At 39.6% G+C, this 72,089-nt stretch overlaps 2 protein-coding genes across 2 annotated transcripts; both read left to right on the forward strand.

Annotated features, from left to right (window-relative positions):
• The first annotated feature begins 32,029 nt into the window (after positions 1-32,029).
• LOC114200691 (centromere protein V-like protein 3) lies at positions 32,030-32,449 on the forward strand. The gene has a single exon (XM_028092960.2). It carries the CDS (start codon positions 32,030-32,032, stop codon positions 32,447-32,449), a length of 420 nt encoding a protein of 139 aa, XP_027948761.1.
• Positions 32,450-36,806: 4,357 nt separating this feature from the next.
• On the forward strand, positions 36,807-47,853 carry EZHIP (EZH inhibitory protein). The gene is made up of 2 exons (XM_088028568.1): positions 36,807-37,070; positions 45,164-47,853. Exons 1-2 carry the CDS (start codon positions 36,807-36,809, stop codon positions 47,489-47,491), a joined length of 2,592 nt encoding a protein of 863 aa, XP_087884694.1. The 3' UTR covers positions 47,492-47,853.
• Positions 47,854-72,089: the final 24,236 nt, after the last annotated feature.

Here is a 72,089-nt window from a genome sequence, read left to right on the forward strand (position 1 = left end):
GAATTTGGACATACATTAGAGGGAGGGATCACCAGAGCCACCTCCTTCCCCAGGATGACGCTGCAAGGATCTGAGCTGTTTGGCAGCAGCAGTGGTGACCTTCCTATAGAGGAGTTGGAAAGTGGCAACCTCTTCCACGGAGGAGTGGAGAGCAAAATCAGTGAGTGACTGGCTATCTCAGTGCAGCTGTAGCCAGAGAAGCCTATTTCTCTCCAGTAGCACCCTGCTTTCTGTAGAAGGACCTCCATCACTGGAGGGAGGGAGGAGAAAAGGAAGGAAGCAGGTGTGAATATCAAAAGGCATTAAAGGAATGCAGTTCCCAGGTGTTTCTTCAGGACTTCAGTGGGAATCTGCCCACAAGCCTTTGGGAGTACCCCAATGAAGCATATTGCCTCACCAGGCACGTGGGTATCCCCAAAGCTCCCGCCTACCCACCTACCCTACCTTGTGCGCAGCTCCTTGTATGTACTTCCTAGTGTGGCAGTGAGAGCAGGTCAGATAATCTGAGCACTCTTAGAAAAATGGTTCAAAATCTGTGGGCAAGGGAGAAAACACAAACTGGAGCTGCAGTGCCACCTTTTGTAAAACAAAAGAGAGAGAGGCTTTCTGCAGGCAGCTTGGCAAATTATAACAAGAGAAAACACAAAGGTTAAAAAATCTGCCATAAGACGGAACAAGAGTAAAACAGGTCTATCCCTCATAAATCTGGTATTCCCCAGAGAAACAACACCAATAAACAGCACACCATCTGAAGATAATAAGTAAAAAAACCTAAAATGAGAAAGTAGCAACTCAGGAACAAGGAACTCAAAAAATGAAGGAAATACGTCATTGTGAAAGGGTATCAAAAACTGTCCAGCAACTGAACCCAAAGACACAGAATAATGCAATCAACTGATAAAGAATTCAAAATAGCTGTATTAGAGAAACTCAACAAGCTATAATCAGAAAGACAGATCAATGAGGGGTGTCCGAGTGACTCAGTTGGTTAAGCGTCTGCCTTCAGCACAGGTCATGACCCCAGGGTCCTGGGATCGAGCTCTGCATCAGGCTCCCTGCTCAGTGGGAAGCCTGCTTCTCCCTCTCCCTCTGCCTGCTGCTCCCCCTGCTTGTGCTCTCTCTCTCTGTCAAATAAATAAATAAAATCTTTTAAAAAAAGACAGATCAATGAGATTAGGAAAAAAAATACATGAGAAAAATCTCTTATAATGTCTTATAAAACAGGGCCCTTGGGTGGCTCAGTCAGTTAAGCGCCTGCCTTCAGCTCAGGTCATGATCTTGGGGTCCTGGGATCAAGCCCCACATCGGGCTCCCTGCTCCGTGGAGAGTCTGCTTCTGCCTCTTCCCCTGCTTGTGCTCTCTCGCTCGCTCGTTTGCTCACTTTCTCTCTCTCAACTAAATAAATATGATCCTTAAAAAAATCTCTTATAAAACAGATTGAAACTATAAAAAAGAACCAAACAGAAATTCAGGAGCTGAAGAATTCAATGAATGAAATGAAGAATGCAACAGAAAGCATCTGTAGTAGAGTACAGCAGATGGAAGACGGAATAATGACTGGCAGAATAGGAATTTTGAAACAACACATTTACAACAGAAAAAAAAGGGAAAAGAATACAGAGCAAAGAAAGCCTACATGATCTATGGGATTCAATTAAAAGGGAAAACATTTAAATAATCAGGATTCAGGAAAGAATAGAGAGGGAGAAGGGGGGAAGAAATTTTAGTTAAGGAAACAGTAGCTAAAAACTTCCCAAGCTTGGGGAAAAGAAGCTAACAGAATGACCCTATCATCTCAATGCCAAAAGGCCTTCTCCAAGACACATTATAATGAAACCATCAAAAATCAAAGGTAAAAAAAAGAATTCTAAAAACCACTAGGGAGGAAAGAAAGAGTACAACCCACAAAGGAACACCCAATGGGCTATCAGCAAATTTCACAGCATAAACAATATAGGTCAAGAAAGAATAAACTAACATATTCAAAGTGATGGAAGATAAAAATTGCCAGCTAAGAATATTCTATCCAGAAAAATTATCCTTCATATGAAGGAGAAATAAAGGCTTTCACAGACAAAAGCTGAGAAGGTATATCACTACTAGATTTGCCTTGGAAGAAATGTTGAAAGGAATTCTTCATGCTGAAATAAAAAGACAATAATCAGAGACATGAAAACATATAAAAGTATATAACATACTGATAAAATGAAAAATATATAGCCAGATTTAGAAGACTCCAATTCTATAATAGAATGGTATATTAATTACTTAACAACAGTATAAAAGTTAAAGGAAAAGAGTATTAAACATAACTATAGCTACTTGGATTTGTTAACAAATACACAGCATAAAAAGAGGTAAATTGTGACATCAAAAAAAAAAGGGAAGAATAAAAGAACAAAGCCTTCAAAAATGATTGTAGATAAGCTGCTGTCAGCAAGAAATGGAAGGTTTTATTTATAAGATGTTTTATGTAAGCCTCATGAAACTGCAAAGGAAAAATCTAAAGTAAACTTACAAAACATAAAAAAGGGAAAACAGAGTAAATAACTGTGGAAAACCACCAATTTACAAAGGTAGGCAGAAAGAAGGGCAAAAATTAAAAAATGGAAATATAAAACAACCAGAAAACAATCAATAAGAGGGTGACAGTAAGTCCTTACATATCAGTAATCACTGTAAGTGTAAATGAATTGAATTTACCAATAAAAGGTATGAAGTGGCTAGATGGATTAAAAAAACAAAAACAAAAACAAAACAAGACCCAACTATATGCTGCCTACAGGAGGCTCATTTCAGCTTTAAAGACAAACAGCCTCAAAGTGAAGGGATGAAAAAAGATACTCCACACAAGTGAAAACCAAAAGAAAGTGGAGATAGCCATACTTATATCAGACAAAACAGACTGTAAGCCAGGGGCGCCTGGGTGGCTCAGTCATTATGGGTCTGCCTTCGGCTCAGGTCATGATCCCCCGGTCCAGGGATCGAGCCCTGCGTCAGGCTCCCTGCTCTGTGGGAAGCCTGCTTCTCCCTCTCCCACTCCCCCTGCTTGTGTTCCCTCTCTCACTGTATCTCTCTGTCAAATAAATAAAATCTTTTTAAAAAAAATAGACCGTAAGCCAGAAATGGTAACAAGAGACAAAGAAGGTCATTACATAATGATTAAGTGGTCAAAACATCAAGAAAATATAAGAATCATAAATACATGTGCCCAATATTGGAGCACCCAAATATATCAAAGGAAATACTAATAGATCTGAAGGGAGAAATATACAATGATATAATAATAGGAGGAGACTTCAATACCTCACTTTCAGCAATGGATGGATCATCCAGACAGAAAATCAAGAAAACACTGGACTTAAAACATGCTGTAGACCAAATGGATATAACAGACATATATAGAATATTCCATCCAACAGCAGCAGTATACACATTCTACTCAAGTGTACTGGAACATTCTCCAGGACAGATCATAGGACACAAAGCAAATCTTAGCAAATTTAAGAAAACTGAAATCATATAACTGTATTTTCTGATCACAATGGTATGACACTAGAAATTAACAAACAGAAAGCCGAAAAACCTTCAAATATGTGGAATCTAAATAACATACTTCTTTTTTCTTAAAAGATATTTATTTATTTATTTATTTAAGAGAGAGAAAGAGAGAGTGTGCACCCACAGAAGCAGGGGGAGGGGCAGAGGGAGAGAGAATTCCCAGTAGACTGAGTGCCGAGCCCAAGGCGGGGCTCAATCTCACAACCCTGAGATCATGACCTGAACTGAAACCAAGAGTCTGACGCTTAACTGACTGAGCCACCTGGGCGCCCCTAAATAACACACTCTGAAAAATCGATGAGTGAAAGAAGAAATCAATAGGGAAATAAAATATATCTCAAAACAAATGAAAATGGAAACCCAATATACCAAAACCTATGGGATGCTGCAAAAGCAGTTCTGTGAGGGAAGTTTATAGAGATAAATGCATATATTGAGAAATTAGAAAGATTTCAAATAAACTAACTCTCCACATCAAGGAAGATCAAATTAAGCCCAAAGTTAGCAGAAGAAAGTAAAGAATAAAGATCATAGCAAAAATAAATTAGAGATCAGAAAAACAACAGAAAGGATTAACAAAAGTCAGCTGCTTTTTAAAAGATAAACAAAACTGACAAATCCTTAGCTAGACTAAGAAAGAGAGAAAACTCAAATAAATAAAATTAGAAATGAAAGAGGAGACATTACAACTGATAAAACAGAAATACATAGGATAATAAGAAACTACTGTCTACAGGTAGATGCCAACAAATCAGATAACCTAGAAGAAATGGATATACATTTCTACAAACACACAACCTACCAAAACTGAATCAGTAAGAAATAAAAAAATCAGAACAGGCCAATAGTGAGTAAAAAGACTGAATCAGTAATTAAAACCTCCCAACACAGAAAACCCCAATATGAGATGGCTTCACTGGTGAATTCTACCAAATATTTAAAGAAAAATTGTTGCCAATCCTTCTCAAACTCTTCTAAAAATCTGAAGAAGAGGGAACATTCAAACTGATTCTATGAGGCTCACATTACCATAATGCCAAAGCCAGATAAGGGCACTAAACGAAAAAAACCCCTAGAGGTCAACATCCCTGATGAATATAGATGCAAAAATTCTCAACAAAATATCAGCAAACCAAATTCAAGAATATATTAAAAGGATTATATAGAGCAATCTATACTTTCAACACCATCCTGATGAAAATACCAATGGCACTTTTCAAAGGGCTGGAACAAACAAGCCTAATATTTGTATGGAACCAGAAAAGACCCCGAATCACCAAGGAAATGTTGAAAAAGAAAAACAAAGCTGGGGGCATCACGCTGCCTGATTTCAAGCTATATTACAAAGCTGTGATCACCAAGACAGCATGGTACTGGCACAAAAACAAACACATATATCAAAGGAACAGGATAGAGAGCCCAGATATGGACCCTCAACTCTATGGTCAACTAATCTTCGACAAAGCAGGAAAAAATATCCATTGGAAAAAAGACAGTCTCTTCAATAAATGGTGCTGGGAAAATTGGACACCTATATACAGAAGAATGAAACTTGACCATTCTCTTACACCATACACAAAGATAAACTCTAAATGGATGAAAGACCTCAATGTGAGACAGGAATCCATCAAAATCCTAGAGGAGAACATAGGCAGTAACCTCTTCAACATCAGCCACGGCAACTTCTTTCAAGACATGTCTCCAGAGGCAAGGGAAACGAAAGTGAAAATGAACTTTTGGGACTTCATCAAGATAAAAAGCTTCTGCACAGCAAAGGAAACAGTCAACAAAACAAAGAGGCAACCCACGGAAGGGGAGAAGATATTTGCAAATGACACTACAGATAAAGGGCTGATATCCAAGATCTATAAAGAACTTCTCAAAATTAACACCCCAAAAAACAAATAAGTCAAAAAATGCGAAGACATGAACAGACACTTCTCCAAAGAAGACATACAAATGGCTAACAGACACATGAAAAAATGCTCAACATCATTAGCCATCAAGGAAATTCAAATCAAAACCACACTGAGATACCAACCTTACACCAGTTAGAATGGCAAAAATTAACAAGGCAGGGAACTACAATAGTTGGAGAGGATGAGGAGAAAGGGAAACCCTCTTACAGTGTTGGTGGGAATACAAGTTGGTACAGCCACTTTAGAAAACAGTATGGAGGCTCCTCAAAAAGTTAAAAATAGAGCTACCAGATGACCCAGCAATTGCACCACTGGGTATTTATTTATTTATTTTTACTTTTTAAAAAACTTTTTAAAATGTTATTGTTATGTTAGTCACCATACAATACATCATTAGTTTCGGATGTGGTGATCCATGATCCATTGTTTTCGTATAACACACAGTGCTCCATGCAGTATGTGCCCTCCTTAATACCCATCACCGGGCTAACCAGTCCCCCGTCCCCCCTCCCCTCTAAGACCCTGTTTGTTTCTCAGAGTCCATAGTCTCTCATGGTTCATCTCTCCCTCTGATTCCCCCCCTTCATTTTTCCCTTCCTTCTCCTAAGGTCCTCCACGTTATTCCTTATGTTCCACAAATAAGTGAAACCATGTGATAATTGACTTTCTCTGCTGGAGTTATTTCACTTAGCATAATCTCCTCCAGTCCCATCCATGCTGATGTAAAAGTTGGGTATTCATCCTTTCTGATGACTGAGTCATATTCCATTGTATATATGGACCACATCTTCTTTATCCATTCATCTGTGGAAGGGCATCTTGGCTCTTTCCACAGTTTGGCTATTGCAGACATTGCTGCTATGAACATTGGGGTGCATATGGCCCTTCTTTTCATTACATCTGTGTCTTTGGGGTAAATACCCAGGAGTGCAAATGCTGGGTCACAGGGTAGCTCTATTTTAATTTTTGGAGGCACCTCCACACTGTTTTCCAAAGTGGCTGTACCAACTTGCATTCCCACCAAAAGTGTAAGAGGGTTCCCCTTTCTCCACAACATCTCCAACATTTGTTGTTTCTTTCCTTGTCCATTTTTGCCATTCAAATTGGTCTAAGGTTGTATCTCAATGTGGTTTTGATTTGAATTTTCCTGATGGCTAATGATGATGAATATTTTTTCATGTGTCTGTTAGCCATTTGTATGTCTGATTCAGAGAAGTGTCTTTTCATGTCTTCTGCCCATTTTTTGACTTGATTATTTGTTTTTTGGGTGTTGAGTTTGAGAAGTTCTTTATAGATCTTGGATACCAGTCCTTTATCTGCAGTGTCATTTGCAAATATCTTCTCCCATTCTGTGGGTTGCGTCTTTGTTTTGTTGACTGTTTCCTTTGCTGTGCAGAAGTTTTTTATCTTGGTGAAGTCCCCAAAGATCATTTTTGCTTTTGTTTCACTAGCTTTTGGAGATGTATCCTGAAAGAAGTTGCTGTGGCCGATGTAAAAGAGGTTACTGCCTATGTTCTCCTCTAGGATTTTGATGGATTCCTGTCTCACATTGAGGTCTTTCATCCATTTAGAGTTTATCTTAGTGTATGGTGCTAGAGAATGGTCCAGTTTCATTCTTCTGCATGTGGCTGTCCAATTTTCCCAGCACCATTTATTGAAGAGACTGTCTTTATTCCATTGCATGTTTTTTCCTGCTTTGTCGAAGATTATTTGACCATAGAGTTGAGGGTCCATATCTGGGCTCTCTATTCTCTTCCATTGGTCTATATATCTGTTTTTGTGCCAGTACCATGCTGTCTTGGTGATCACAGCTTTGTAATATAGCTTGAAATCAGGCAGCGTGATGCCCCCAGCTTTGTTTTTCTTTTTCAACATTTCCTTGGCAATTCGGGGTCTTATCTGATTCCATACAAATTTTAGGATTGTTTGTTCCAGCACTTTGAAAAATGTCATTGGTATTTTGATCAGGATGGCATTGAAGGTATAGATTACTCTGGGCGGCATAGACATTTTAACAATGTTTATTCTTCCGATCCATGAGCATGGAATGTTTTTCCATCTTTTTGTGTCTTCTTCAATTTCTTTCATGACTGTTCTGTAGTTCCTAGAGTAGAGATCCTTTACCTCCTTGGTTAGGTTTATTCCGAGGTATCTTATGGTTTTTGGTGCTATTGTAAATGGGAGCGTTTCTCTAATTTCTCTTTCTACAGTTGCATTGTTAGTGTAAAGAAAACAGCTGATTTCTGTGCTTTGATTTTGTATCCTGCCACATTACTGAATTGCTGTATGAGTTCTAGTAATTGGGGATGGAGTCTTTTGGGTTTTCCACATAAAGTATCATGTCATCTGCAAAGGGAGAGAGTTTGACTTCTTCTTTGCCAATTTGAATACCATTTATTTCTTTTTGTTGTCTGATTGCTGTTGCTAGGACTTCTAGTACTATGTTGAACAATAGTGGCGAGACTGGGCATCCTTGACATGTTCCTGATCTTAACGGAAAGGCTCTCAGCTTTTTCCCATTGAGGATCATATTCGCTGTGGGTTTTTCATAGATGGATTTTATGAACTTGAGGAATGTTCCCTCTATCCCTATACTCTGAAGAGTTTTAATCAGGAAAGGATGCTGTATTTTGTCCAGTGCTTTTTCTGCATCAATTGAGAGGACCATATGGTTCTTCTCTCTCCTCTTATTAATGTGTTCTATCACATTGATGGATTTGCAAATGTTGAACCACCCTTGCATCCCAGGGATAAATCCCATTTGGTCGTGGTGGATGATCCTTTTAATGTATTGTTGGATCCTATTAGCTAGGATTTTGTGGAGGATTTTGGAATCCATATTCATCAGGGATATCGGTCTGAAATTCTTTTTGATGGGGTCTTTGCCTGGTTTGGGGATCAAGGTAATGCTGGCCTCATAGAATGAGTCCGGAAGCTTTCCCTCTGTTTCTATCTTTTGAAACAGCTTCAAGAAAATAGGTATTATTTCTTCTTTGAATGTTTGGTAGAATTCCCCATGGAATCCATCAGGCCCTGGACTCTTGTTTTTTGGGATGTTTTTGATCACTGTTTCAATCTCGTTACTGGTTACTGGTCTATTCAGGTTGTCAATTTCTTCCTGTTTCAGTCTTGGCAGCTTATAGGTTTCCAGGAAGGCATCCATTTCATCCAGATTGCTCAGTTTATTGGCATATAGTTGTTGATAATAATTTCTAATAATTGTTTCTATTTCCTTGGTGTTAGTCGTGATCTCTCCCCTTTCATTCATAATTTTATTAATTTGGGTCCTTTCTCTTTTCTTTTGGATAAGTCTGGCCAGTGGTTTGTCGATCTTCTAATTCTTTCACAGAACCAACTTCTAGTTTTGTTGATCTGATATACTGTGTTTCTGGTTTCTAATTCATTGATCTCTGCTCTAATCTTAATTATTTCTCTTCTACTGTGTGGCTTAGGCATCATTTGTTGCTTTTTCTCTAGTTCTTTAAGGTGTAGAGTTAGTTGGTGAATTTGGGATTTTTCTTTTTTTTTTTTTTGAGTGAGGCATGGATGGCTATGTATTTCCCCCTTAGGACCGCTTTGCAGTATCCCATCGGTTTTGGACCGATGTGTTTTCGTTCTCATTGGTTTCCATGAATTGTATAGGTTCTTCTTTGATTTCCTGGTTGACCCAAACATTCTTGAGCAGAGTGGTCTTTAGCTTCCAAGTGTTTGAATTTCTGCCAATTTTTTTCTTGTGATTGCATTCCAATTTTAAAGCATTGTGGTCTGAGAATATGCAGGGAATAATCTCAGTCTTTTGGTATCGGTTGAGACCTGATTTGTGACCCAGTATGTGGTCTATTCTGGAGAAAATTCCATGTGCGCTGGAGAAGAATGAGTATTCTGTTATTTAGGGTGCAATGTTGTGTATATATCTATGAGGTCCATCTGGTCCAGTGTGTCATTCAAAGCTCTTGTTTCTTTGTTGATTTTCTGCTTAGATGATCTGTCCATTGCTGAGAGTGGAGTATTGAGGTCTCCTACAATTAATGTATTATTATCAATATGACTCTTTATTTTGTTTACAGTTGGCTTAACCAGATGGCTGCTCCCATGTTGGGGGCATAGATATTTACAATTGTAAGATCTCCTTGTTGGATAGACCCTTTAAGAATGATATAGTGTCCTTCTGTGTCTCTAACTACAGACTTTAGTTTAAAATCTAATTTTTTTGATATAAGAATTGCTACCCCAGCTTTCTTTTGAGGTCCACTGGCACGGAAGATAGATCTCCATCCCTTCAGTTTCAGTCTGGATATATCTTTAGTTTCAAAATAAGTCTCTTGTAAACAACACATGGGTGGGTCCTGTCTTTTTATCCAATCTGCAACCCTGTGGCGTTTTATGGGAGCATTTAGGCCATTCACGTTGACAGTGATTATTGAAAGATATGAATTAACTGTATTCATGTTGCCTGTGAAGACGTTGTTTTTATAGATTGTCCCTGTAAATTTCTGTTGTATAGCACTCTTGGGGTCTTTCTCCTTTTATAGGAGAAAGACCTTTCTCTCTTTCTTCCCTTAATATTTCTTGCAGGGCCAGCTTAGTGGTCACATATTCTTTCAGTTTCTGCCAGTCTTGGAAGCTCTGCATCTCTCCATCCATTCTAAATGACAGCCTTGCCAGATAAAGTATTCTTGGCTGCATGTTCTTCTCGTTTAGTACCCTGAATATGTCTTGCCAGGCCTTTCTGGCTTGCCAGGTTTCTGTGGATAGGTCTGACGTTATTCAGATGTTCCTCCCTCTGTACATAAGGAATCTCTTCCCCCTAACTGCCCTTAAGATGGTTTCCTTGGTTCTAAGATTTGCAAGTTTTACTATTACATGCCGGGGTGTTGGCCTGTTTTCCTTAATCTTGGGAGGGGTCCTCTCTGCCTCTAGGACACGAATGTTTGTTTCATTCCCCAGATTAGGGAAGTTCTCAGTTACAATTTGCTCAAATATATCTTCTAGTCCTCTGTCTCTCTCCACTCCCTCCGGGATTCCAATTATTCTGACATTGGAACACTTCATGGTGTCCCTTATTTCTCTGATTTTTTTTCATGGATTCTGAGTTGTTTTTCCCTTGACTCCTCTTTTCCCTTTGTATCTATTAAATTGCCTTCCAGGTCACTAATTCGTTCTTATGCCTCACTTATCCTAGCTTCTAGATTATCTAGATTAGATTGGATCTCATTGATAGCATTTTTAAGTTCTGCCAATTCAGCTTTCATTTCTGCCCTTAGAGACTCTGTGTTGCCATTAATTGATTTCTCCATTCTAGCTATTATCTTAATTGCTAGCCTGAATTCCATCTCTGACATCTTGGTTATATCTGCATCCATTTGTAAATCTGTGGTGTAGGTCATAATCTCTGAGTCTTTCCTATGTTGGGGGTTCCTCCTCCTAGTCGTTCTGTTGATGGGTGGTTGAGGGAATGTAGAGATTCCAAATTATTGACCACAACCCAAGCAAGATGCACCTGTTTTCTAGGGACCTTAGGGTAGCTGGCCTCTTCTTTTCCTAGCCTGTCTTCTGGGGGAGGGGCCTGCCACGCTGTTACTCAGGCAACCCTGTTTGGGCAGAGTTGCCCTGCCCCCCTGTGTCAGGGGATGGGCTCAGCGGGAACCAGTTTTTGGGGCTTTTGTTCTCTGGCGGCTTTCCCTGGCGGCTTTCCGCATCTCTTCCAAGAGTCAGAGCAGAAGAGACCATTTCCAACCCTCTGCCTCAGAGCAGACAGATCAGTCTGTTCTTCAGTGAGCTCTTCAGGCCACACTGTCTCCATTTCTGTCTGTGCTGATATAAACTGCAGCGTCCTGGGTTGTGCGCCCCTCTGCAGTGCTCCCAGTCCTGCCTACAGGTCGGGGCATGTCTCTGCCCTTTGTGCTTCTAAAACCGCCAGCTGCTCCCAGTTTGCACAGGCGACCCCGCAGCTCCGGGGTTTCTGTCCCAGGGGGCCACTCTAAAGTCCTTTCCCCGCTGCTACTGGTCCATGAGTCTGTGGCCTGTCCCCAGTGCTGGAGGCTGTCATTCACCAGCGGTGTAGGATCCCCATGGCCAGGCTCCCTCCTGCTGCCATTTATCCTCTGATATCTGCCCAGGGAACTATGGCTCCCCACTTCATACCTCGAAACCAACCGCCTGGGATAGTCTGTTTGTAGAGATCCAGTTCTTCTTACATCTCAGGCTGATTTCCTGGGTGCTCAGAGTGGTCTGGTAGATATCCAGCTCAATTCCGGGGACCAGTTGGAATAGGGTCCCCTACTCCTCTGCCATCTTTTCCCACACTACTGGGTATTTACCCCAAAGATACAGATGTAGTGAAAAGAAGGAGCACCTGCACCCCAGTGTTCATAGCAGCAATGTCCACAATAGGCAAACTGTGGAAGGAGCCAAGATGCCCTTCAACAGATGAATGGAAAGGAAGATGTGGTTCATATATACAATGGAATATTATTCATTTGAATACCCACCATTTGCAACAACATGGATGGAACTGGAGGGGATTATGCTAAGTGAAATAAGCAAGCAGAGAAAGATAATTATCATATGGTTTCACTCATATGTGGAACATAGGAATAGCATGGAGGACATTAGGGGAAGGAAGGGAAAACTGAAGGGGGGGAAATCAGAGGGCAAGATGAACCATGAGAGACTATGGACTCCAGGAAACAAATGGAGGGTTTCATTGGGGAGGGGCGTGGGGCGATGGGTGAGCCCAGTTATGGGTATTAAGGAGGGCACATATTGCATGGAGCACTGCGTGTTATACACAAACAATGAATCATGGAACACTACATCAAAAACTAATGATGTACTGTATGGTGATTAACATAACATAATTAAATAAATAAATAAAAATAAAAGGATTATACACCATGACCAAGTAGGACTTATCCCTGGGATGGAAGGATGGTTCAACATACATGAATCAATAAATGTAATACACCAAATTACAAGAATAAAAGAAAAATCACATGATTATTTCAATAGATGCAGAAAAAGCATCTGACAAAATACAAAATCCCTTCATGATAAAAATTCTCAACAGACTGGGTATAGAAAGAACATACCTCAACATAATAAAGGCCTTATATGACAAATCCACAGCTAACATTATACTCAATGGTAAACAAGACAAGAATGCCCACTCTCATCACTCTTATTCAATATAGTACTGAAAGTCCTAGCTAAAGCAATTAGGAAGACAAAGAAATAAAAGGCATCTGAATCAGAGAGGAATAAGTAAATTTTTCATTATCTGCAAATGATATGATTTTGTATGTAAAAAAAAAATATCCCAAAGACACAATCAAAAACTGCTGGAATTAATCAATAAATTCAGTAAGTTACAGGATGTAAAATCAACACACATAAATCAGTTGCATTTCTATACACTAAAAATGAAACATCTGAAAAAGAAGTAAAGAAAACTATCCCATTCACAAGAGCATCAAAGACAATAAAATATTTAGGAATAAATTTAACCAAGGAAGTGTAAGATCTGTATAATGAAAACTACTAGACTTTGTTGAGAGAAATCAAAGAAGACACAAACAAATGGAAAGACATCCCATGTTCATGAGTCAGAAATACAATGTCCATACCACCCAAAGCCATTTATAGACTCAATGCAATTCCTATTAAAATTCCAATGGCATTCTTCACAGAAATAAAAATAAAACAATTCTAAAATGTGTATGCAACCGCAAAAGGCCCCAAATAGTTAAAGCAACCCTGAGAAAGAAGAACAAAGCTGGAGGCATCAGACTTCTGATTTCATACTATACTCCAAAGCTACAGTAATGAAAACAGTAAGGTACTGGCATAAAAATAAACACACAGACCAATGGAACACAATAGAGAGCCCAGAATTAAACCCTCAGATATTATGTCAACTAATATTCAACAAGGGAGCCCAGAACACCTAATGAAGAAAGGGTAACCCCTTCAACAAATGGTGTTGGGAGGGATGCATGGGTGGCTCAGTCAGTTAAGCGTCTGCCTTTGGCTCAGGTCATGATCCCAGAGTCCTGGGATGGAGTCCCATATTGGGCTCCTTGCTCAGCGGGGAGCCTGATTCTCCCTCTGCCTGCTGCTTCCCCTGCTTGTGCTTACACGCGCTCTCTGTCTCCCTCTCTCTCTGACAAATAAATAAATAAAATCTAAAAACAAAAACCAAAAAAAGGAAATTTAAAAAAATGGTATTGGGAAAACTGAATAAACACATGCAGAAAAATGAAACTGGACCTCTATCTTACACCATTCACAAAAATTAATTTGAAATGGATCAAAAACTTAAACATAAGACCTTATGATATAAAACTCCTAGAAGAAAATGTAGGGAAGAAGCTTCTCGACATTGGTCTTGGTAATGATTTCTTGGATATAGCACCAAAAGCACAAACAGCAAAAGCAAAGATCAACAAATGGGACTATATCAAACTAAAAAGATTCTGTAAATAACAACAACAAAAAAACAATCCCAACAAAATGAAAAGGCAACCTAAAGAATGGGAGAAAATTTTTGCAAATCATATATTGGATGAGAGGTTAATATCCAAAATATAAAGAACTCACACAACTCAATAACAATGAAAACAAAAATCTAATTCACAAATGGGCAGAGGAATCAAATAGATATTATTCTGAAAAAGACATCCAAATGGCCAACAGGTACATGAAAAGATGCTCAACATCAATAATCATCAGGGAAATGCAAATCAAGAGACTCCAAATAGCCCCCAAAAATCTTGAAAAAGAACAAAACTGGAGAATTCACACATCCTGATTTCAAAACATATTACAAAGCTACATTAATCAAGAGTATGGAAAAAATAAGAGTGTGGTACTGGCATGAAGACAAACATATAGACCAAGGGTGCTAATAACTATCAATGAAGAAGGAGAGTCTTCTCAACAAATGGTGTTGAGATAACTGGAAATCCACATGCAAAAGAATGAAGGTGGACTCTTAACTTATACCATATAAAAAATTAAGTCAAAATGAATCAAAGACCTAAACATAAGAGCAAAACTTATAAAACTCTTAGAAGAAAACAGGGGGAAACCTTCATAACATTAAATTCGTAATCATTTCTTGGATATGACACCTAAAGCATAGGCAAAAGAAAAATAGATAAATTGAACATTAAAATTAAAAACTGTGTATCAGAGGACACAATGCACAGAGTGAAAAAAGCATCCTATGGAATGGGAGAAAACATTTGCAAATCCTATATCTGATAAGAGGTTAATATCCTGAATATATAAAGAACCGCTACAATTCAGTAACAACAATATTAATCTTACTTTAAAAATGGGCAAAGGACTTAAATAGACATTTCTACAAAAATTATATACATATTGGCAACAAGCATATGAAAAGATGCTTAAAATTGCTAATCATTAGAGAAATGCAAATCAAAATTGTAATATCACCACTCACCCATAGGATGGCTGCTCTTTAAAAAAATGAATGGAAAACAACAAGTGTTGTCAAGGATGTGAAGAAATTGTAAATTCTGTGCACTGTTGGTGGGAATGTAAAACGGTGCAGTCACTGTGGAAAACAGTAAGTTCGTTCATTAAAAAATTTAAAATTAGAGTTACTGTATGATCTTGCAATTCCATTTCTGGGTGTATATCCAAAAATGTTAAAAGAAAGGTCTTGAAGAGATATTTGCACACCTATGGTCATAGCAGCACTATTCACAATAGCTAACAGGTGGAAGCAATCCAAGTGTCCATCAGTGGATAAGTGTGTAAAGATAATGTAGTATGCACATACAGTGGAATATTATTCAGCCTTAAAAAGGACAGAAATCTTGACTTATGGTACAACATGGATGAACCCTGAAGACATTATCCTAAGTGACATGAGCCAGTCACAAAAAGACAAATACTTTATGATTCCACTTATATGTCTAAGGCAGTCAAACTCATAAGCAGAAAGTATAAAACATTTGTCAAGTGCTGGAGTGGGGGGAAATGGGATGTTGTTATTTTATGGTTATAGAGATTCCATTTTGCAAGACAAAAAAGTTTTATGGCTTTGTTGTACAACAGTATGAGTATATTTAATACTACTGATTTAAAATTTTGAGATAATAAAATTAAAAATTTTTTAAATTTTAAATTTTTTAAGATGATAAAATTAAAATTGTTTAGATTTAAATTTTTTTACATAATAAATTTTATATGTATTTTATCACAGTTAAAAAAATTTTAAGCAACTATTGAGTGCCTGTTGTATGTCAGCCATTAAGCTCTGTCCTTTAATAACATATTTTAAAAACAGCTTTCTGGGACAAGTGAGTGGCTCAGTCAGTTAAGCTCCTGCCTTAGGCTCAGGTTAGGATCCCAGGGTCCTGGGACTGAGTCCCACGTCAGGCTCCTTGCTCAGTGGGGAGCCTGCTTCTCCCTCTGCTTGCCACTCCCCCTGCTTGTGCTTTCTCTCTGACAAATAAATAAATATAATCTTTTAAAAAAATACATAATAAAAACAGCTTTCCTATGTGGAAACTCCTATGTTTCTTCCCATTTTATGGACGTTGAAATTGAGGCTCTAAGCAACTTTGTGATTTTCATGATCTCCTAACATGTTGAGCTTAGCTTCAGAGTCAGACATCCTGGGTTTCAATTCCAGTTTTACCATTGACTTGCTGTGTGGTTCCAGACAAATTAGTGAACGGGGGATCCTGTTTTCACATCTGTCAGTTGGGCACAGTAATAGCACATGCCTTCTAGATTTTTGTAAGGATCAAAATAGATGATACATGTTAAGAGCTCAAAACAGTATCTGGCACAGTAAAGAGGGATTTTAGTATTATTATCATGTGCCCAGATATTTCTGACCCTAATAGCTAGACTCAACATCCCACATGATGCCAGATTCTGTGTATTCCTTAGGGCTAGATCATCATATCCTCAGATAAAGATCAAATCCGTATCAAGAACACCGGAATTCTGTATATTGTCTGCAATTATAGCATTTATTATTCCACATTTTCCTTATGAATAGCAAAATGTGCATAAATGATAATTCTTTCCATTTATTGACGGATGCTGTATACCTGGACCATTCTAATCCCTAATGCTCAAATGATGTATGATAGAAGTGGTAGCTAACATTTACTGAAAGCTTCCTGTCAAACAAGCTGACAGTTTTCGTAAGTAACAACAAGCCCAGATAAAGTCAGTTTATTTCTTACATAGACAGAAAAAGAAACATACACATGGTGTCACCTCCCACTTCCCCTGTTCCACAGGATGACATCAAAGCAAAATTAGCCAGACGAAAGGCATCATCAGTGGTGTGGAACTCTGTTGCTTAAGAGTCATTTCCATATTATAGACAGGCATTGGGCTATTCTATAGCTTTCACCTGTACCCTGAGGTCAGGGGGAAGGGAGGAATCAAGATGAAAAGTATTGGAACCAGAGAGGTGATAAGGGGGATGGTGAGAAATGATTGTGTAGCAGCATCTCAGACACCAGCCCATCTTTCCATGTTCCTGGAGGACAAGAGGGCATTCTACCCAGCTCCAGGTCAAACTTTTCAAAGTTTACATGGCCCATATACAAGTCTGTCAGTGTGCTGACACAGAACAGTTTCCTTACCTATACTCTATGTGCCAGAAATAATCTGATGCTCGTGACATCCTACACCAAACTGCCTTCCAGTTTTACCAGAGTACAAGATAGATATGCACCGCCATTCCAACCGGACTGTAGGATCTTTGAATATAGAGAGCAAGATTTAACATACTCTTACACTAAAGAAAGCTGGGGTGGCAATCCTTATATCAGACAAACTAGATTTTAAAACAAAGACTGTAATAAGAGATGAGGAAGGACACTATATCCTACTTAAAGGGTCTATCCAACAGGAAGATCTAACAATTGTAAATATCTATGCCCCGAACATGGGAGCAGCCAATTATATAAGGCAATTAATAACAAAAGCAAAGAAACACATTGACAACAATACAATAATAGTGGGGGACTTTAACACCCCCCTGACTGAAATGGACAGATCATCTAAGCAAAAGATCAACAAGGAAATAAAGACTTTAAATGACACACTGGACCAAATGGACTTCACAGACATATTCAGAACATTCCATCCCAAAGCAACGGAATACACATTCTTCTCTAGTGCCCATGGAACATTCTCCAGAATTGATCACATCCTAGGTCACAAATCAGGTCTCAATCGGTACCAAAAGATTGGGATCATTCCCTGCATATTTTCAGACCACAATGCTTTGAAACTAGAACTCAACCACAAGAGGAAAGTCGGAAAGAACTCAAATACATGGAGGCTAAAGAGCATCCTACTAAAGAATGAATGGGTCAACCAAGAAATTAAAGAAGAATTAAAAAAATTCATGGAAACCAATGAAAATGAAAACACAACTGTTCAAAATCTTTGGGATACAGCAAAGGCAGTCATGAGAGGAAAGTATATAGCAATACAAGCCTTTCTCAAGAAACAAGAAAGGTCTCAAATACACAACCTAACCCTACACCTAAAGGAGCTGGAGAAAGAACAGCAAAGAAAGCCTAAACCTAGCAGGAGAAGAGAAATCATAAAGATCAGAGCAGAAATCAATGAACTAGAAACCAAAAGAACAGTAGAACAGATCAACGAAACTAGGAGCTGGTTCTTTGAAAGAATTAACAAGATTGATAAACCCCTGGCCAGACTGATCAAAAAGAAAAGAGAAATGACCCAAATCAACAAAATCATGAATGAAAGAGGAGAGATCACAAGCAACACCAAAGAAATACAAACAATTATAAGAACATATTATGAGCAACTCTATGCCAGCAAATTAGATAACCTGGAAGAAATGGGTGCATTCCTAGAGATGTATCAACTACCAAAATTGAACCAGGAAGAAATAGAAAACCTGAACAGACCTATAACCACTAAGGAAATTGAAACAGTCATCAAAAATCTCCCAAGAAACAAAAGCCCAGGGCCAGATGGCTTCCCAGGGGAATTCTATCAGACATTTCAAGAAGAATTAATACCTATTCTCCTGAAACTGTTCCAAAAAATAGAAATGGAAGGGAAACTTCCAAACTCATTTTATGAGGCCAGCATTACCTTGATCCCAAAACCAGACAAAGACCCCATCAAAAAAGAGAATTACAGACCAATATCCTTGATGAACATGGATGCAAAAATTCTCACCAAAATACTAGCCAATAGGATCCAACAGTACATTAAAAGGATTATTCACCACGACCAAGTGGGATTTATTCCTGGGCTGCAAGGCTGGTTCAACATCCACAAATCAATCAACGTGATACAATACATTAACAAAAGAAAGAACAAGAATCATATGATCCTCTCAATAGATGCAGAAAAAGCATTTGACAAAGTACAACATCCTTTCTTGATCAAAACTCTTCAGAGTATAGGGATAGAGGGTACATACCTCAATATCATAAAAGCCATCTATGAAAAACCTACAGCGAATATCATTCTCAATGGGGAAAGGCTGAGAGCTTTTCCCCTAAGGTCAGGAACGCGGCAGGGATGTCCACTCTCACCACTGCTATTCAACATAGTATTAGAAGTCCTAGCCACAGCAATCAGACAACAAAAAGAAATCAAAGGCATCCAAATCGGCAAAGAGGAAGTCAAACTCTCACTCTTTGCAGATGATATGATACTGTATGTGGAAAACCCAAAAGACTCCACCCCAAAACTGCTAGAAATCATACAGGAATTCAGTAAAGTAGCAGGATATAAAATCAATGCACAGAAATCAGTGGCATTCCTATACACCAACAACAAGACAGAAGAGAGACAAATCAAGGAGTCGATCCCATTTACAATTGCACCCAAAACCATTAGATACCTAGGAATAAATCTAACCAAAGAGGCAAAGGATCTGTACTCAGAAAACTATAAAATACTCAGGAAAGAAATTGAAGAAGACACAAAGATATGGAAAAACGTTCCATGCTCATGGATTGGGAGAATCAACATTGTGAAGATGTCAATGCTACCTAGAGCAATCTACACATTCAATGCAATCCCCATCAAAATACCATCCACTTTTTTCAAAGAAATGGAACAAATAATCCTAAAATTTGTATGGAACCAGAAGAGACCCAGAATAGCCAGAGGAATACTGAAAAAGAAAAGCAAAGCTGGCGGCATCACAATTCCGGACTTCCAGCTCTATTACAAAGCTGTCATCATCAAGACAGTATGGTACTGGCACAAAAACAGACACATAGATCAATGGAACAGAATTGAGAGCCCAGAAATGGACCCTCAACTCTATGGTCAACTTATTTTTGACAAAGCAGGAAAGAATGTCCAATGGCAAAAAGACAGTCTCTTCAACAAATGGTGTTGGGAAAATTGGACAGCCACATGCAGAGGAATGAAACTGGACCATTTCCTTACACCACACACAAAAATAGACTCCAAATGGTTGAAAGACCTAAACGTGAGACAGGAGTCCATCCAAATCCTAAAGGAGAACACAGGTAGCAACCTTTTCGACCTTAGCCGCAGCAACTTCTTCCTAGAAACATCGCCAAAGGCACGGGAAGCCAGGGCAAAAATGAACTATTGGGATTTCATCAAGATAAAAAGCTTCTGCACAGCAAAAGAAACAGTCCACAAAACCAAAAGACAACCGACAGAATGGGAGAAAATATTTGCAAATGACATATCAGATAAAGGGCTAGTATCCAAAATCTATAAAGAACTTATCAAACTCAACACCCAAAGAACAAATAATCCAATCAAGAAATGGGCAGAAGACATGAACAGACATTTCTCCAAAGAAGACATCCAAATGGCCAACAGGCACATGAAAAAGTGCTCAACATCGCTTGGCATCAGGGAAATCCAAATCAAAACCTCAGTGAGATACCACCTCACACCCGTCAGAATGGCTAAAATTAACAAGTCAGGGAACAACAGATGTTGGCGGGGATGTGGAGAAAGGGGAACCCTCCTACACTGTTGGTGGGAATGCAAGCTGGTGCAACCCCTCTGGAAAACAGTATGGAGGTTCCTCAAACAGTTGAAATTAGAGCTACCGTTCGATCCAGCAATTGCACTACTGGGTATTTACCACAAGGATACAAACGTAGGGACCTGAAGGGGTACGTGTACCCCAATGTTTATAGCAGCAATGTCCACCATAGCCAAACTGTGGAAAGAGCCAAGATGCCCATCGACAGATGAATGGATAAAGAAGATGTGGTATATATACACAATGGAATATTATGCAGCCATCAAAAGGAATGAGATCTTGCCATTTGCAACGACGTGGATGGAACTGGAGGGTGTTATGCTGAGTGAAATAAGTCAATCAGAGAAAGACATGTATCACATGACCTCACTGATATGAGGAATTCTTAATCTCAGGAAAGAAACTGAGTGTTACTGGAGTGGTTGGGGGTGGGAGGGATGGGGTGGCTGGGTGATAGATATTGGGGAGGGTATGTGCTACGGTGAGCGCTGTGAATTGTGCAAGACTGTTGAATCACAGATCTGTACTTCTGAAACAAATAATGCAACATATTTTAAGAAAAAAGAAAAAGAAGAAGGTAACAGGAGAGGAAGAAAAGGGGAGTATGTCAGAGGGGGAGACGAACCATGAGAGATGATGGACTCTGAAAAACAAACTGAGGGTTCTAGAGGGGAGGGGGGTAGGGGGATGGGTTAGCCTGGTGATGGGTATTGAGGAGGGCACGTTCTGCATGGAGCACTGGGTGTTATGAACAAACAATGAATCATGGAACACTGCACCAAAAACTAATGATGTAATATATGGTGATTAACATAACAATAAAAAAAAAAAAACATACTCTTACACTGCTAATACCTAACTCAGTGCAAACAAACACTCATAGAATAATTGTTGACTTATTCAAAGGAATTCATTTTGTACTTATGTGGCCTACTTGATAGAGTTGAATTGCTTATAATGACAATTTGTTACACAATCTCTGTAACACATGGGTTTTTTTACTTAAATGAAGCAATAGGAGAATAACTGTGTGACTTGATAATAATAATGGCATTCCTTGTTCCTAAGAGAGAGACAGAGACAGAGACAGACAGGGACAGAAAAAGAGATTTATTTTTTCCATCATAAGGAAAGTAACCTAGTGAAATATTTGACTGTGGATTCAGAATATCATATAGGTTCGATTCTAGGTTCTGTTATTTTTTGCTAAATAACCTCAGGTAATTTGACTAAACTTCCCTATAGCTATGATTCTTCATCTCTAAAATGTGAATAAGACCAGTACTTAATGGTCTTGGATGTACTGTTTTGAGTATTAAATTATACATACATGTAGGGACGCCTGGGTGGCTCAGTCGGTTAAACTTCTGCCTTTGGCTCAGGTCATGATCCCAGTGTCCTGGGATCAAGTCCCACATCGGGCTCCCTGCTCAGCGGGGAACCTGCTTCTCCCTCTGCCTGCCTCTCCCCCTGATTTTGTATGCTTTGTCTCTGACAATAAAAAACCTTGTATTCCTGGGCCACAGGTTATTGTGTCACAAAACTGTTTTGAAATCACCCAAAATTGTAACAGCCTCTTCAGAATTCCTGAGATGTGTTTTCCAAATTTCTGTTCCTTATTTCATCCTATTTGAAGGCCTGAAGTCAACCTGACCTTAAGGGAAAGAGGTTATTTTAAAAAACTCTATGTTACATTTTCTATGGGCTGAATCTTGTCACCCCCAAATTCATATGTTGAAGCCTTGGTACCTCAGAATGCAACTGTATTCAAGTAAGAGCCTTTAAAGAAGTGACTAAGTTAAAATAAGGCCCTCAAGGTGGGCCCTAATCCAATTTGATTAGTGTCCATATAAGAGAATTTGGACACACAGGGAGACACCAGGAATGTACACACACACACACACACACACACACACACACACACACACACACACACACACACACAGGAAAGATGTGTGAGAACAGTGAAAAGACACCCAGGTGCAATCCAAGAAGAGAGGCCTCAGAAAAAAAACTTGCCAACACATTGATCTTGGACTTCTAGCCTCCAGAACTGTGGGGGAAAAAAAATCTTCTGTTGTCTAAGCCCCCCAGGCTGTGGTATTTTGTTATGGCAACCCAAGCAGACAAATATAATACAATGTGTTTCTGTCTCTTTTTCTAGACTAAAGTCAAGAAGTATGCCTGATTCTTCTCTCTCACCCCAGTGCACACAGACTGACATACAGTAGGTGCAAAATAAAGAACTGCTCACTGGACAGTGCCAATAGAGTAGACTAGGTTACTGTTTACTGAGCATCTAATGTGGCAAGAATAATAGGGTAGGGATAGGTTAAGAGTGGAGAGATTTGAGGTCCTACAGACATGGACTTGGATCTCCACCCCCAACTTTATAACTGAGGAGCCTGGCCAAGTTCTCTGTCCTCCTCCATGTAGTGAACTGACTCAGAGCATGCTCTTGGGTCAGGCAGCCGGGTTCATATCAGCTTCGTTGCTAAATTTCAGTGTGACCGTGGGATATTCTTTGAACATTTCTGTAACTCATTCTCTTCATCCATAAGTTAGATAATAATGGTTGCCATATCTTGGAGCTGCCTTGAGGATTAAATGAAATGATGATATATGATGAAGTGTTTAGAACTATGCCTGACTCAGTATAAGCAGTCAATAAAGTTTAGCCCTGAAAATGTATATACCTTAGAACAAGCAATTATATAAACTCAGTGAGTGTTGGTACTTAATATTAATTTATGGCAATTGATACTAACATTATTTCATTTAGTTCTTCTAACAGTTATGCAGTGTAGGTAATAATATCTGCCTCCTATAGAAATTGAGTTGCAGGGGCGCCTGGGTGTCTCAGTCATTAAGCAGCTGCCTTCAGCTCGGGTCATGATCTCAGGGTCCTGGGATCGAGTCCTGAATCGGGCTCCCTGCTCAGCGGAGAGCCTGCTTCTCCCTCTCCCACTCCCCCTGCTTGTGCTCCCTCTCTCGCTGTGTCTCTCTCTGTCAAATAAATAAATAAAATAAAATAAAAAAAGAAATTGAGTTTCAGTGGCTAGTAATCCTAACCAAATGCCCCCTGAGAGAAAGTATTGATCAAACAGAAAAAAGTTACATGTGTTTACAGATAGTGTTACTAAAACATTAATACAGTTTTCATCCAAATTTTGTCTTTCATTCTAAAATTTTATCTCAGGTAGACTGACTCCAGTTTTGCTGACTTTTCAGCTTCACTGAAAAGAAACAAATGTGAAGGAGGAATGACTATCCTGCATCATATATGTATAAAGTGGAATTTATAGTGGTCTTATCATCTGATAGGACACTACTGGGTTTTAGTCTTGGTCTTAAGGACTCACTTTCCTCATTTGTAAAATGAAGGTGACCATACCTATTTTGAAGGTATGTTGGGAGGTTTAAATTGAATAAGGTACATAAACCTAACTTACAGTATGTACTACATAGTAGGTTTTTATAAATGGTTAGAGGTATCTTTGTATTCCCCTCATATGTTACAGAACCTGTTACATGGTCAATGATGTGCGTTCAATACTTTTTTTTTTAATGAATGAAATAGAGCAATGAATCTCAAATATTTTGGTCTCAGAAACCCTTTACACTCTTAAAAATGTTTGAGGATGTTGAAATGCTTTAGCTTATGTGAGTCATGTCAGTTGATGTTTACTGTATTAGAAATTAAAAATGAGAAAATTTTCAAATATAAGAATATACAAACACACATTCCATTAAATGTCAGAGTGAGGATGTCGTCACAGTTCCTGTCATCTCTGGAAAAAATCTGCTATTTATTAGAGAGTGAACAAGAGTGAAAAAGGCAACTAACTTTTAATATTATTACAAAAGTAATTTTGACTTTTCTAACCCCATGAAATGGCCTTATAAACCCCTGACCTAGAGGGAAATATTGCAAACTGTGAGGAACTATAAATTCAGGGCAATCTATCGGCAGACTAAAGCTCTGACTTATAACCTGCCTTTTGGTTTCATTGATCTCCACTAAAGCTTTACCCTGTCTTCAGAAGCTGCATGAATTGATGAAGAAAACTTATGTTGTGGTAATTGAGGTATTTGGTCCAAGGAATCATAAATATTTATCAAACTAGTATAACTCAAGAAAAGAAATAAAGTGAGGGTGAGGGAATGTGGGAAAAGGAGTAACATTTTTGATCTGGCCTTCACCCAACTAGTGGAAGACCGGTAGTCTTGTTTACCTCCACAACATGGCTATAAGTCATATGTGTGTTCTGAGTATATCATTGTACACAGATTAAGAAGTGAATAATTTTCTAATGCATGGGTTGACCAAACACTAGATGGACAATGAATGTACAAAAATACTCTAGTTATGATTCTGAGATTTCAAGAGACATATGTAAGTCAGTTAGGGGATAACTGTGTAAAAACTATATTCTGAAGTATATTTAATTGTTTTCTTGAGATGATGTCTCCTCCCAAGGGAAAATGATGTACTTATTTATTTAGAGACATTTATTTCCACTATTAAATTATAAATGATTCTTCTTCTAGAGTGAGCATTAATACCTGCATCTGTCCAAGTTGCATACATGAGGTGTTTTTTTTTTTTATGTGTTCTTTGTTTTCTGCCTTGGCATGTGTTGCATCTTTGAGGTTGTTAATAACAATTTACAAGTTTCAATATAATATTTAGAAAATTAGTAGATAATTGGTTTCTATGTTGTTGGATTATAGCTGATGCTAGGCAACTGAACTAAATATCTACCTCCTACTCTGAAGTTTGAAAAATTTCAAACTTACAGAAAATTTGAAAGGACTAAAAGAAGACTAAAATGAGTACCCAAAGGGGCACCTGGCTGACTCAGTCTGTGGAGCATGCAACTCTTGGGATTGTGAGTTCGAGCCCCATGTTGGGTGTAGAAATTATTTAAAAATAAAATCTTTAAAAATAAAAACATAAAATGATTACCTGAAGATGAGTGTTAATAACCTTCCATGTTTGCAAGCACACATTCTTTTTTATATCAATCATCTATCTATAAAATATCTATCTAAACTTTATGCTGTACCATTTGGAAGAAATAATCAGATATTATGACACTTCTAAATATTTCAGTATTCATGTCATAAAAATAAGGACATTTCCTACATGACTGTTAGCAAACTTAAGAAATTAAACATTAATTCAATGATATTATATAAATATATTTTTAATTTTCTCAAATGTTCCTCAAATGTCTTTCATAGACAGGTTTTTCCCTAATACAAGATTCAATCATTTGATCTATTGGATGTATGCCTCTCTTTTTTCTTTTTTTTAAAGATCTAGAACAAATCCCTCAACCTTTTTTTTTTTTTGTTTTTCATGACATTGGACTTTTGAACACTCCAGCCAGTTTTCCTTTAGAATGTCCCACAATCTATATTTTTCAGTTTCCTCATGATTAGATTCTAGTTAAACATTTTTGGCAAAAATACTACAAAAGTGGAATTATATATTTAATACTGTACATCAAAAGACATATAATGTCAGTTTACCTCAATCTTGGTTAAACTGGTGACCAACTACCTCTCCAGTTAAATGAATATTTTCCCTTAGTAATTATTAAGTCATCTGTGGGTTAACTTCAATACCTTATTCTCTAATAATATTTAACTTGATGATTTTATCATTCATTGATTATCCTGGCCTAAATCAATTGTGCATTGTGTACATTTACTAATTAGTATTCTTATATTAAGAATTATTTCCCCAGGGCACCTGGGTGGCTCAGTCGGTTACACGTCTGCTTTCAGCTCAGCTCATGATCCCAGCACCCTGGGATCAAGTCCCATATGGGTCTCCCTGTTCAGCGGGGAGCCTGCTTCTCCCTCTCCTTCTGCCCCTCCCCTGCTCATGCTCTCTCTCTCTCTTAAATAAAATCTTTTTTTTAAAAAAAGAATTATTTCCCCCAATTTTACCTTTCATTCTTCACTCTTTCTACAAATCTTTTGCACTAGGGACACCTAGTTGGCTCAGTCTGTTAAGCATCTGCCTTTGGCTCATGTCATGATCCCAGGGTCCTGGGATCGAGTCCCACATTGGGCTCCCTGCTCAGCGGGGGGAGCCTTCTTCTCCCTCTGCCTGCTGTTCCACCTGCTGTGTGTGCTCTCTCTCTCTGACAAATAAATAAATAAAATCTTTAAAAAATAGTTTAAAATAAATCTTTTGCACTAAGTAGATTATAAATTTTTAAAAGCAGAGGCTCCTTCTATTCTTCCATATTCCTTTGTTAGAGTATCTTGTGTCTTACTATATGTCCTAGATGCACTAAAAAATATTAACTAGATTGAAAGGTACAAACCAGAGAAACTATGATCCTGCTTCATGTTACTAATAACATTTAATAATGAGTGTGTCCACTACTGGGAACTCATCATATGCCACACACTGGCTGAACACTTTATTTTTTTTGGCTGAACACTTTAAATGCATTATATTTTTTAATTATGACAACAATTCTACAAAGTAGACATTATTCTTAACTGGTTTACATTGGTTATAACTGAGGCCCAGAGAACTTAATCATCTCAAAGAAAGTTATTTAATAATTAATTGCAGATGATCACAGCCACTCCTGAAATCAGGGATTCCGTGATCTCTGAGCTAAAATCTAGGCAGAAAAAAAATAATTATTCCTAGTACAATAGCATATTTAGGGTTTTGTGAAATTGAATGTTATAACAAACCTATCTGAACAATGTTATAGACTATAGTTGAAGATGTATTAGTCTGCTTTTTTTAAGTAGGCTCTGCACCTAGCGTGGAACCCAGTGCAGGGCCCGAACTCACAACCCCAAGACCAAGACTTGAGCTGAGATCAAGAGTTGGATGCTTAACCGACTGAGCCACCCAGGTGCCCCTACTCTTTTTTAATAGTATCCAGTAAATAATTATATGTCCCATTGATGGATATTCTAAATGTCTACTAGGCATTCTATATACCATATCTCTTTTAATCTCCATGTGATACCTCAAGTAAGTTTTAGTTTAATGTCAACAGAAACAAGGATGTGGATACAAAATCAATAGGTTTGAAAGAACTGCCAGACTGTTTTCCAAAGTGGTCATATAATTTCTCACACTCAACAGCAAGGAATGACAATTCCTGGTTCTCCATATCCTCTTCTGCATTTGGTATTGTCAATGTTTGGGATTTTAGCCATTCTAATAGGTGTGCAGCAGTATCTCACTGTGGTTTTAATTTACAATTTTGGCTTCACTGGTAAATTCTACCAAACATTTAAGAAAGAATTAATACAAATCCTTCTAAAACTCTTCCAAAAAATTGAAGAGGAGAGAAGATTCCCAAACTCATTTGTAAAGGGTCTGTTATCCTTATGACAAAGCAAGACAAGGGCACTACAAGAAAAGAAAATTAAAGGACAATATCGCTGAAGAGTATAGATGCAAAACTCTTCAATAAAATACTAGAAAACGAAATTCGACAGCACATTAAAAGGATTACACAACATGATTAAGTCAGCCATATTCCTGGGATACAAGGATGCTTCTACCTATGTAAATCAATAAATGTGATATGCCACATTACCAAGATGAAAGATAAAAATCATATAATCTTCTCAATAGATGCAGAAAAAGCATTTGACAAAATTCAACATCCTTTCATGATAAAAGCTCTCAGCAAATTAGGTATAGAAGGAATGTACCTCAACAAAATAAAAGCATATATGACATCATACACAGGGAAAAGCTGAAATCTTTTCCTCTAACATCAGGAATAAGACAAGGGGGCCCACTTTCACCACTTCTATTCAATATAGTGCTAGAAATTCTAGCTGGAGCAGTTAGGCAAGATAAAGGGGAAAAAAGCCAACCAAATCCTGAAAGAAGAAGTAAAATTGTCCATATTTGCAGATGACATTATCTTATGGAAAGAAATTTCTAAAGAGTCTACAAAAAACTGTCAAAACTAATAAATGAACTCAAAAATGTTGCAGGGTACAAAATCAACATATAAAATTCACCTGTGTTTCAATATACTAACAATGAACTACCCAAAAATACCTTAAGAAAACAACCCCATCTACAATAGCATCAAAAAGAATAAAATACTTAGAGTAAATTTAACCAGGAAGTTAAAGATCTGTACACTGAAAACTATAAAACATTGATGAAACAAATTGAAGAAGACACAAATAAATGGAAATATATTTGGTGTTCATGGATTAGAGGAATTAATGTTGCTATAATGTCCATTTTACCCAAAGCAATCCACAGATTTAGTGCAATTCCTTTTAAAATTTTAATGGCACATTTCACAGAAATAGAAAAAAATAATCCCCCAAATTTTATAGAACCACAAAAGCTCCCAAGTAGTAAAGCAATCTTGAGCAGGAATAACAAAGCTGAAGGCCTCATACTTACTGACTTAAAACTTATTACAAAGCTATAGTTATCAAAACCATATGGTACTGGCATAAAAACGGATACATAGACCATTGAAACAGAATAAAGAGCCCAAAAGTAAACACACACATATATGGTCAACTAATATTTGACAAGAGAGCCAAGAATACTCAATGGGGAAAAGATAGTCTCTTCAATAAACCCTGCTGAAAAAACTTGATATCCACATACAAAAGAATGAAGTTAGACCCTTATCTTAATCATACACAAAAATAAACTCAAAATGTTTTCAGAATTTAAATATAAAACCTGAAATCATAAAACTTCTAGAAGAAAACATAGGGGTAAGCTCCTTGACATTGGTCTTGACAATGACTTTTTTTTTTTTATTTGACGACAAAAGCACAGGCAACAAAGGCAAAAATAAACAGGTTTGGACTGCATCAAACTAAAATGTTTCTGAATAGCAAAGGAAAAAATTAAAAAATGAAAAGGCAAATTATGGAATGGGAGAAAATATTTGCTAACCATATCTGATAAGAGCTTAGTATCCAAAATATATAATGAATTCATATAACTCAACCATTTAAAAATGAGCAAAGGACCTGAATATACATTTTTACAAAGAAGACATACAAATAGGCATAGGTAAATGAAAAGGTACACAACATCACTAATCTTCAGGGAAATGCTGATGAAAGCCACAATGAGATACCACCTCACACCTTTTAGAATGGCTATTATCAAAAACTCAAAAGGTAAGTATTGGTGAGGAGGTGGAGAAAACCTTGTGCATGGTTGGTGGAAATGTAAATTGGTTCAGCCATTATGGAACACAGTATGGAGGTTCCTTGAAAAATTAAAAATAGGACTACTATACAATTCAGCAATCCCCCTTCTGGGTATATATCCGAAAAAAATAAAATCACTATCTCGAAGAGATAACTGCACTCCCATCTTTATTGTAGCATTATTCACAGTAGCCCAAGTATGGAAACAACCTAAGTGTCCATCAAGAGATAAATGGACAAAAAAATGTGGATACACACATAAAATAGAATATTATTCAGTCTTTAAAAAGAAGGAAATCTTGGGCGCCTGAGTGGCTCAGTTGGTTAAGCAGCTGCCTTCGGCTCAGGTCATGATCCTGGAGTCCCAGGATCCAGTCCCGCATCGGGCTCCCTGCTCGGCGAGGGGCCTGCTTCTCCCTCTAACCCTCCCCGCTCTCATGTACTCTCTCTCTCTCATTCTCACTCTCTCAAAAAAATAAATCTTTAAAAAAAAAAAAAAGAAGGAAATCCTGCACTTGGGGCAACATAGATGAACCTGGAAGACATTATGCTAAGTGAAATTGGTCGGACACAGAAAAATATTCCACATCTCACTTATATGAGAAATCTAGAAGGGGGATTGCTGGATCGAGTAGTAGTTCTATTTTTAATTTTTCAAGGAACCTCCATACGGGGATCAGGCTATCTAGTTCATATCACCTTTATTATTAACTTCTGGTGGGACCATGGGAAATTCTGACCATTTTGTGTCTCAGTTCCCTCATTTGAAAAATAAACTTAGTAATACTTCCAAATGGTCCTCATCTGTGTTCCTAGAGCCCCCTGCTCTTGCTATTTATTTTCCAGGTGAAAGACATAAATGTTGTTCAAGATTACACTGACAGAATCAAGAATGTGAACCCAAAGATAAGTGGAATTGTCAAATACAGATGAGCTCCTTCACACATACAAGGAGATGGCTTTCTTGGGTATCCTGTTTCTTCTTTGGCCACTCATCCCCCAGCCCATCCAAGTATGCAGCCTCTCCCTTTGTGTCTCTCCTTTAAATTCTCATGATACCCCTAAAAGACTGCTAATTCTTCATGGTAAACCCTTTCATGTAATTTGTCTGTTTGCCTACCACACAAGAACATGAGATGCTTAAGGAGAAGGATCAAGTTATGCTGGCTTTTACCCATCCAGCATTCAGAATACTTCCTGAATCTTGACACAGAAGAAAACTAAAAATAAATCTAATGAAATTTTTTAAAACAGGAAATAGCATGGAGGACATTAGGAGAAGGAAGGGAAAAATGAAGGAGGGGAAATTGGAAGGAGAGACGAACCATGAGAGACTATGGACTCTAAGAAACAAACTGAGGGTTTTAGAGGGGAGGGGGTGGGGGGATGGGTTAACCCTGTGATGGGTATTAAGGGGGGCACGTACTGCATGGAGCACTAGGTGTTATAGGAAAACAATGAATCGTGGATCACTACATCAAAAAAAAAAACTTAGGTAATTACTGTAAGATGAATTTAGAAATAATTAATAAATCCAATTCTTTTCTGCTATATTAAATACTTCAAATATGTTCTTGAATTCACTCCCCCCTACACTCGAAATAGAGTGTATTATTACCTTTTTCTCAGACAAGATTACTGGGACCCAGGGAACTGCAGGATCATGTCCATGGTCCCAGGGCAGGTATGTGTAACAAAATGAGCAAGGATATAGGCAATCTCCAAGTGTCTGTGGACGATGTAAAACAAAACAAAACAAAAAACAAAACAAAACAAAAAAACATCTCTTAGGAAAAGGGGCTACAGATACAGCTTGCCAACACATTACACCAGTAAAGTTATTTTCCTATCAGGGGAAGGGTCTTTTGGCCTCGTTTTCAACAAGTGGCCAACCACGGTAGTGCAGACAAAGGCGCAACCCCAAAAGTTCTTAGAACCGAGCATTCCCCTGGATCACAGTCCCACTCTCCACCCAGCACTGCAGGGTGACAACTTAGCCAGATTTACACTAATGGCTGAGGATGCCGCAGTCAGGATAAGGAAAAGGACTGCCGCCCAACCGCAAAACAGAGTGGCCCAGGGACCCCTGCTCCCCGTTCTCCCCGCCATCCACCTCCACCCTCACCCTTACTACCCCTCACCAGCTCAGCCACGGGTCCTGGCGCCAGGCACGCACGGCTGCGTGTTAGTCCAAGCCAGGGTCAGGAGCCTGCTGCGGCAAACAACACTGCTGAAAGAAAGCCGGCAGTCCAGGGAAGCGCTGCAAAGAACACTGCCATATACACGGCCCTAGCGCCCTCCCAAGTCCCTCAATGAGATGGACCTGGGCGCGCAGCGGGAGCGCTGGGAGACGTTCAGGAAGCGGCGGGGCCTCAGCTGCGAGGGCGCCGCCAAGTTCCTGCTGGACACCTTCGAGTACCCAGGCCTGGTGTATCACACGGGAGGCTGCCACTGCGGCGCGGTCCGCTTTGCCGTCTGGGCCCCCGCAGACCTGCGCGTGGTGGATTGCAGCTGCAGGCTGTGCAGGAAGAAGCAGCACCGACACTTCCTGGTGCCGGCCTCGCGCTTCACTCTCCTGCTGGGCGCCGAGAGCATCGTCACCTATCGATCCCACGCGCACCCGGCGCTGCACAGCTTCTGCAGCAGGTGCGGGGTGCAGAGTTTCCACGCCTCTGTCTCTGACCCCGGCGTGTATGGCGTCGCCCCGCACTGGCTGGACAAGGGAACATTTCCCTAGAGGTAAAGCCCACAAACACGTGAAGGCCCCCTTACTGTCCTAGCAGTACACGCTCAGCTTTAAGCAATTAAGCAAGTTTACCATTTAAGTGTTCTATGTTTATGGTTCTAGAGGCATGTGCTCCAAGTAAGCAAATCGTGGTTGTCGAATCTGTTTTTCAGGGTGGTGGCTTGCCCTGCAACCTCAGTTATCCAATGGGTTAAAAAAAAAAAAAAAAAAAGTTAATTCAGTTTGTACAGGGTCTTCTTGTTATAAAAAAGGGGGTGATGATTTCCAACCTCTTCACACAAGGGCGCTGGAACCAGAAGTCCTCATTTGTGGCCATTTTTGCTGTATGCTAAAATGAGTATAAGGCTATGATTTAGAAATACCATGGTAGGGGCGCTTGGGTGGTTCAGTGGTTAAGCCTCTGCCTTTGGCTCAAGTCGTGATCCCAGGGTCCTGTGATAGAGCCCTGAGTCAGGTACCCCGCTGAGCGGGGAGTCTGCTTCTGCCCCTCACCCACCCTCTGCTCTTGAGCGCGGGGGCGTGTGCCCTCTCAAATACATGAATAAAATCTTAAGAAAAAAATATTATGGTAAATTTCAGAGAAACAGAAAAGATGAAAGTCTCAGAGCCAGAGCAGGAGTAAGGGGACGGGGCAGGGTAGGGGTGATTTCATGAAAGACTAGTGTTACTACTTAACTTTAAAGATCTTGTATGTATGTTATTTTCAGAAAACTAAAGACCAGGTGATGCATTTTATATAAAAATAGTCTGTAGAAATTCTATGTAGAAAAATACATAGAAATAATAAGCTTAATTTCAAGAAGATTAAATAAATGCTTATATATACGATTCCTAAAAGTTATTGCCTCCCTTTTTAAAAAAATTTTTGTTTTAATTCCAGTTAGCTAACATTCAGTGTTATATTAGTTTCAGGTGTACATTACAGTGATTCAACAATTCCATATATCACTGTGTGCTCATCACAAGTGTATTCCTTAATCTGCATCTATTTAACTCATCCCCCCACCCTTCTCCTCTCTGGTAACCATCAGTTCTGTATAATTAAGAGTACGTTTCTTGATTTCTCTCTCTCTCTCTCTCTCTTATTTATTCCCTTTGCTTATATGTTTTATTTCTTACGTTCTACATATGAATGAAATCATACAGTATTTCTCCTTCTCTGACTTATTTCACTAAGCATTATACTCTCTAGCTCCATCCATAGCATTGCAAATGGCAAGATTTCATTCTTTTTATAGCTGAAAAATATTCCATTGTAAATATATACTGCATCTCCTTTATCCATGGACACATGGGCTGCTTCCATATCTTAGCTATTGTAAAGTAACGCTTCTATAAACATAGGGGTGCATGTGTCCCTTTGAATTAGTGTTTTTTTTATTCTTTGGGTAAATACCAATAGTGCAATTGCTGGATCATAAGGTAGTTCTATTTTTAACTTTTTGAGGAACCTCCATACTGTTTTCCACAGTGGCTGCACCACTTTATATTCCCATCAACAGTGCAAGAATGTTACTTCTTCTCCACATCCTTGACAACACTGGCTGTTTTTTTGTTGATTTTAGCCATTCTGACAGGTGTGTTTGCCTCCCCCTTGTTGATGTTAATTGTAACTATTTGTAAATTACCACGTTTTACTCTTGATCCCAGCCGGTTTGCAAATTCTTTAACTTCAGTAATAATGAGAAAATTACATTTAGTTAAATTTGGGATAAGCAATGGAAGGGGGAGATTATATTCCTATTTCCCAAATGGAGAAAATCAGGCTCAAAAGATTAAGTAACTTGTTGAAAGTCATACACTAAGTAAGTGGGGGAACTGGGACAGTTGCCCAAGTCCATCTGAGGTCAGCATCTATGTTATCTATAGTATCTCTCTCTCTCCCTTTCCTAGAATGCACATCTTTTAATACCCACCCCTTTATCAGAAAATGGTGTTATTCTTTTACTGGGTTTGGGAACCAAAATTACTGTTGAATGCACAAGGAAAGTTGAATAAAATCATCCCATTCTTTTAAGGGATCACAAATTCCTAAAACAATAAAAATGTTATTTAGAAGCTAGAAGAAAAGAGAAATCTTGCAGATTTATTTAATGGAGTTTATCCCCTGATTCCAAAACCTGGAAGAGATAGTATTCTACACACATAGAGAAATATGGATCTCTTTTACTTATTAACATGGATTAAATTTTTTATCAATAAAGTTTGAATAAAATTCAACAGTATATAAAAATCTACCATGCCCTGGTATTTTCCTAGTCATGAGAGCATGGTGTAATATTAGGAATATTTTAATAATCCATTATATCAATTAGTCAAAGGAGAAAAATCATATCATCTTAAGTGCTGAACAAAGAATTCAATAAATTCAAACTGCAGTTTTTCTTAGTTCTTGCTTAGTTTTTTTTTAAGATTTTATTTATTCGTTTGAGACAGAGAGAGTACATGAGCAGGGGGAGAGGCAGAGGGAGAGGGAGAAGCAGGCTTCCCGCTGAATCAGGAGCCTGATGTGGGACTCGATCCCAGGACCCCGGGACCATGACCTGAGCAGAAGGCAGACGCTCAACCATTTGAGCCACCCAGGTGCTCCCTAGTTCTTGTTTAGTTTTGATCTGTCATCAGCTGACAGAATTATGTAAAAATTCTCCACTACTACACATGTATAATTCCTTATCTAAAAGTCTTGGGACTAAATATTTCAGAATTCCTACATTACATAAGATCCATAGCAGGGTCTGGAGCAATACTACTAAATCGAATACAACAATATTTCTGCAGTGAAAAGTATAATCCCTCCGAGATATATATAGATTGCAAATAGCCTCGTTTCAGTTCAGGTCAAATTTTATGGGCAATGAATCAGGAAAATTAAGTTCAGTTTTCCAAGCATTTTGAATTTTAAAATTGCCTATAAGGGATTTTGAGTCTGAAGTACATGTCAGTTCTTCTTGCCTTTTATAAGGTTTTTTCTTTTATGTTAGCTTTTATTTGTCATTGAAGTAGAACATATAAAAAGAAGAGTGTATAAATTATAAGAGGCAACAACTTGATGACATTTTACAAAGTGAAAACATGGGGATACATGCACCCCAATATTTATAGTAGCATTATGAACAATAGCCAAACTATGGAGAGAGCCCAAATGTCCATCAGCTGATGAATGGATAAAGAAGATGTAGTACATATATACAATAGAATATTACTCAGCCATCAAAAAAATGAAATCTTGCCATTTGCAACGACATGGATGGAGCTAGAATGTATTATGTTAGGTGAAATGAGTCAGTCAGAGAAAGACAAATACCATATGATCTCACTCATATGCGGAATTTAAGAAAGAATACAGTTGAACATATGGGAAGAGGGAAAAGAAAAAAAAGAGAGGGAAACAAACCATAAGAAGCTCTTAATGATAGAGAAGACACTGAGGGTTGATGGAGGGAAGTGGGTAGTGGGTGGGGGGATGGGCTAGATGGGTGATGGGTATTAAGGAGGGCACTTGTTATGATGAGCATTAGCTGTTATATGTAAGTGATGAACCACTGAATTCTCCAGAAACCAAGATTGCATTTTATGTTAACTCCCTAGAATTTAAATTAAAAAATAATAAAATATTATTATAAAAAAACAAAGTGAAAACATGAATCACCAAGATTAAGATATGGAACATTACTGGCACCCCCAGAAACCTATATTATGCCCCCATCTAGTCATTACACCTGACTTAACCATGGTTCTGACCTATGTCACTATATATTCATTTTGCCTGTTTTTTAAACTTGATACAAACAGAATTATTGTGTACCTTTTTATGATTGGTTTCCTTCATTTAATACTCTGATTTGGGGATCTGTTTATATACATTTGCTGTATATAGGGATATTTGCCTGTTTCATGTCTGTATGGTATTCTCTACTATGAGTATACCACACTGTATGTATTCACTCAGCTATTGATAGATGTTTGGATTGTTTCCAGTTCCTGATTATCATCAATAATGATGCTGTGACCGTTTTTATTCATGTGTTTTGGAGAACATGTTTGCACTTCTGTTTGATTATGTACATGGATTGTGTGGTAGCCAGAATTCCATGATGATGCCCAGTGACCCTTGTCTTTGCACAATCTCCTCCCATTGGGTGTGGATGGAACCTGTGGACATGAGGAGATAGCACTCTGATGATGATGTGAAATTATATAGCAAAAAGGATTTTGCAGATGTAATTAAGGCCACAGATCAGTTGACCTTAAGCTAGGGAGATTGTTCGGGGTGGGCCAGACCTAATCAGGGAAACACCTACAAGGGCCTAGGCCCCTTCCGAAAGAGAGATTTGAGGCACGAGAGAGCATGTTCAGGGGGCCACATGGTGAGGAACTGAAGGCAGCCTCTAGGAGAGGAGTGCTGTCCCTGGCTGACAGCCAGCGAGAGAAAGGGGCCTCAGTCCTCCAGCAGCCTGGAACTGAATTCGGCCAACAACACGGATGTGTTTGGAAGGGACTATTCCCGAAAGCCTCCAGAAAGGGGTGCAGCAAGTCCACTGCCCTCTCACCCTGTGAGACCCGGAGCAGGGAAGCCAGTCACACTGGGCACAGACTTCTGACCTGCACAACTGTGAGCTAATAAAATGGGGGTTGTTTTAGGCTGTTAGGAGTGTGGTCATTTATTCCACACCAATAGGAAGCTAATACAGATTTTGGTACCTGAATGTGGGGTGCCGCCACTGCAAACAGCTAAAGATGTAGGCGTGGCTTTGGGGTAGTGGGCGAGGGCTGGAGGAAATTTGAGGTGCATGCTAGAGAAAGCCTAAGTGGCCTTAGAAAAAGCCCCGATTGGGCGCCTGGGTGGCTCAGTGCGTTAAGAGTCTGCCTTCCCTCAGGTCATGAGCTTGGGGTCCTCCCATTTAGTCCCGCAGGGGGCTCCCTGCTCAGCAGGGAATCTGCTTTTCCCTCTCCCTCTGCCCTTCCCCCACCCATGAGCACGCACGTGAGTGCTCTCTCTCTCTCTCTCTCCCCCTCTCAAATAAATAAAATCTAAAAGAAAAGAAAAGAAAAGAAAAAGCCCCGATTGCTTCAGACAGACTGTTAGTAGAAATCTGCTGAATTTCCAAACTGCACTGGGACTCTAACTCCTGTTTCCATTCCCATCCCTCCCACCCCCCCCCCCCATATTAAATCCGAATGTTATAGGTGTTATCCTATGCCTGCCCCAGCATTGTGTATTGGGGTAAGATAGTTTGTCACTTTAATGTCACTGGTGCCAGTTGGAAAGGGATTGTGCCCTGGGAGTTGTACTGCGTGTATTTTACCCAGAAACCTCATCCATGCCTGATTTAGATGCCTGAGATGAGATTCTGGACTGAGCTGATGAGATTTCAGTGAGCATTTGGAATTGAGCTGATGCCATACTACTATGAGAAATTTGGAGACTATGGAATGGGGTGAATTAATTTTGTATATGGGACAGACTGGATCCCTGTGGGCCAGAGGTAGACTGTGGTAGGCAGAATTCTAAGATGTTTCCTAATGACCTTCCACCTTGTGTAATCTCCCCCTGTTGAGTGTGAGTGTGCACTTCCAAAGAAACTCATCTGTGTGTGGGTGTTCGGAGGGATCGATGTGGCAAGGAACTGTGAGAAATCTCTAGGAGATAAAAGTGGAACTAAATTCTGCCAATGCCTTGGATGAGCTAGGAAATGTATTCTTCCAAAGAGTCCACAGAAAGAAACACAGCCTGGGTGTCTTAAATCAGCTTGGGCTGCTATAACAAAATACCACACACTGGGTGGCTTAAATAAGAAGCATTTATTTCTCATGGTTCTAGAGGCTGGCGAGTCCAAAATCAAGGAGCCAGCAATTTAATGTCTGAGGAAGACCCACATCTGGCCACCTTCTTGCTGTACCCTCACAGGCTCTGTTCTTTTCATCTCCTGATAAGGGCACCAGTCCCATCATGGGGTCACACTTTCATGACCTCATCCAAACCCATTTGCCTTCCAAAGGCTTCATCTCCAAATACCATCACAATGGGGATTAGGGTTTAAACTTGCAGATTTTAGGGAGACACAAATATTCAGTCTGTAGCATTGGCCACCTGATTTCTCAGGCTGATTTCACCCTGTGAGACACTGAGCAGAGAGCCCAGCCATACCGTGCATGAACTTCTGAAACTACAGCGCTGTGAGCTAAAAACGGACATTGTTTTAAGCCACTACCTTTGTGGTAATTTAGTATGCAGAAATAGAAAACTAATACAAATGTAATTGCTGGGTTCCAGAAAATGCATAAACTCAGCTTTGAAACTGCCAAGCAGTTTTCCCCACAGTAGTACCAATTGACACTCCCATCAGCAGTTAGAGTTCCAGTTTCTATTTTCTCCAACTCTTGATATTGGTAGTAGATTTGGGGTATTCTGGGAGATGTTTACAGATATTTCGTAATTTCAATTTGCATATCCTTGATGACTGAGTTTGGGCAATCTTTTATTTGTTTATTGGTCAGTTGGATGTCCCATTTTGTGCAGTGCCTGTTAAAATATTGTGCTGATGTTTAGTTGCATTTATTTTTTTTTCTTCTTTACATAAGATATTTTCTTCTTCTTTACATAAGATATTTTCTTCTGTACATCAGGTATTTGTTGGATGTGTGTGGGGAGACTCTGTGTGTGTGTGTGTGTGTGTGTGTGTGTGTAGTCTTCTGGAATTAGTTTTTGTGTATGATGTAAGTTAGGGGCCAAATTAATTTTTTTCATAGGGATGGATATCCAATTAGTCCAGCTCCACTTACTTAAATGACTATCCTTACCCCCAAGCACTGCATTGGTACCTTTGTTGTAAATCACGTGACCATATATAATGTGACCATATATGTGTCTGTGGGCTCTTTGTTCCACCAGTCTATTTGTCTATTTGTGTACACAAATCACATTAATTATTATGCCTTTGTAGTTGGCCATGCAATCTGGCTGTGAAAGTCTTTCAGATTTCTTCCTCTTGATGGCTTTGGCTGTTCTTAGATCTTTTATATCCAAATATATTTTGGAATCAGTTTACCAATTTCCATTTACAAAAAAACAGCTGGGATTTCAACTGGGATTATGTTGAACCCTTAGATAATTTTGATAAGAAATCTCTTTAATTTTCATAATATTGTCTTCTAATCCATAAGCATGATATAGCTCTGATTTACCTAGGTCTTCTTTAATTTCTCTCAGAGGTGTTGTATAGATTTCTGGTTAAGGTTATGATTCTTTTACTAGATTTGTCCCTAAGTATTTGATGTTTTCTGATTCTATAGTAAAAGGCATTTAAAACTTTTTCTTCCTAATTTTTGATACTCATATGTCAAAATACAACTCAATTTGTAATATTGATCTTATATCAAACTAAATTCACTTATTCTAACATGATACCTATATTTGTTTTAAGAAATTATATGTAAACAATTTATCTCTTTTATTTTTTTAAGAGCTGAGAAACCTTTCCCCCGAAGACCCCAAGGCATTTTACATTTATATCTTATAAACTACAACTGGGAAATGTCCATTCACAAACCAGTCATTGGAATGGTAATGAGATTACCATGACCTTGTCAGTCAAACATATTGCCCTTTATATATTAGATACATTACATTAGGATTATGATGCTCACAATTTTTCTTTTTTAACCAAATATATAAATACTTAGAAATTAATGCTTTGATTAGAGGGTCGAGAATCAGGTGATAGAGGATGATGAATTGTTATTTGTGGAATATTCCTCCATGTAAATGGGTTGAAATTAAAATTCTTAAGTTATATAATTTCTTAAGCAATAACTAGAATATTTCATGTGAAAAACATCTATAGATATTGAATTTTTTAAATGAATTAATTTCAAAAAGCATCCCTTTTGCTGTTTAAAAAGCACAAGATCATCATAGAAAATTTAGCACCTACATATATCAAACTTTTAAGAATAGTTATAAATCACTGGAAGGATTGATTGTGATTTAAATTATTTCTTGAACTTTTCTGAGTTATCTAAATGCCCTGCAGCAGACTTTGTCAAATTTGACAGCTTTGGCATTTTGTGTCAGATAATTGCATGTTGTCAGAGGCTTTCCTATACATTGAAGTAATTGAGAGTATCCCTGGCCTCTGCATACTAGATGCCAGTAGCACCTCTCCCTCTCTCCCTCTCCTTGACATTTTCAAAATTCCCCCCAAGGGGCAAAATGCCCCTGGTTGAGAACAACTGCACTATAGTGAATGAAATTCTAATATATGTAGAGAGCTAGAAAGATATAAAAATACACAGATGTAAATATAGATCAGCAGAGTACATCATGTCCTTTTTATACATCATAGATATTTTCCCATGGTATTAAAATTTTTTTGAAAAACATCCTGTAAAAGCTGCATGTTTATTCTATGGACATCCAATATCCTATTGGAAAGTGAGATTGTTTCAGATTATTTACACTATAATAATCATCTCGAGCATATAACATTGTGAGTATATGAGTATTTCTTTAGAATTAATCTGCAGAAGAGAAATTGCAGCATCAAATGGGCATGTTTAAGACTTTTAATTCTTTTTTTAAGTTTTTTTTTGTTTTTTTGGGGGATGTTGTTGTTTTTTCTTTTTTTAGAGAGAGAGAGAGAGAGAGAGAGTGAGTGCAGGGGAGGGGGTGGGCCAGAGGGGATGAGAGAGGATCTCAAGCAAACTCTGCTGAGTGTGGAGCCCAACGTGGGGCTCGATCCCATAACCCTGAGATCATGAACTGAGCTGAAATCAAGACTCAGTCACTTAACCAACTGAGTCATCCAGGCACCCCTAAGACTTTTTATATGTATCATCAACCTTTCCATCAGGCAAAATGCTATGAATTTATAACCCCATCCAGTAGTATAAAAGATAGCCTTTTTAAAAAAAATAATAGCTTAAAACCTAATTAAGCATTAAAATTGTTTTATTTTTTTAAAGATTTTTTTAATTTATTTGACAGAGAGAGACACAGCGAGTGAGGGAACACAAGCAGGAGACTGGGAGAGGGAGAAGCAGGCTTCCCACTGAGCAGGGAGCCCGATGCAGGGCTCGATCCCAGGACCCTGGGATCATGACCTGAGCCGAGGGCAGACGCTTAACGACTGAGCCACCCAGGTGCCCCAACATTAAAACTGTTTTAAAAGTGCAAATAGCTGTACACTTTTCCGAGTATAAGAGTTACGTATGTTCATTGGAAACATTCAGAAGATAAAGTATGAGAGAATAAAACTCATCCTTCCAGATATTTTTTCTATGAGCACATACATATACATACACTATCTCTAAACAGGAGCACAGTGAAAGAAAAAGGAGAAGGAACTGAAGACACACCAGTGAGGTTAAAGAAGGGAACTTAGGAACTTCCTTAGCATAAACTTTGAGCTCTTTAGAGAAGATTATATATGTGTCCATTATATACACATTAATCATATATATATCATATATAATAGAGATATACAGTAGATGTATGTTATGTAAAGTTTATATATTATATATCTAAATGCTATATATATAATACATATCCATTATAGATGTCTGTTATATATGACTCCTTTATATATATTTTTATGTATACTATATATATATATATATATCTCCTTTAAAGAGAACAAGGATAGATGGGAACATTTTAGTTATTACTAAGTTAAGGATCATGACTGGATGCCTGGGTGGCTCAGTCATTAAGAGTCTGCCTTTGGCTCAGGTCCTGATCCTGGGGTCCTGGGATTGAGTCCCACATCGAGATCCCTGCTCAGTGGGGAGTCTGCTTCTCCCTCTCCTGCTCTTTTTCTCTCTCTTTCAAATAAATAAATAGATAGATAGATAGATAGATAGATAGATAGATAGATAAACACTTGAAAAAAAAAACAGTTAAGGATCATGCCTAAGGCCCTGAGATTCCAGAAAGGAGGAAAGGAAATAACTCAGAGAGTAAATTGAAATGACTCCCAAAAGGAAACTGGATCCATGAAACTGGTGAAAGGTGACCTATAGAATTAAGAGAATGGGTTTTTTTAAAAAAATATTTTATTTATTCATCTGACACAGAGAGTGAGAGAGAGAGCACAAGCAGGCAGAGCAGCAGGAGAGGGAGAAGTAAGCTCCTGTGGAGCAGGGAGCCCAATATGGGGCTCGATCCCAGGGTCCTGTGATCATGACCTGAGCCAAAGGCAGATGCTTAACAACTGAGCCACCCAGGTGCCCCAAGAGAATGGCTTTGAGATAAGTTGGGGTTCAAACCCTAATGACTAGGACAAGTACAGAGGGTATAGTGGCCAACCTGGTCAGAACAGGATCACCAGTTCCCACTGTGTCCCCAGTCTGCAAGCCTTCCCTTTTTAGGAAGTAGCACCAATGTCTGCCCAGATACTGTGGCCAAAATCTAGGAGTCATCACTGATTGCTGTCCTTCCCTTATAATCTCAGACATTCAAGTCTTCCCAACTGAGGCCTCAGACAATGACATTGTAGAACAAAAACAAGCCATTCCTGCTCTACCCCTTCTGAATTCCAGCTTTATAAAATCCATGAACATAATTAAATGGATGTTGCTCCACACTATACAATGGTAGATGACCAGAACACATTCATTTATTCTTCATTTAAATCCATCCTGTACTTCATCACTATTTCATTTTCCACATTGTTTTTGTTCAATTCCCATTCCATCCTTCATATTCTTGTATTCTGTACTTCATTTCAAATTTCATTCCGTCTTTCAATGGTATTTTAAAATTTGTAGTGTGTATTTCATAGTCCATTTATTTCAGGCCATTGCATATTTTATTCCATTTTAGTTTTTCCTATTTCAACTTCAATTTCCTTCTATTTACTATTTTATTTCACAGGATACTCCATTCCATTTATCATGTAATGTATTTTTCTTTTATTCCATATGCGATTAGTTATTTCTATTGTACATTCCATTCCTTTTTCCCATTATATTTCATTCAATTTCCATCCCATTCAATTTCCGATTTCACCTCCACTGCAATCAATCTCCACTTCATCCCATTCTGCATTCCCTTTCAAGTCCATTTTCCATTCCATATTATTTAACATTCCAAATACCATTCCATTCTATTTTTGAATTGTGTTTCAGTCCATTTACTCATCCACCCCACTAAGTATCCCATTCCATTCTGCCAAAATTGCTATAACAGCAACTTTCAGAAGAACCAGTTACCAATATTTTTATCAAAGAATCACAGATGTGCATGGCCTGTATCAAGAATTTTCTAGGAATTTATCCACAGTGAGGATATGAATAATTTTTAGCAAAAAGGGTCTCACATTGATGTGTTTATAAAGAGTAAGAAGTTGGAAATGTGTTGATCAATACAGCAATGTTTGAAAATGTAAGCTTCCTCCATAAAAGTAATACTCTGTAGTTATACTGGCCTTGTGGAAACATATTTGATATGGGAAGTGTGTTTTCTAGACCCCAAAAACAGGTTACAAAATAGTATGTATGCATAATTCCATTTTATGAAACAAAAGAACTATGAATTAGTTAAGAATGGCCATTCTACAAAAAATAATTAAGCATTTCTAATATTTGCCCCAGGGGCATGTGGGAATTTAGGTTCTAGTTTTCCTAGGTTAGGTTCTATTTGCTTTTCTGTTTTGGGTTCTGAGAATGCAGTAATAATGACTTTTGTAATAATGACTAAATTAGTGTCAAAATATTAAACTTTATGTCTGTGCATCACAGCATAATAGAGAACTATAGCCAAGAATGGAGACTGGGTCAAATAAATTAATGTACATTCATCGGTGGATTACTATGCAGCCCATACAAATGATGATGTATTTTTAAGGACAGTGTTATCCTAATTCCGGGTAACTCCAGCCCATGCCTCAGGAGATAAGGCAGGGGGAAGGATGTTACTTCAAAATCCCCTCTGATGCATGGCAGTAGTGCTGAACATCCCGAGTCAAGATAGCGAGGGCCCCATCCATTTTCTTGATTTCAGGCTGCTTTCAAGACTCCAGTGTAGGGTCATCCAGATGCAGGGAGGAGTTCTGGGACTGTCGCTTCTGGAGTCAGACATGGGCCCAGTGTCCTGATGGGATTCCAGGAGGGAAGCCCAGTTTAGGGGTATCTCTCTTTTTTTTTTTTTTAAGATTTTATTTATTTATTTGACAGAGAGACACAGCGAGAGAGGGAACACAAGCAGGGGGGTGTGGCAGAGGGAGAAGCAGGCCTCCTGCGGAGCAGGGGGTGTGATGTGGGGCGTGCTGTGGGGCTCGATCCCAGGACCCTGGGATCACGACCTGAGCCGAAAGCAGACGCTTAACGACTGAGCCACCCAGGCGCCCCAGGGGTATCTCTTGTTGGCCAGGGTGGTATTTCTTTCAAGCCACTGCTTGAAAGTTTCACCACCAGAGTGGTGCTGACAAGCTAACCTGATTTGGGGTGACTCAAACTGTTTATACAGACAGTATCACTGCCCCCGCCCCTTCCCTCGAAGCGCGCGCGCGCGCGCGCGCACACACACACACACACACACACACACACACACACACACACATCACTGCCCCCGCCCCTTCCCTGGAAGTGCGTAGACCGGGGGGAGCACACTGCCTGGTTTGGCGCCAGAGCTAGGTTGGCTCGCTCCCTTTAAGACGAGAGTCACGTGACAACAAGCCAACCAATCAGAAGTGATGATCTGACCAGGACACGCCCATCCTCCTCACTCCTCCCGGAGCTCTACCCAGGCGGCGTCTTCGGCCACGCTCTCGCGTCTCGGAGAGAGAATCTGGCGTTATGTCCACTCCGTCGTCCGACCAGAAGGCGCAGATGCAAGAGCAGGGTGAGGTGCCCACAGGGTCGAAGAACGAGGTTGCCCCTGCCCCCGGCGACGCCCGTGGGGACGGCAACCCCGATCCCAGTGCCTTGGTCCCCTCGGTCTCGAGCGGCCTTTCTCCCTCGGGTGGTGGCGCCCCACACAGTGGCACGGCAGGTTCCTCTGCCTTTGCCCTGGCTGCCGCCGGCGCCATTTTGATCAATGGCGAGGGCCCGGAGCTGCCCTCCATGGGCTGTGTGCCGGAGAGAGAGCTTGCTGACCTCCAGGGCGGCTGCAGTCCCCACGCCGAGCTGAGATGGGTGGTGCCCGGGGCGGGCCTAGGTCTCCAGGCCTCACACGCGGGCGGCGTGGCCGCCATGGTGCAAGCCATGAGGGGAGTTGGTCAGGCCAGCGGGCCTCCGACCCTGACCGCGAGACCGGGGAAGGGCCGTGGGAGGAAGCAGCCCGGCCGCGAGGAGGCTTCCCAGGCTCAGAAGCCTCCAGGGCGGCGCTATCCGTTTCTTGCGCTTCCTACAGCTCAGTGCCCCGTGCCCTTGCCGCCATCTTCTCCGGGGTCTCAGCCCAGCAACCGCCGCCGTTCTCGGGCTTCTCCGTCGGGTCACGCATCCCAGCCAGGCCCAGTCCTCCGGAGTCAGGCCCGGGCATCAGGCCCAGTCCTCCGCAGTCAGGCCCGGGCACTAGGCCCAGTCCTCCGCAGTCAAGTGGCCAGGCCAGGCCCTGCCCTTAATGGCCGTGCCACCCCGCCAGGCACCGCCTTCCGTGGCCATGCTTCCGGGTTGGGCTCTGCTCTTTGCAGCCGTGCATCTGCACCAGGCCCTGCTCGTCGCCGTGGTGCACCTGCGCCAGGCCCTGCTCTCCAGCGTCGCCGTGAATCCGCGCCAGGCCCTGCTCTCCGTCGCCGCCATGTGCCTGTGTCGGGCCCAGCTCTCCGCAGCCGCAGCCGCAGCCGCGGCCGGGCTTCCGCTCCGGGCCCGGCTCTTCGCAGCCGCCGCCGTTCTTCCTCGCCGGGCGCAGCTCGCCGCAGCCGCGGCCGTGCTCCTGCGCCGGGCCCAGCTCTCCGCAACCGCCGCCGTTCTTCCTCGCCGGGCGCAGCTCGCCGCAGCGGCGGCCGTGCTCCCGCGCCGGGCCCAGCTCTCCGCAGCCGCCATTCTTCCTCGCGGGGCGCAGCTCGCCGCAGCCGCGACCGTGCTCCCGCGCCGGGCCCGGCTCGCCGCAGCCGCGGCCGTGCTCCCGCGCCGGGCCCGGCTCGCCGCAGCCGCGGCCGTGCTCCCGCGCCGGGCCCGGCTCGCCGCAGCCGCGGCCGTGCTTCCGCGTCGGGCCCAGCTCTCCGCAGCCGCCGCCGTTCTTCCTCCCCGGGCGCAGCTCGCCGCAGCCGCGGCCGTGCTTCCGCGCCGGGCCCAGCTCTCCGCAGCCGCCGTTCTTCCTCGCCGGGCCCAGCTCGCCGCAGCCGTGCATCCGCACCGGGTCCAGCTCACCGCAACCGTGCTTCCAGTAGCCGTGCATCTGGGCCAAGCTCTGCCCTCAGTAATCACGCCAGCCCACCAGGCCCTGCTCTCCGCAACCGTGCATCCGGGTCAGGCCCTGCCCTCCGAAGCCGAGCCACCCCGGTAGGCCCTGCCCTCCGCAACGGCTGCCCGACTCCAGGTTTTGTCTTCCGGGGCCGCACCATCCAGAGGTCATTCCCTAGAAGCCGCGCCTCTCTGCCTGTGCCTACTGGCCCAAGTCCTCCTCCTTCCCCTGGGGTAGCCTTACGAAGGCTGGTGTGGCAGAGCAACTCAAGCTCTCCTAATCCTGAGGTCCCAAGCCTTGGTGCCCAGCCTCGTTGGCATGCAGTCCGTATGCGTGCCTCCTCTCCCTCACCTCCTGGTAGGCTCCTTCCTTTCCCTGTGCTGTATGGTGAGAGCTCCTCCTCTTCCTCTTCTACCTCCTCCTCCGGGTCTCCTGGCCAGAGCCCCTCCTCTTCCTCCTCCTCCTCCTCTTCCTCCTCCTCTTCTTCTTCCTGCTCCTCCTCCACTAATTTTTCTCGCCATAGCACCTCTTCCCCTAAGTTTACTGGCTTGGGCTCCATCTCCACTCCTAGTCCTGCAAGCCTGAGGCGTGCCTTGCTGCCAGAGCTTGATGCCCTGAGCCCTGTTTCTCCAGGAGAGGAGGATGAAACAGGGAGCATGCCTTCCTCCCCTACACCTCCAGTGGTGTGACAACTGCAAAAGGAATTAGTAGGTACCCCCTTCAGTTCAGTGGGGGGGGGGGTGTGAATTAGCATGCACCCACTGACCTTGAAGGGGGTGCCTGCTCTGCAGTTAACCTGTGAGGTTTACAAGTGTTCTAGCTATTAACCAGCATAATGAGAAATTTTGATGCTGTTGTTTGGAAAGACAGTTTTAAAGTCTCTGTTTCCCATAACTGTACCACCTAGCACTTATTTGCTATTGGCCCCTGATTCTAGGCCCACGTTTTCCTGAAAAGGGCCTGCCTTTGCCCCTGAGTTGAGATTTCTCTTTTCCATGTTACCTTTGTATAATGAAATTTTTGAATGAATAAAATAAAAATGTTAACTTCATTTCTAAGATGTAGTGGTTTTTTTATTGTCCAAAAAACTTAATCCTACCTCCGATTTTAGAGGATTAAAGAAAGTTGTTAGTGTGCTAGCTGAGTTCTTTGGAAGAGAGAGGGAATAAAATACTATTCCTTCAATCATTTATTTCTACTATCTAAAATGGAATTTTGTCCAGGAAATTCCCATTTATAATGGTATATACCCTCTTACCATAGGTGATTTGCAAATTTAGACAAGAAAAGGGAGCAGGGTTCAGCCCAAGGAGGGGTGAAGGAGATACTCAGGGTCAGGAAAGAGGACATGACACTGTGTGTGTGTGTGTGTTGGGGGGAATACTTATGTGTGTGTGTGTCTGTGTGTGTGTGTGTGTGTGTGTGTGTGTTGGGGGGAATACTTCCCAGATGGAAGTAGGGAGTGCTGGGAGGAAATCTCAGGAAGGAAGAGAACAGCATGAGTCAGGAGTACCAAGGGAAAAGGTCTCAGTTTCTAGAGGAGGAAAAAATTTGTGTGTTGGGAAAGGGGACTCCTGAGGTCTGTGTGGGGGAAAGGAAGGTCTGGGAGGATGATTCAAGGTTAATGATATGAAAATGGTCAGATATTTATTGAAAAAAATGTGTTAATGGATAATCTCATTTAAAAAAATGTGACTAAATTTGTGAGCAGGTATGAGTGTGTGGGTGTGTACAGACATATTTGGAGAGAACTGGATGGACGTGCACCACCATTCTGTGAACAGTATTCATTTTTGGGAATAATTGATATCTTTTATGTGCTACACTTTACACTTCCATAATGAAACTAAGCTGTTTTTTAGGAAGTTGTGGAAACACAGTGGGAGAACACAGTAAAGGAATGGAACGAAAAAAATAAACCAAACCAGTAAAAGGATCTCCCTCTCCCTACTTTGCCATATTTCTCATCTCTTTGATTTTCTGGTATATGGCCAATTCTGTCATAGACTTGGTCAGGAAGGGCCTTCCTCCTGGGTCCAACATTTTAGAAGTTTCTGCCTAGTCTATATTCAGACTACAGAGCTAGGAGTCCACAGGGACAATGGTACGTGCCCACCAGGTCCCAACACCCTGCAATTTTTGTAGAAAATATTTTTTAAATATTTTATTAGAGAAAGCACAAGCAGGGTGAGGGGCAGGGGGAGAAGCAGGTTCCCAGATGAGCAGGGAGCCTGATGCAGGGCTCTATACCAGGACCCTGGGATCATGAAGGCAGATGCTTAACTGACTGAGCCACCCAGGTGCCCCTGTAGAAAATATTTTAGGTTCCCTCATTCCCCAAGGCTGCTTCTAGATTCTGTAAGGCCCTATTCTCAATGTCCCTCCTAAGGAAGGGAGGTCTGGGCCTGTGGAATACAGACTCTTAGGCCCAAAATATTGCCAGGAGGCCACTTCGTAAAAGCAAAGGATGTACAAAGCTTGATGTTATAGGCCGAGGTGTTCTCAGGTTTGGGTGTAAGACACCTCTTGGCGTAAGAAATAGCTGGCAATGGGAAGAGATTAAGGACATGGGTCAAAGGTCTTAATTTGTACTTCAGCCACTGCAAATGTTAGTGACTGGCTTGTATATATAATTCTCTCTAGACCAGCCCCAGAGAATTAGAGACACCCAAGGATATATATCTAGGAAGCCATACCTTGTCCCTGGTGGTGGCTCTGACCAGAAAACATCCCCTATTTATCTCAGATATTGGAGGTAGCATTAGTTCAGGTACTAGGTCTGATTCCTTCCTACAGTGAGCCAGCATTCAGTGGGCTGAATCAGAGATGCCACTACCATACTGCATGCTAGTGTTTTAGTAGATATCTGGACATTTGATATGCTTGGGAGTGGACCTTAATCCAATGTCCTTAGCCCAAGCCCACCATACAAAATCTGTATAGCCCCTATTGACCACGGACTCTTCTTCCTTCTCTTAACCTTTGGTCCTTATTTATTTATTTATTTTGGATTTTAAATGAACTTTATTTTTATTTTTTTTATTAAGTTCAGTTAGCCAACATATAATACATCATTAGTTTTTGATGTTGTGTTCAATAATTCATTAGTTGGTATAACACCCAGTGCTCATCATAGCACATGCCTTCCTTAATACCCATCACCCGGTTACCCCATCCCCCCACCACTCTCCCTTCTGAAACCTTCAGTTTGTGTCCTGGAGTCTAGAGGTCTTCCTAATAACTCCCTCTTTATGGAAGTACCAAATGCCGTCACACAGTAGACCTCCATACTGCAGAATGTAAAGGATAATTCTTTAAAAGACTTTATTGATTTGCGGGAGAGAGCGCATGCGCACATGGGGGGTATCGGGGGGTGGGGGAGATCAGAGGGACAGGGAGAAGCCTCGGGGATCATCGTGTTGGTGGGGATTGGCACGGGGATTGGTGCGGGGATCGGTGTGGGAATCGATCCCAGGACCCTGAGATCACGATCTGAACCAAAGACGAATGCTTAACCAACTGAGCCACCCAGGGACCTGGTAAAGGATAATTCTTAGATTTCCTATTACTTGACCTTTTGCACCATTTGACACTATTGATCACTCCTTTTTCTTTGATACATGTTCTTCCTTCATCTTTAAAGACTGTTCTCTTTGTGTTTACCCCACTTTCTCCTAGACTTTTCTCATTTTCCACACCTCTAAGTATTAGAATATCCCAAGGCCTCAGTTTCTTGCCTTTTTTTCCTATATACATTTACTTCCTAGGAGATCCCATCTAGTCTCATGTCTTTAAATAATGTTTTAAGCTGGTAAATCAAAATATTGTATATTCCCACCTATTCCCTTGTACTTTAGTCATGTGTATCCAGCTACCTAATTGACTTTTCCATTTGAGATGTGTGAAAGGCATATCAAACTTCAGTAATAGGGAGTTCTGTCGGGTAGAAATAGAATGCTAGCCATACGTGTAATTTACCATTTTCTACTAGCGAAATAAAAAATATATGAAGAAACATATGACAATAATTTACTTAATTCCATCTATCCAAAATATTATTTCAACATGTAATCAATATAAAAATTATTGAGATTTTATTTTCTTACTAAATCTTCAAAAGCTGGTATGTAATTTACACTTCCAGTATATCTCAGTTCTGACTAGCCACATTTCAAGTGCTCAAAATAGCCACAAGTGTGGACATCTGTGTACAGAACAATTTTAAACCTCATTTCCTTAGTCTCTCTTGTTCATTTCCAATTGAATTGTGATTCCATCTCCCATTTCTCATAATTGTGGGTTCCTGTCAAGAGAGTCCTGAGGTGTCAGTTTTGAGAGTTCACATGCTTCTAGCACCTTTAGTGCCTCTTTTTTTTTTTTTTAGAAGATTTTATGTACTTGAGAGCGAGAGATAGGCAGACATAGAGCACAAGCAGGGAAGAGAGGGAGAAGCAGGCTCCCCGCTGGGCAGGGACGCTGACAAGGGATCATGACCTGACCAAAGACAGATGCTTTACTAATTGAGCCACCCAGGCACCCCACCTTTAGTGCATCTTGAGCTGGGCCCCTTGCACTCACGTGATATGAAAAGGGCAAAAACCCTGTGAGTCTCTGCTGCTCTTTCTGGTGAGTTGGTTAGTTTGTGGTTCTATTATCCAGTTACTCAGATGCTATTCCATCACTTCTTTCTCTTCCTGCACAGACACTGGTACCATTAGGTAATAGGAATGTTGGTGACTTGTCCTCATCTACTTGAATTTTGGGGTTTTAAGGGATGTCTTGTAACCTAGATTTTTTTAAAGATTTTATTTATTTGTCAGAGAGAGCGAGAGCACAAGCAGGGGGAGTGGCAGGCAGAGGGAGAAGCAGGCTCTGCGCTGAGCAAGGAGCCTGATGTGGGACTCGATCCCACAACCCTGGGATCATGACCTGAGCCGAATGCAGGAGCTTAACCCACTGAGCCACCCAGGCATCCCTAGTAACCTAGATTTGCTGAAAATCTTACCTACACATTTTGCTTTTGCTCTCTGGTTGCTCTGTTTTTCTGTGTTTGGAGAGATTGAAAAACTATATAGCCACTGCTGCCACCTCTTCCCAGAACCTCTACCACCAAGTGTCCTTACTCCTTGAAAAATATGCCACCTCCTCCTTAGGTGTTGCCCCAGTGTCTGCTGATCACAATGTGTATAGTCAACCTTTTCATAGCTCTCAAAGGAACATAATGGGAACCATCATCTGTACTAAACTGGAATAAAAGGAAAACAGAACTACATTTAGGAATCAGAACAAAACCCTATTGGGCATGCCACTAAAAATCTTTAAAGGAAATATTTTTGGGAACACATTTCAAAAGCTTTTACTTTGTCATATTACTTTGTTGATTCACAAAACTGGCCCTTGTACATAGAAGGTAAGGATAGAGAGGAAGACCTCTCCAGATTGGTAGGTGGCAGTCTTAATAAGCAAGGGAACTTACATATGAGGCTTGTCTTGGACAGCTGCAAGATGAGTAAATCTCCTCACCTGCCCGCAGGAATCTTAAAAGTTTCTATAGAGGCCTGAACTGGGTTCAGTCATGTATACTGACCGATCGTCTCAACAGCACGTTGCTCTCCAAGGCTGCATTCTTGAAAATGGCTCCAGTTGTAGGAATAGTTGGCAAAACATACATTCTAAGGACAGGGGAGGGGGTGAGGAGCCTCTGATTTCCCGGGACCACCTCATGTGTCAGCCAGTGGTCTCTTGATTACCTCATCCAACACACTTATTCTTGAATAATTCTACAGATGACAAAAGACTGGAACAAGAAATAGACAATTTTACTGCAGCAATTCTCACAACCTCCTGGTGTCATAGAACCTACATTTATTCCCACTTTACAGATATGGAAATTGATGCGCAGAGCAATTTTGTGACTCGAGATCTCATCACTAGTAGGGGTTGGCTCTGGAGTCAGAGCTCTTCGGTTTGAATTCTGGTTTTCCTATTGACTCATTGTGTGTTTCTGGACAAGTCAGTCAACTTGGGATCCTAAATTTCCTCATTTGTCAATAAGGAATAATAAAAATACATGCCTCCTAGATTACTGTAAGGATTAAAATGGGTGGTGTGTGTTAAGTGCTTCTAATAGTGTATGGCACACAGTGAGTGATAAAGATGGTTCTTTTTTAAGATTTTATTTATTTGAGAGAGAGCATGAGAGAGAGAGAGAGATCACAAGCGGGGGGTGGGGGAGGAGTAGAGGGAGAAGCAGACTCCCCACTGAGCAGGAAGCCCCAAGTCGGGACTCGATTCCAGGACCCTGGGCTCATGACCTGGGCTGAAGGCAGATGCTTAACCAACTGAGCCACCCAGGCACCCAAGATGGTTCTTATTCTGATTAGGATTATGATCATGTACCCAGATATTTCTGACCTCTCTGTCCACCTGCTCGGGCCCTCTCTCTCTCAAATAAATAAAATCTTTATAAAAATCAAATTAGCTATTTCAGCCTGCCACTCCCCCTGCTGGTATGTGCGCTCTCTTTCTGACAAATAAATAAATAAAATCTTTAAAAAAAAGGGGGGGCGCCCGGGTACCTACCCGGGTCCCGCATTGGGCTCCTTGCTCAGCGAGGAGTCAGCTTCTCCCTCTGCCTGCCACTCCCCCTGCTTGTGCGTGCTCTCTCTTTCTGACAAATAAATAAAATCTTAAAAAAAAAATCAAATTAGCCATTTCAAAAATGGGAAGGACAAATCATTATTGTACTCACTTAATAATATAAACACATTTCCACAGACTATTGAGCAACGTTTTGCCAACACCAGAAGTCACTGCATAGAAATACAAAAAACAAAGTGTTTAGCTTCCAAGGTACAAACTCTAGGAATTTAGCAAATTTGAACTTGAAGTAGTTATATAAATGCTTATGAGGAGAGTAGTTTTCCTCCAGGCATCATTTGCATCTTAATTAATTTAATGGATGAATAGAATACACCTGGGGTTAACATTATTGACTATAAGTTGCTTTTGCACATTACGTGGCATGCAGATATACCAGATAATGATCATCATATATTTATATGTTAAGTACTGTTTTAATATTTATACATATACCCTTAATCCATGGAACAGCCCTAGGAAATAGGTGCTCATGTTGAGCCCATTTTTACAGATTAGGATATTTAGGAACAGAGGCTACATAAGATATAATATGTAGGAAATACTCGTTGAGTTGTGGACTCTGTCGTGGTCCTTTCCAAAGTTACGAACTTTCTTTGTGAAATAAACTGCATGATATGCTCCTATACAGAGTACTACTGTTCTGCCCAGCGTAAAGTGATAGTTTGGACACAGTCATCTGCTGCTGTTTATTATGAGAAATGGTGTTGGTTTTGTATTGTGTAAAATTACTCTCTCCACCCAAACTTCAAATGGAAGGTAAAAAATTCCAGCTCAGACACATTAACTCAAAGATACATTAAAATGATCATAGCAGGAAGTTACTGTGCAGGGAAGATTAATCTCCCTAGAGATCAGGGCAGGAAGTCAGGACAGCAATATTACTGGCCTCAGATTGAGAATTCCTGTGTCCTCTCTAGTATAGTGAAAAGATATGGCTTCCCTTTGTGTCCCTGCATCCAAGTGGCATCCAATCTCCAGAAACCATGAACTGGCAAAGGGAGGTAAAAAGCTTATCTCAGGGTCCTGCGTCGCTCACAGCTGGGCTGACTTTTTACCTCAGGCTTCCATTGTGGGGAGGAACCAGGAAATACCAGAAAGACTTTCTGGAGTCTTTCCCTGAAAGTTGCCTGCTGATCAACTACTATGTTGTATAGGGCTGGCTTTGTGGCATGTGACCAGTGCAGTTCCACAGGCCCCTGCTTGGTTTAATGATGTGCTGCCGCTGTCTTGAAATTCTTAATGCTTTCTGAACAAGGGACCCCATATTTCATTTTGTACTGTGCTCTGCAAAATACATAGCCAGTTCTAATACTATATTGAATAGATTTTTTTAAAAGATTTTATTTATTTGACAGAGAGAGACGCAGCGAGAGAGGGAACACAAGCAGGGGAAGTGGGAGAGGGAGAAGCAGGCTTCCCGCTGAGCAGGGAGCCCGATGCGGGACTCGATCCCAGGACGCTGGGATCGTGACCTGAGCCGAAGGCAGACGCTTAACGACTGAGCCACCCAGGCGCCCCTATATTGAATAGATTTTTAAAGAATTTATGGGCAAGCAGAATCCAGGAAATGTTGCTGGTGGTTGTGAGTTAAAACAGATGATGTCGGGGCACTTGCGTAGCTCAGTCGGTTAAGTGTCTGCCTTCAGATCAGATCATGATCCTGGAGTCCTGGGATTGAGCCCAGCATCCTGGGGCCCCCTGCTCAGCGGGGAGTCTGCTTCTCCCTCTCCCTTTGCCCCTCCCCCTGCTCATGCTCTTGTGCAATCTCTCTCTCAAATGAACAAATAAAAAATTAAAAAAAATAAAACATGATGTCATAACAGTGAGCACAGGGTTGTATTTAAGCATATCTTTTTATTCTGATGCTTTGCCATCCTGGGGCCCTGCTGACACTGAAAGGGACTGCCCTCCCAGGGTTAGCTCATTTTTAGAGAAAATACTTCTTCGATATGCAAACCAGCCAATCCAAACTCGTACCCAAACCACCTCCTTTATCAGGCTTTTACAGGGCTCTCTCACATTTGGGGCACTATTCTTCTGCCCTAATCACCCAGAGGTCAGGTATCAGACAACTGAGGACAGCCTCTATGCCCCACAGCCCACTGAAACCTGCGTACCCTGCCTTACCTGTTCCTTTCTGCAAAACCATAATGGAGGCTCTCGCCTAGGGCTTTGACCTCTCTCCTGATGATTCTGGTGCTTCCCTGTGGCCCTGCCTGGCATGGTGTACCCCCTCATCTTGGGAACTCTGAGTGATAGATTGTCTTTCCAATGACAATCATCTCTTGATCTGCTGGCCTCAGTATCCCTGAATGATAATAAAACCTACATTTTAAAACAAGGGTAATATGAACTGCAGAAGGCACTGCGATTGGGGGCGCCTGGGTGGCTCAGATGGTTAAGCGTCTGCCTTCGGCTCAGGTCATGATCCCAGGGTCATGGGATTGAGCCCCACATCCGGCTCCTGGCTCAGCAAGGAACCTGCTTCTCCCTCTGCCTCTCTCCCTGCTCATGCTTTCTCTCTCTCTATCTCTGTGTCTCAAATGAATAAATAAAATCTTAAAAAAAAAAAAAGAAGGCACTGCGATTACATAGTCCTAGGTTTGAAAAATGGCCACACTCCTGGTTTATTGTGTGACCTTGAGCAAATTACGCAACTTCTTTGACCGTCAGTCACTTCATATGTAAATTGGGTATGATAATGGTATCTACATCTAATCTATCCACCCCTCTGGCTGTGATTTAGAGTCCTTCCTCTGTGTTCCTAGAGCTTCTTGTTCTTAACCTTATCAGAACTTTCCTTTCCCTTTTAGGTTTTATTTCTAATAGTTTAATTGAGGTATAATTGAGATAAAATAAATGAGCATATTTAAATATATTATTTGATAAGATTGGTTATATGTATATTCCCATAAAACCATCACCACAATCAAGTTAAACAAATATATTACCCCCAAAAGTTCCCTCATGTCCTTCCCCATCAGGCGCCATTCATGGGCAATCACTGGCCTGCTTTCTGTTATTAAATACTGGTTTGTGTTTCTGGAGTTTTATATAAATCAAAATATATAATATGTTCTTATTTCTATGTGGTCTCTTTCACTCAGCATTATTATTTTGAGATTCATCCACGTTGTGTATATCAATAGTTAATTCTTTTTATTGATGAGTGGTATTCCATTGTATGGATATACCACAATTTGTTTTTTTTAAGGGTTTTATTTATTTGTCAGAGAGAGAGAGAATGCAAGTAGGCGGTGTGGCAGGCAGAGGGAGAAGCAGGCTCCCCACTGAGCAGAGAGCCGGATGAGGGACTTGATCCTGGGACCCTGGGATCATGACCTGAGCAGAAGGCAGACACTTAACTGACTGAGCCACCCAGGCACCCCTATACCACAATTTGTTTATTCAAACACATGTTGATGAGTATTTAATTTGTTTTCATGTTTTTTGGTATTGCAAATAAAGCTTCTGTGAACATTTATGTACAACCCTTTTCATAGACATGCTTTCTTTTGGGGAAATAGCAAATGGTGAAATGGCTGGGTCATATCTTTAACTTTTTCAGAAACTGTGAAATTGCATTCCAAACTGTTTATACAATTTTACTTTCCCTCTGGCAGCAGGAGTTCAATTCCTCCACATCCTTGCTAACATTTGGTAGAGATAAGACATTTAAATTTTATACATTTTAATAGGTGTGTAGTGGTATTTCATTGTGTTTTTAATATACATTTCCTTAATGACTAATGGTATTGAATATCTTTTCAAGTGCTGATTTGTTAAAACTTTTGGCAAGTATATATTGGACTGTTTGTTTACTTTGAGTTTTGAGAGTTCTTTTTATATTCTGGATATGAATCTTCTGTCAGATATGAGATTGGCAAGTATCTTCTCCCACTCCAAAAGACTCTTCATAATGTCTTTTGAAGAGCAGAAATTCTTAATTTTAGTGTAGTCCAGTTTATCAATTTCTTCTTCTTTTCGTAAAGATTTTATTTATTTATTTGAGAGAGAGAGAGTGAGAGAGAGAGAGAGAGATCACAAGATCACGAGAAGGGGGAGGGGAAGGGGAAGAGGGAGAAGCAGACTCCCTGCTGAACAGGGAGCCCAGTGCAGGACTGGATCCCAGAACCCTGGGATCATGACCCAGGCTGAAGGCAGATGCTTTACTGACTGAGTCACCCAGCCGCCCTATCAATTTCTTCTTTAATGGATCTTGTTTTTGATATCATATCTATGAACTCATTCCCTAACTCATGATCACAAAGATTTTTTCCTGTTTTTTTTCTAGAAATTTTATAACTTTAGCTTTTACATTTGGTTTAATAATCTATTTTGAGTTAATTTGGGGGTATTGTTCAAAGTATAGATCAACATTAATTTTGAATTTTGGGATTTGATAACCACTGGTTCCAGGACCATTTGTTGAAAAGACTAAACTTTTCTGACTGAATTGCCTTTATAGTTTTGTGGGAAACCAAGCAACCATGTATGTGTTTTTCTTGGCTCTCTGTTCTATTCCATTGAATATCCAAGAGCCAATACCACACTATCTTGATTACTATTACTTTACAAAAAGTTTTGAGGATAGTTTCTTTGTCCTCAAAGTTGTTTTGGGTTATTTTAGTTCGTTATAATTTTATATAAATTTTATAGTCAATTTATCAATTTCCATCAAAAGAATACTCCAGCTTTATTAAGTATAATTTGAAATACAATAAACCATACATATTTAAAGTACACAATTTGATATGTTTTGACAGAAGTATACCCATGAACCATCACCACAATCAAATTTTCCTCCTATTTAATTCTGTTCCCTCCCACCTTTCTTTCCCATCCCCATGCCCTGTCCCTAGGCAATCTATTATCTATAGTCTGTCACTTCAGATTAGTTTGCATTTTCTAAAATTTTATATAAATGGAATCATATAGTAGGTACATTTTTTTGGTCTGGCTTCTTTCACTCAGCATAATTATTTTGAGATTAATGGGCACCTGAGTGGCTCAGTCAGTTAAGCATCTGCCTTCTTGCCATTTGCAAGGACTTGGATGGAACTAGAGGGCATTATGCTAAGTGAAATAAGTCAGTAGGAGAAAGACAAATACCATATGATTTCACTCATATGCGGAATTTAAGAAACAAAACAAAGGAACATAGGGGAAAGAAAAAAAAGAAAGGCAAACCGTAAAATAGATTTTTAACTATAGAGAACAAACTGAGGAGTGTGGGAGGGGAGGTGGGAGGAGGGATGGGCTAAATGGGTAGCGGGTTACCCATTTAAGAGGGCACTTGTTGTGATGAGCACTGGGTGTAATATATGTAAGTGATGAATTACTAAATTCTACTCCTGAAACTAATATTATACTATATGTTAACTAACTAGAATTTAAATAAAAACTTGAAACAAAAAAGTAAAAATATGTAAAAAAAAAAGAACATAAAATTACATACACACAACTAAGGAATGAAAGCATTTGGACATAGTTGCATCAGATCATTTTATATTTTTTGATAAATTAATACCAATAAAAAATAATTGTGATTCTAGTTTGCATTTCTGTAATGACTAATGATGTTTATCATTGTTTTCACTGCTGATTTGTCATTAACATATTTTCATTTATGAAGTACCTGCAACACTTTACTCATTTTTGCATGTGATTATTTTCTTAAGATTTGAGTTGTGAAATTTCTCTATATGTTCGGAATAGAAACCCATTATAAAATATGTGATTTTCAAATTTTTTCTTCTAGTTTGTAGTGTTTTTTAATTGTCTTTTTAAAAAGATTTATTTATTGGGGCACCTGGGTGGCTCAGTTTGTTACATGTCTGCCTTCGGCTCAGGTTGTGATCCTAGGGTCCTGAGATCGAGCCCCACGTTGGGCTCCTTGTTCAGCGGGGAGCTTGCTTCTCTCTGTCCCTCTGCCTGCTGCTCCCCCTGCTTGTCTCTCTTTCTCTCAAATGAATAAATAAAATCTTAAAGATTTATTTTATTTATATGAGGGGAAGGGGCAGAGGGAGAGAATCTCAAGCAGACTCCATGCTGAGCCCAGAGCCAGACATAGGGCTTGATCTCACAACCCATGAGATCATGACCTGAGCTGAAACTAAGAGTCAGAAGCTGAACCAACTGAGTTACCCAGGTGCCCCTTTATTGTCTTTATAGTGTCTCTCAAAGAGTAATTTTTAATTTTAATGAAGTGGTTATCAACTTTATTTGGCCATGCTTTTGGTATTGTATTTAATGAATCTTTGCTGCAAAAATCTGACATATTTCTTCTAGATGTTTTATAGTTATAGGTTTTACTTTTACTTTTTAAATTTTTTTTTATTTTGTGCATTTATTTTAGTGTTAACTTTAATTTTTCTTTATTTTAGTTTTTGATGTAGTGTTCAATGATTCAATAGTTGTGTATAACAACAAGTGCTCATCACAACATATGTGCATCACCCGGTTACCCCATCCCCCCCTCCCCTCTGAAACCCTCAGTTTGTTTCCTGCAGTCCATAGTCTCTCATGGTTTGTCTCCCTCTCTGACTCCCCCCACTTCAGTTTTCCCTCCCTTCCCCTATAGTCTTCCGTGCTATTCCTTATAGGTTTTACTTTTAGATCTAAGATCCAATTTTGTATATGCTGTAAGGTAAGAATTAAAATTCTTATTTTTTCTTTTGCATATAGATATCCAATTCTTCCCATGCAATTAGTTGAAGTCTAACCTTTTTCCACTGAATTATCTTTGCACCTTGTTGAGAATCAATTGATCATATACGTGTCAGGGTATTTCTAGACTTTCTGTTGTGTCCTATTGTTTTAGCTTAAAGCTAATACTATGCCTTCTTGATTACTGTAGCTATATAATGAGCCTTGAAGTCAGATAGTATAATTCCCCCAAGTTTGTTCATCTTTTCAAAATTGTTTTGGCTAGTCTAACACATTTTCATATAAATGTAAAGGAATTTTGTTGGAATTATGATTGTAGATCAATTTGGAGAAAATTGACATCTTAACAATATTAAGTCATTCAGTCCATATGTATTTATCCATTTACTTAGGTCTTTAATTATTTTCAGCAATGATTTTTTTAATAGTTTTCACTTTGCAGATATGTCTTACATGTCTTGGTTATACTTTATAGGTATTCCATATTTAAAAAAATTCTACTGTAAATTTAATTTCTCTTTCATTTTTTGGTTTTTCTGTTACTAGAATGTAGAAATACAATTGAATTATGTATATTGACCCTGCATATATCAGCTTATTTTTAAAGATTTTATTTATTTATTTGAGAGAAAAGAGAGAACATGAGCAGGGGAAAGGGCAGAGGGAGAGGGAGAAGCTGACTCCCTGCTGAGCAGGAAGCCTGATGTGGCTCAATTGCAGGCACTGAGATCATAACCTGATCTGAAGAGAGATGCTTAACCAACTGAGCCACCCAGGTGCCCCATATTTCAGCTTATTAATCACTAATTTATTCTGGTAATCTAACTTTGTCAATTCATTAGTATTTTCTGTCTAGATGATAATGCCATCTATGAATAGAGTGTTTTAATTCTGTCTTTCCAATATAGATATCTTTTATTTCTTTTTCCTACCTGCAGACACTGGCTAGAATCTCTATTACAATGTTGAATGGAAGTGGTGAGAGCAGACATCCTTGTACTGTTCCTGATTATAGGAACAAAACATTCAGACTTTCACTATAACCTATGATATTAGCTATTTCTTATTGCATAAGCCCTTTATGAGTTTGAAGATGTCCCTTTTTACCTCTAGTTTTCAGAGAGCTTTTCTTGGGAAAGGATGTTGGTTTTTCTCAAATGCTCGTCTATATTTTTAAGAATATATTGTTTTCTATTTTAATATGTGAATTTGGTAAATTATACTGAACAACTTTCAAATGTTGGTCAAATGTAAAATTAACTTGAGAACCTGGGATAAACTCACCTAGGTCATCATGTGTAATCTTATGTTAAATATTACTTTGTTTTAAAAATTATTACTTTATTTGTTATGTATTTAAAATTTTTTACATCTATGTCATGATGGATTTGTGTCTGTAGTTTTCTTTTTTAATATTTTTGGTCTTGTTTAAGAGAAATGCTGGCATCACATAATGTGTTAAGAAGTATTATTTCTATTGAATTTTCCAGAAGAATTTAGTAGAGTTGGTATTATTTCTTCCTTAAATATTTGGTACAACACAACACTAAACTCTGGTTGGTCCTGGAGTTTTCCTTGTGGGAAGGTTTTTAACTACAAAATCCGTTTTTAAAATAGTACAGGAATGCTCAGATTATGTATTTCTTCTTGAGTAAGCTTTGATAGTTTAAGGCTATCAAAGGAATTTGTAAATTTTATAAGTTGTCTAGTTTATTGGTATTAAGTTGCTTTTATTGGTCCCTTATCATCACTTTAATATCTGTAGAATCTGTGGTGATGTTGCCTCTCATTCCAAATATTTTTTTAAATATTTATTCATTTGAGACAGAAAGATACAGAAAGAGAGAGAGCATGAGCAGGGGAGAGGCAGAGGGAAAGGGAGAAGCAGACTCCCTGCTGAACCGGGAGCCCGACGTGGGGCTCGATCCCAGGACCTGGAGATCATGACCTGAGCTGAAGGCAGACGCTTAACCATCTGAACTACCCAGGCACCCCATGTCATTCCAAATATTAATAATTTGTATTTTCTTTCTATTTTCTAATTCTCACTAGAGATTTATTAATTTTACTGATTTTCTCAAAGAAGCATTTTTATTATTTTATTGAATAATTGTTTTTACTGTAAAAAACTTTTTTTGAGGGTGGGGAAGGGCAGAGGGAGAGAGAATCTTTTTTTAAAAATTTTTTTATTGTTATGTTAATCACCATACATTACATCATTAGTTTTGGATGTAGTGTTCCATGATTCATTGTTTGTGCATAACACACAGTGCTCCACGCAGAACGTGCCCTCCCTAATATCCATCACCAGGCTAACACATCCCCCACCCCCCTCCCCTCCACAACCCTCAGTTTGTTTTTCAGAGTCCATCGTCTCTCATGGTTGGTCTCCCCCTCCGATTTCCCCTCCTTCATTCTTCCCCTCCGGGCAGAGGGAGAGAGAATCTTAAGTAGGCTTCACACCCAGTGCAGTTTATTGAGCCCTGAGATCATGACCTGAGATTATGACCTGAGCTGAAATCAAGAGCCAGATGCTAAACCAACTGAACCACCCAGGCACTCTGGCTGTAAGAAACATTCTACCTCTACTGTTTTACTACATTCTGTTTGATTGGTTTTGCTCAGTTTTTATTCTTTTGTTTCACAGTTTTATTAGGATATAACTGACATAACATTGTGTAAAGTATATAATATAATGATTTAATACACATATATATTGAGAAATGATTACCACAATAAGGGTTCTTAACACATCATCGCCTCAGATAATTACCTTTTTTTTTTTTTTTGCTGTGGTGGTGAGAACATGTAAGATTTACTCTCTTAACAACTTCCAAGTATATAATATAGTATTTTTAGCTAATGCCACCATGCTGTAGATTAGATCCCCAGAACTTATTAATGTTATAACTCAAAGTTTGTACCCATTGATCAAAATATGCTTATTTTCCCCACCCCTAGCCCCTGGTAACCACCATTCTTCTCTACATTTCTATTAGTTCTATATTTTTAGATAACACATATAAGTAATATAATTCAATATTTGTCTTTCTCTGACTTATTTCACTTAGCATAATGCCCTCAGGGTCCATCCATATTGTACAAATGGCAGGATTTCCTTCTCTTTTATGGATGAATAATATTCCTGTGTGTGTGTGTGTGTGTGTGTGTATACGTGTGTGCGCGCGCACGCATATAGTCTATCCATTCATCCATCAGTGGACACTTAGGTTGTTTCCATGTCTTGGCTAATGTGAATAATGCTGCAATGAACATGAGAGTGCAGGTATCTCTTCAAGATAGTGATTGTATTTCCTTCAGATATATACCCAGAGGTGGGATTGATGGATAATATAGTAGTTCTATTTTTAATTTTTTGAGGAACCTCAGTAATAATTTCCATAGTAGCTGTTCCAATTTTCATTCCTTCCAAAAGTGCAATATTCCCCTTTTTCAACTTCCTTGCCACCACTGTTATCTCTTGTCTTTTTGATAACGGACATTCTGACAGGTGTGAGGTAATATCTCATTGTGGTTTTTTTAATTTTTTTAATTAACATGTGATGTATTATTTGTTTCAGGGGTACAGGTCTGTGATTCATTAGTCTTACACAATACACAGTGCTCACCACAACACATACCCTCCCCAGTGTCCATCACCCAGCCCCTCCATCCCTCCCACCCCCCTCCTCTCCAGCAACCCTCAGTTTGTTTCCTGAGATTGAGTCTCTTATGGTTTGTCTCCCTCTCTGGTTTCTTCCTGTTTCATTTTTCCTCTCTTCCCCTATGATCCTCTGCCTTGTTTCTCAAATTCCTCATATCAGTGAGATCATATGATAATTGTCTTTCTCTGATTGACTTATTTCACTTAGCATAATACCCTCTAGTTCCATCCATGTCGTTGCAAATGGTAAGATTTCATTTTTTTGATGGCTGCATAATATTCCATTGTATTTATATACCACATCTTCTTTATCCATTCATCTGTCAATGGACATCTGGGCTCTTTCCATAGTTTGGCTATTGTGGACATTCCTGCTATAAACATTGGGGTGCAGGTGCCCCTTCGGATCACTACATTTGTATCTTTGGGGTAAATACCCAGTAAGGCAATTGCTGGGTCATAGAGTAGCTCTATTTTCAACTTTTTGAGGAACCTCCATACTGTTTTCCAGAGTGGCTGTACCAACTTGCTATCCACCAACAGTGTAGGAGGGTGCCTCATTCTCTGCATCCTCACCAACATCTGTTGTTTCCTGGCTTGTTAATTTTAGCCATTCTGACTGGTATGAGGTGGTATTTCATTGTGGTTTTGATTTGTATTTCCCTGATGCTGAGTGATGTTGAGCAATTTTTCATGTGTCTGTTGGCCATTTGGTTGTCTTCTTTGCAGAAATGTCTGTGTCTTCTGCCCATTTCTTGATTGGATTATTTGTTCCTTGGGTGTTGAGTTTGATAAGTTCTGTATAGATTTTGGATATTAGCCCTTTATCTGATATGTCGTTTGAAAATATCTTCTCCCATTCTGTCAGTTTTCTTTTGGTTTTGTTGACTGTTTCCTTTGCTTGCAAAAGCTTTTTATCTTGATGAAGTCCCAATAATTCATTTTTGCCCCTGCTTCCCTTGCCTTTGGCGATGTGTCTAGGAAGAAGTTGCTATGGCCGAGGTCGAAGAGGTTGCTGCCTGTGTTCTCCTCTAGGATTTTGATGGATTCCTGTCTCACATTTAGGTCTTTCATCCATTTTGAGTCTATTTTTGTGTATGGTGTAAGGAAATGGTCCAGTTTCATTCTTCTGTGTGTGGCTGTCCAATTTTCCCAACACTGTTTGTCTTTTTTCTATTGGATATTCTTTCTTGTTTTGTCGAAGATTAGTTGATCATAGAGTTGAGAGTCCATTTCTGAGTTCTCTATTCTGTTCCATTGATCTATGTGTCTGTTTTCTGTGCCAGTAGCATACTGTCTTGATGATTACAGCTTTGTAATAGAGCTTGAAGTCCGGAATTGTGGTGCCACCAGCTTTGGTTTTCTTTTTCAACATTCCTCTGGCTATTTGGGGTTTTGATTTGCATTTCCCTGATAAGTAGTGATGTTGAGCACTTTTTCATATACCTATTGGTCATTTGTATGTCTTCTTTGGAAAAATGTCTACTGAAGTCCATTGCCCATTTTATAAATTGAGTTATTATTATTATTAATATTATTGCTATTGAGTTGTATGAATTCCTTATATATTGGGATATTAACCCCTTAACAGATATATGGTTTGCAAACACATTCTCCCATTTCATAGATTTCCTTTTCATTTTGTTGATCATTTCTTTGGTTGGGCTGGAGGTTTTAGTTTGATGTAGTCCCACTTGTTGGTGTTTGCTTTTGTTGCCTTTGCTTTTGGTGTCATATCCAAAAGAATCATTGCCAAGACCAATGTCAAGGAGCTTTTTTTTTTTTTTTTACTATGTTTTCTTCTAGGATTCTTATGGTTTCAGGTCTTACATTTATCCTATCCAATTTGGAGTTAATTTTTATGAGTGGTATAAGATAGGGATCCAATTTCATTCTTCTGCATATGATTATTCAGTTTTCCTAACACCATTTGTTGAAGAGTCTATATTTTCACTATTGAGTATTCCTAACTTGCTTGTCAAATATTAGTTGACTGTGTATGTGTGGGTTTATGCCTTGGCATAAACTCAGTTCCATTAGTCAATATGTCTGTTTTTATACCAGTACCATACTGTTTTGGTTACTATAGCTTTGTAATATAGCTTTTTAAAAAAGATTTTATTTATTTATTTGAGAGAGAGAGAGTGAGAGAGAGCATGAGAGGGGAGAGGGTCAGAGGGAGAAGCAGACTCCCCACTGAGCGGGGAGCCTGATGTGGGACTCGATCCTGGGACTCCAGGATCACGACCTGAGCTGAAGGCAGTCGCTTAACCAACTGAACCACCCAGGCGCCCTGTAATATAGCTTTAAATCAAGAAATGCGATGCTTCCACCTTTGTTCATTCTTAAGATGGCTTTGGCTACTTAGGGTCTTTTCTCATTCCATACAAATTTTAGGATTATTTTTTCTATTTCTGTGACAAATGCCATTGGAATTTTGGTGGGGAGATTGCATTGGATTTTGGTATTATTGACATTTTAACAATATTAAATCTTCCAATCCATGAACACAGGACATCTTTCCATTTATTTGTTTTTTCTTCAGTTTCTTTCATCAATGTCTTATATTTTCAGTGTATAGATCTTTCACCTCCTTGGTTAAATTTATTCCTAAATATTTTATTCTGTTTAATGCTATTGTAAGTGGGTTGTTTTAATTATTTCTTTTTTAAAAAGTTCATTGTTAGTGTATTGAAATGCAACTGATTTTACATGTTGATTTTGTAACAAACTTTATTGAAGTTTTTGGTTAGTTCTAACAGTTTTTTGGTGGATTTTTAAGGGCTTCCTATGTATAAAACCATGCCATCTGCAAACAGAGACAATTTTACTTCTTCCTTTCCAATTTGGAGACTTTAATTTCTTTTTCTTGCTTTGTTGCTCTGGGTAAGATCTACGCTATTATATTGAATAGGAGTTTTAAGAGTGGGCATCCTTGTGTTGTTCCTGATCATAGAGGAAAAGCTTTCAAACTTTCACAGTTCAATATGATGTTAGCCATATGTTATGTTGAGATACATTCCTTCTATACCCACTGTGTTAAGAGATTTTATCATGAAAAATTTTTGAATTTTGTCAAATCCTTCTTCGGTATCTACTGAGATAATCATATGATTTTTATCTTGCATTCTATTAATGTGGTGTATTACATTTATTGATTTGCATATGTTGAATCATCCTTGTATCTCAGGAATAAATCTCACATGATTTTACTGTATGAAAATTTTAATCTGCTATTCAATTCAGTTCGCTAGTATTTTGTTGAGAAATTTTGCACCTATAATTGTCAGGGATGTTGATTTGTAGTTTTCTTTCTTGTTGTGTCCATATCTGGATTGGGTGTGCTAGCCTCATAAAAATGAGTTTGGAAGTATTACTTCCTCTTCAGTTTTTTGGAAGAATTTGACAAGGATTGGCATTATTTATTTATTTATTTATTTGGTTTTGATAAAGTTCAAAACTTATTTTTATTTTTTATTTTTTCAAATTAAATTAAATTTAATTTTATTATGTTACGTTAGTCACCATACATCATTAGTTCTTGATGTAGTGATCCACAATTCACTGTGTTTGTATAACACCCAGTGCTCCATGCTGTACCTGCCCTCCTTAATACCCATCACCAAGCTAACCCATTCCTCCAACCTCCTCCCCTCTAAAACCCTCAGTTTGTTTCCCGGAGTCCATGATCTCTCATGGTTCATCTCCCCCTCCTATTTCCCCCGCTTCATTTCTCCCTTCCTTCTCCTAATGTCCTCCATGCTATTCCTTATGTTCCACAAATAAATGAAACCATATGATAATTGACTTTCTCTGCTTGACTTATTTCACTTAGCATAATTTCCTCCAGCCCCATCCATGTTGATGCAAAAGTTGGGTGTTCATCCTTTCTGATGGCTGAGTAATATTTCATTGTATATATGGACCACATCTTGATCCATTCGTCTATTGAAGGCATCTCAGCTCTTTCCACAGTTTGGCTATTGTGGACATTGCTGCTATGAACATTGGGGTGCATGTGGCAATTCTTTTCACTACATCTGGATCTTTGGGGTAAATACCCAGGAGTGCAATTGCTGGGTCATAGGGTAGCTCTATTTTTAACTTTTTGAGGAACCTCCACACTGTTTTCCAAAGTGGCTGTACCAACTTGCATTCCCACCAACAGTGTAAGAGGGTTCCCCTTTCTCCACAACCTCTCCACCATTTCTCGTTTCTTGCCTTGTCAATTTTGCCATTCTAACTGGCATAAGGTGGTATTTCAGTGGGGTTTTGATTTGAATTTCCCTGATGGCTAATGATGATGAACATTTTTTCATGTATCTATTAGGCATTCATATGTTTTCTTTTGATAAGTGTCTGTTCTGTTCATGTCTTCTGCCCATTTTTTGACTTGATTATTTGTTTTTGGGTGTTGAGTTTGAGAAATTCTTTATAGATCTTGGAAATAAGCGCTTTATCTGTAGTGTCATTTGCAAACATCTTCTCCCATTCTGTGGGTTGCCTCTTTGTTTTGTTGACTGTTTCCTTTGCTGTGCAGAAGCTTTTTATCTTGATGAAGTCCCAAAAGTTCATTTTTGCTTTTGTTTCACTAGCCTTTGGAGATGTATCTTGAAAGAAGTTGCTGTGGCCGATGTCAAAGAGGTTACTGCCTATGTTCTCCTCTAGGGTTTTGATGGATTCCTGTCTCACCTTGAGGTCTTTAATCCGTTTTGAGTTTATCTTAGTGTATGGTGCTAGAGAATGGTCGAGTTTCATTCTTCTGCATGTGGCTGTCCAATTTTCTCAGCACCATTTATTGAAGAGACTGTCTTTTTTTCCATTGGATATTTTTTCCTGCTTTGTCGAAGATTATTTGACCATAGAGTTGAGGGTCCATATCTTGGCTCTCTATTCTGTTTCATTGGTCTGTATGTCTGTTTTGTGCCAGTACCATGCTGTCTTGGTGATCACTGCTTTGTAATATAGCTTGAATTCAGGCAACGTGATGCCCCCAGCTCTGTTTTTCTTTTTCAACATTTCCTTGGTAATTTGGGGTCTTTTCTGATTCCATACAGGCACTAATTTTTCTTAAAATTATTAGAATTCACCAGTGAAGCCATCTGGTCCTGGACTTTTCTTTCTTTGGAGGTTTTATATTGCTGATTCAACCTCCTTCTGTTTCACCCACTCTTAAAGACAGTTTTAACTTACTTAATGCCTTCTCAAAATCCAATCAAATAACAATATAATACGGATTTTTATGAAGATCCTAGAATTTCCTCCCCTGAAACACCATCCAGTTGATTATTCACATCAATGAAAACTGGACTTGGAATGTTATAAAAATTCTGCTCAAAAGCTTATGTTAAACCATTATCCTTTTCTAGTAAGTATAAATTTTAAAGGACCAATTAAAAACATGCCTCACATGAGATTCCAGAAAGGTAGCTTCTAGTCACTCTTGAATTATCCCCCCCCCCCCTTTTGGGTATCTGCTATCTGGTAGTAGTATCTTAGAATGAAAAAACTAAAACTAAAACTAAACCCTCTCTTATTTATCTCTATGCAATACACTGGCTTTTGTGAGAATCACTGTGATAACCAAATATGCATGTTTGTGTATCTCTGAATGATATATTTTCAACCATTTATGACCTTTGTCTATAGTGAAATTCCCTATCCTCTCTGATTCTTGGTTTCCCCTTATGCAATATGTTGGGTAAAAAATTACTTCTCAGAAATGATGCGAGGATTAGATGCCATAATATGCATGGGATATTTTGTGAAATAGAAGGGCTATATGTGTGTTTGCCCAGCATTAATGATAGAATTTTTAAAAAATTACAAGACATAATATGGCACAGTGGTTGAGAATAGAGACTCTGGAGTCAGATTGCCTGGGTTTGAAATTCAGTGCTACCTCTTACTTGCTATATCAGAGTAAGAAAATTTTAACCTTCCAGTATTCTCATCTATAAAATGGTATATTAAATAGCAGTGCCAATCTCACAGGGTTCTTATGAAAATTCAGCTACTTAATAGGTTAAATAGTACAGAACAGTGCCTGGTGTATAGCTACTGCTATATGTTTGCTAAAAATATTAAAAATACATAATTAAAAGTTTATTGAAAATCTCATAGGATATGAAAATAATAAATATTGGTTGCTATTATGCCATTATACTCTCATCTGAAATCCTGATTTTTAAAAAGTGGCTTGGCATGTCTTCATAGCTTAGAATTCCTTTAACTTTCAAATGGAGTTCCACTGTGAATCCCGTAATTCACTGAAGTACTTGTCTGACTTACCCACTAAACTATGACTGACAAGACAGTAGCATGGCTTACTCAGGATTACTAATCTGTAGGTATCTGATCTTTCACATGTGGTCCTCAACAAGGGTCAGTTTCCTATGGCCAGAGAAGCTTCACAGCAGCTTTGGTACATTGGCACCATGAGTTGCTCTGCTGAGGATGTGGCCCCCATACTGAGGGTCATGATAAGACCTGAGATCTCCAAGTTTGTTCTTCTCTTTTCCTTCTGATATCTCCCCTAATATTCCCCATCTGACATTTCTCTTCATCTTACTGCCCTTTGGCACCAGGCACATAAATGTCCTATCTTCTGGCAACGTGCTATTAGGACTAGTCGTGAGACAGACTTTGAATATGTGGATTTTGAGCTCCAGAAGTAGGTAAAGTGCAAAGTCTAAATAACAGATAAAATATATTCAAATAGAGGTATTGTTTTTAGAGTGGAAGCAGTGAATGTTTGTTTAGTTTTTTATTTAAAAACAGGGTTACATTAAATAGAGTTTCTATGGGTCTGTAGCCATTTGTCACCACACAGGTGTTTTCTAACCTCACCCGGGACCCTCACTGCTGCCAAGAAATCTTGTTCTGTTTGCTGTCAGTTCTATTTCCTCTTCTCCATAGAGCTACACCAATTCTGCTCCCCTTTCTCCTAACCACTTATCTTATGCATTTTCTCCTCACACTCAGCAGATGACTCTGACTCTTATCTTTCCAAGGAAAACAAATCTCTCAAGTATAACATACCTCAGTTTCATACACAAACATACAACCTTCCTTATGCCCTAATCCTGCCTTTCTTCCTTCCCTCCAGGTGCAATAGAAGAGGTAGCCTTCCCCCACTCTAAGATAAATTCCTTCTCTGTGCTTCACATCACAAATCCTGCATCTCTCTCAGGCTCTTGTTCCATTGGTTACCAGATTTTCCTATGTCTTCAGGATTTCCCTCTCTACTGACTCCTCTCAACAAATAAGGGTGTCCAAGTGTTTGTCACTTTGAAAACAGTAAAACTCTCCTATATGACATCACTTTTGAGCTACCGTTCCACTTCTCTCTTCTCCTTCATAGTCAAAATACTCGAGTGAGTTGTTTAGACTCACTGAATCTATTTCCTTATGTGCCACTCATCCTTCAACTTACTGTCACCTGCCTTCCCACCCTGCCACTCTATTAAGATAGTTCTTGTTAATGATCTTTTCTATGTCACTGTAATTGTAGCACTCCATACGCCTTACAACTTCCTCCTTAAAATGTTGTATATATTTGATTCTCTGACTTGACTTTCTCCAGGTTTCCCTGTTATTTTGATGACCACTCCTTTTTTGAGGATCCCTTTGTGTGCACTCCTCTCTCTGCCTATTCCAAAAATTCGTAACAGTTTTATTAATATATAAATTACATACATAATCTTCACCCATTTAAAGTGTATAATTCAATGGTTGTTAGTGCATTTACAGAGTTGTGCAACTATCATCATAATCTAATTTTAGAATATCTTCATCATGACAAAAAGAAACCCTATACATATTTGAGGTCAATCTCCATTCTCCTTTTTTCAGCCATAGGCAACCATTAATCTACTTTTTGATTACATGGATTTGCCCATACTAGACATTATATATAAAGAAATCATACAATATATAAGGCATTATGTCTGGCTTCTTGTTCATCCATATAATGGCATAATACTCCATTCCCCTTTATTGCTGAATAGTATCACATTGTGTAGATATACTGTTATTATTTATACATTCATCAGCTGTTTTCATTTTTTGGCAATTATGAATAACATTGCTATAAATATTCATGAACAAATCTTTTTGTGGACTCTGTTTTCATTTATCTTGGGACTATATCTAGCAGAATTGTTGGGTCATGTGGTAACTACGTTCAACATTTTAAAGAACTGCCAAACTATTTTCCAAAATGGTAGTGAAATTTTACACATGAATGCTCCAATTTCTCCACATCCTCACCAGCACTTGTTTTTCATCTA

The sequence above is a fragment of the Eumetopias jubatus genome, unplaced genomic scaffold (assembly GCF_037043125.1).
Source record: "Eumetopias jubatus isolate StellerSeaLion01/CBP00866 unplaced genomic scaffold, mEumJub1_p1.0 scaffold_11, whole genome shotgun sequence".
NCBI lineage: Eukaryota > Metazoa > Chordata > Mammalia > Carnivora > Otariidae > Eumetopias > Eumetopias jubatus.

Bases quoted from the DNA above. Each gene is read 5' to 3' on its own strand.
- LOC114200691 (XM_028092960.2), top strand. From the start codon at position 32,030: ATGGACCTGGGCGCGCAGCGGGAGCGCTGGGAGACGTTCAGGAAGCGG.
- EZHIP (XM_088028568.1), top strand. From the start codon at position 36,807: ATGTTCAGGGGGCCACATGGTGAGGAACTGAAGGCAGCCTCTAGGAGA. The intron at 37,071-45,163 runs GTGAGCTAATAA...TGATCTGACCAG, and splicing joins GACTTCTGACCTGCACAACT to GACACGCCCATCCTCCTCAC.